This window comes from Electrophorus electricus, chromosome 11 (assembly GCF_041902795.1).
Source record: "Electrophorus electricus isolate QZ-2024a chromosome 11, ASM4190279v1, whole genome shotgun sequence".
NCBI classification, from domain to species: domain Eukaryota; kingdom Metazoa; phylum Chordata; class Actinopteri; order Gymnotiformes; family Gymnotidae; genus Electrophorus; species Electrophorus electricus.
In genome coordinates, this window is record NC_137507.1 from 13,123,474 (window position 1) to 13,194,741 (window position 71,268).

General features: G+C 42.8%; 3 protein-coding genes and 1 long non-coding RNA gene across 9 annotated transcripts; 3 read left to right on the top strand and 1 right to left on the bottom strand.

Moving 5' to 3' along the window:
* The first annotated feature begins 8,151 nt into the window (after positions 1-8,151).
* cand1 (cullin-associated and neddylation-dissociated 1) lies at positions 8,152-21,577 on the top strand. 2 transcript variants are annotated; one of them, XM_035528340.2, is made up of 15 exons: positions 8,152-8,470; positions 10,742-10,885; positions 11,823-11,977; positions 12,170-12,293; positions 12,943-13,199; positions 14,196-14,301; positions 14,985-15,130; positions 16,488-16,780; positions 16,985-17,126; positions 17,485-18,978; positions 19,275-19,370; positions 19,488-19,657; positions 19,748-19,912; positions 20,098-20,205; positions 20,292-21,577. In XM_035528340.2, exons 1-15 carry the CDS (start codon positions 8,403-8,405, stop codon positions 20,514-20,516), a joined length of 3,693 nt encoding a protein of 1,230 aa, XP_035384233.1. In that variant the 5' UTR covers positions 8,152-8,402; the 3' UTR covers positions 20,517-21,577. The 2 variants fall into 2 exon arrangements, with proteins under 2 accessions (XP_035384233.1, XP_081579310.1); XM_081723184.1 differs by lacking the exons at positions 8,152-8,470; positions 11,823-11,977 and having other exon boundaries at positions 10,749-10,885.
* Positions 21,578-21,710: 133 nt separating this feature from the next.
* si:dkey-39a18.1 (uncharacterized) lies at positions 21,711-27,302 on the top strand. 2 transcript variants are annotated; one of them, XM_081723185.1, is made up of 6 exons: positions 21,711-23,402; positions 23,836-23,896; positions 24,051-24,171; positions 24,423-24,613; positions 24,765-24,869; positions 25,854-27,302. In XM_081723185.1, the coding sequence occupies exons 2-6, from the start codon at positions 23,850-23,852 to the stop codon at positions 26,491-26,493; spliced, it is 1,104 nt and encodes a 367-aa protein (XP_081579311.1). In that variant the 5' UTR covers positions 21,711-23,402; positions 23,836-23,849; the 3' UTR covers positions 26,494-27,302. The 2 variants fall into 2 exon arrangements, with proteins under 2 accessions (XP_081579311.1, XP_026858040.3); XM_027002239.3 differs by having other exon boundaries at positions 21,711-23,315.
* Positions 27,303-36,060: 8,758 nt separating this feature from the next.
* dyrk2 (dual-specificity tyrosine-(Y)-phosphorylation regulated kinase 2) lies at positions 36,061-53,604 on the top strand. Of its 3 annotated transcripts, XM_027002208.3 has the most exons (3): positions 44,085-44,458; positions 45,148-45,278; positions 48,938-53,604. In XM_027002208.3, exons 1-3 carry the CDS (start codon positions 44,419-44,421, stop codon positions 50,528-50,530), a joined length of 1,764 nt encoding a protein of 587 aa, XP_026858009.1. In that variant the 5' UTR covers positions 44,085-44,418; the 3' UTR covers positions 50,531-53,604. The 3 variants fall into 3 exon arrangements, with proteins under 3 accessions (XP_026858010.1, XP_026858009.1, XP_081579610.1); XM_027002209.3 differs by lacking the exons at positions 44,085-44,458; positions 45,148-45,278 and adding an exon at positions 36,061-36,379; XM_081723484.1 differs by lacking the exon at positions 45,148-45,278.
* Positions 53,605-53,614: 10 nt separating this feature from the next.
* On the bottom strand, positions 53,615-57,189 carry LOC113572545 (uncharacterized). Of its 2 annotated transcripts, none has more exons than XR_003410122.3 (4): positions 56,711-57,189; positions 56,023-56,142; positions 55,579-55,673; positions 53,615-54,665 (listed from the first exon to the last, which is right to left on the bottom strand). It is a non-coding gene; the product is annotated as an uncharacterized LOC113572545 (long non-coding RNA). The 2 variants fall into 2 exon arrangements; XR_014126086.1 differs by having other exon boundaries at positions 53,617-54,665; positions 56,023-56,154; positions 56,711-57,114.
* Positions 57,190-71,268: the final 14,079 nt, after the last annotated feature.

The following is a 71,268-nucleotide window of genomic DNA, read 5'->3' on the forward strand; positions in this document are numbered from 1 at the left end:
TAGCATCTTATTAGCAGAATCAAATGAGTTCTGGAAATTGGCTCAATTTATAATCCACCTTGAAAGAACAGTCTTAAAGTCTTAATAACCCTTTCTTAAATAATTGCTATTGCAGAAAGCTCATATCCTAAAGTTCCAATAAATTACTTCTCAGTTTTTCATCATATGGTCGATATCGTCACAGTCCTATATTTTTTTCTGAAGGTAAGCATTTACCTTTCAGATAATTGAACATGTCATCTACCTTGTGCACAAAGCACTCTCACTGGACCTTTATAGGCAGATAGAGAGTCAATTATTCTTACTCTTTGATTGATATTAATACAGACTTGTTGTTTCCTGGAGATTTTTGTGCAATAAATCATTAGGGTCACATTCTGCTGTTACTGTCACAGCTATGAATATGAAGTGTGGAAAAAGCAGGTATGATGACAAAGGTGGCTCTGAAAATTTCTCTGGTTATTAATTGTACCACTTTCTAAAGAACTAGCACTCTGCACTCTGCTGGTGAGAAACAGGCTTGACCACAGGTGGTCTGCCAGGAATGAAGCAGGGAGAAGTATGGAACTACAGTTGCAACTTGTAACCACTAAATGTGGTAAAAAGACAGATGAAATAAAATATAAACGGGCCTGTCTAGAGTGGGTGAACAGGTCTGTCTGTTCAAAAATTTACTGCTTATAGAAAAATAATTAGTAGCCATTTATATTGGTGGCTTGTTTCAGCAATATCTTTTTGTCATGACACCGCAGTAACCTGCGTTGCATAGATGCAGGTGACAAGGATGATGGCATTTTTGCTCTCAGCTGTCAATGCTAATAGCAGTCTCGCAGCCAAGTCTGATTCACGATTCTGACCTTTAAAAAAGAGGAGCACTGGCTAAGCAGCCAGGATACTGCACATAGGCCACAACGCCACAATCCCCTGTGCTGTCTCTGCCTAACACCCGAGCAAATGCAGGTGCAGTACGGTATGTTTAACCCCTTTTAGAAGTTGGAGCAGCAGGGCTTTTAAAAAAAAGGGAGGCACACGTAGACAAGTGAGAGAGAGAGGAAGAAACATAAATACATAGAAAGAAAGAAAGAAAGAAAGAAAGAAAGAAAGAAAGAAAGAAAGAAAGAAAGAAAAAGAAAGAAAGAAAGAAAATGCTGTCTCAGATTTTGGCAAGAGATCACATCATGCTTTAATCCCAAGCATATAGTGCTTAGAGCAGGGCCCAAGCCAACTGCTGAGGACCTGCCCTGCTCTACCATGCCTGTCTGCCTGCCTGACACAGAGTGATTCATGGGGTAGTGCTAGCGCTTAGAGTCTCTCAGGGCAATCAAATGCAATGTGATTTCTGCTTCAATCACAGTGCTTTAGTGGCCATTACTTCACTTGTTTGTGTGGCAGAATAAAATACCAGTGTCAGTTGGCATGACCCTGTGCAGGCAGCATTGTGCTCCGAGGGACCGATATTAAAATTCGGAGGAAGAGGCCGGGGCCAACACGAGCATCGGCAGGCACGGGAGGGGAACCAAAAAAGCTCATGTAGCCATGCGATCCCTCTGAGAGAGAGAATGGTTGACAAAAGGATGCGTATGAGCGCGCACGGTGTTCCCTCGCCTACCCAAACAGCACTCTTTTTGCTCTTCCCACCCTTGGAGATGCTCGCCTGCCCAGTCTGCCCTTGGTGGCCAGGTACACATGCCCTTCCATCAGTACATCAGATTCAGGTACCTCAGTGCTCTGGTGCTTATCGTCAAGGTCGTGACAGATTTCAGTTTTTTCTTTTGTCATGTTTTCCTGTATTGGGCCATTATATGTTTTCACTTACTACCCCATCGCTTTAGACATATATAGGGCATATATAGTAGGATAGAATGAAAACAGTAGCACTAAAATCAATTAAAATTTATTATAAGTGTAAGCATAACCCATGGATTCAAATGATAATTCCTACATTTAAGTGTTCCTGTGACATCATCTTTAGCAATCCATCATCTTCAGGCTCAGCATGACCTGCTCTAAATGCTCGCATATTCTCCGGTGAATCAGAAACGGTCAGCTGTATAAGGCCCGTCAAATATCCTGATGTTCCATGGATCAAAATGACGTTTGACGGCAGCCGTGAGATCTGGAGGTATGACAGGTGTTTGTGTTGTGCTTGCCTGTCAGGCTGCAGGCTGTGTGTCGTGCAGACGCAGCTTCAAACCAGAGCCCCTCCTCACACGCAGGGCTCATGCCAGCTCACGTCATACAGCCGAGCACTTCTAGACCTTCTCATCCAACGGCATTTGATTTGCTTTATGTCCGATGATGCTATCTCAGAGCAATCATTCTCCAGACTTGTGAACATATTATGAACCTTCCGTCTTCAGATCCTGTTTGCATCAGCTGCTTAAAGTTTTGTTTCCCTTGCCACATCTCGAAACACAGATGTGAAAGTGTTTCCATTTCTGTGTTGAAGTGGCAAATACATTCTCATGTAATAGTCCTTTGGTGTGCATGCCCATAGAGCAAAAGCCCAGACTCCACGAGTAGTCAGGCAGTGAGTAACAACGAGCGGGAAGCAGGGTCAGACAGAATTTGGGTTCCGTTTGTCTTCGGCCCAAGCCATCAAGGTCCCTGTGTGATATGACCTTGAAAACCTTTATTGTTCTGTGTTTTGGAAAATCAACTTTCATATGCTAATGTATTTTATATAACGTATTAATTATTCGACTTGAAGCGATGTAGACAACAGGGTGTTGAAAACAGAACAAACTGCAGGCACACTCTTGCATACAAAAATGCATGTGTAGGATGTGATGTATATGTTTTCTTATTGGTTTATGTACTTATCTGTCTATAAAACTCAACCAGATTATGGATTAAATAATGGAAATAAAACTATGCCAGAACAGAGTACAGATGCACACTAAGCGTTAGTAGGGTACTGTTGAATTTGTATAGCTTCAATTTGTCTTCTGTGGTTCCCAGCCCATACCACAGGAAGCAAAAGCCTGGACTGTGAGGTCCTGGCACCAGAACCATAATCTAAACTGTCTAATAAATTGAGTCATGTATTCTATGTGATTGAATGGATGTTGATATGAACAATGCCTGTGGCATCTGCTGAGACACGAATCAGTAGGCCTCAAAAGTGTTGCCAATCAACCCCTCGATAAAAGATGGCTGTAATATGAAAACAATGTAATTTAGACTAAAAATACACTGCATTCAGGAAGCAAGATTTCTGGTGCACTTTCAAAGCTCCAATTCCACTGATAACCTGAGAAATAAAACTTAGCTTTCTGATTTGACATTATAACTACAAAACTGAAATACTCTAAGAAAAAATGCCATAAAGTGCAAATATATATAATTTATTTGTGAGTCAATGTTATAACCTATTTGTTTTATGTCTACGTTTTTGTGTAGACCTAATTAGTAATGCTTAAAGAGTTGGTGGCTGGGAGAGAAATGTCAGGAGCAGAGGAGAAAATAATTACAACCTTATCATCTTTAGTACACCTCCAGTTCTCTTTGATGACTTAGAACAAATAAAATCAATAATTCAATACATGTCCAAACATATCATCTGGAGAACAAGAAAATTCAGTTTAGAGTTGCAGAAAGATGTATTTTATTGCTTTCATGAAATCACTAATGCTATTGAAATTTTCTTTCTCACTAATGTGTCTGGTATGCATTCATCGCACAGAACAACCATTTGTGATCCCCTGAGATTAAGATGGTCTATTAGAGCCATTACAGATGTCAAGGACACATAGTTGTGGTGGATCAGTCATTTGTCCTATTAACTAAAGGAGGTGAAAAGACTTCCTTTTGCAGCATCTTGGCTAGTCACAGGCAGTATCTGCAGATCAGACCATGAACTTCTGTAAACTTGGATCTCTGGTTAAATAGCAGGAAAGAGCTGCATCTTTGTGAAATACCATATGCAAAACATGTGAGACATGTATTAATGTCAGCAATAAAAACCGCAGCTAGAACTACTCTGGAGTACTTCCAACTGTCCGTGTATGTCAACCTGTTTATTGTGTCAGGAAAAAAAAAAACCCTTTCAGAAGTTCCATAAAGAACCAGTAGAGAAAGATTGTTAAACTTAGGGACATGCCTTATCCAATGACAGTGCAGATATAAATCTTGCAGTTCAATGACCTGTTGTCTTATTCCTTTTGTGTTGTGTAAACAGGATTGGACCATATGACCATATATTTCTGAAAGTGAGAAATAGACCACTGCCACAGCTCACATTATGTCCTTGTTATAATAGTTATATTGATATAGAATTTCACAACTCTATCAAGACCGATTTAAGAAGCCTTTCTAAGAATATATACATGAATGCCCAAGACACAAAGCCAGGTTTAAATGAATAGGATACAGTGCTGCTAACAACAACAGCAAGGACAAAAGGCAGAATTCTGTTTTGCATTAAAAACAAACCTTTTACAGCCTCATTTAAAACATCAGAACTGGTGAAATGGCATGTGGTCTTACTGTGAATATAAAGCTTTTGTTCATCTAATGTGAATTAGTTTCTTAATTAGGAAAATGTGCTGCAAACAGGACAGGGTTGGCCAAGAGTAAGCTTAATTAGACAATAGCTGAATCTCCTGAAAGGCATGTATGTAATGATGGCAGGTAAAGGAAAATAGAGGGCAGAGAATAAATTAATTTCACTATCATCTCTATTACCTGAGTTATGAAGGGATGCAAATGGATTTTCTTTTTTGGAAGACTGTAACCATTGCTATACTGTTGTGCATTAAAATGCAGCACAGCACAGTACAGTAAGGGAGGCTCTTTGAAGCAGGTGTAAAATATTCTATGGAGATATCACATCATAACAGGTGTTTCTCCCAACAAACCTGACTGCCAATGTTTACCAATACCAGGTTCATTTTTGAATATAGTTTGGAAATAATTGCATTTGAACATTCGATTTTGCACTGGATTCTATCACATAAAAGCTTTAATGTTGCTTATCATATTTAATGGGTGAAGGCATCTGAACAGGTCGTTGTCAACTACTATGGACTAATCTTACTCTGATTAGGTTGATGGTTGTGAAGGGAGGCTAAATAGCACACTGGGAACTCATGAGCAGTCAGCTAACAGTCAGCAGGCGAGCAGAGCTGCTGAGCAGTAGGTGTAGCCATGAAGATGTCCTGATAGGAGCGCGCTGAATCCATAGGGGATGTCGGAGAGGTACAGGTTCCACTGTGCACTGTGTTTAGAGCATCCATTATTCAAGGAGAACATCTGCAGCAAGCCATCCTTCTAACACACACACACACGCGCGCACGCACACACACAAGCTGACAGATATACATGCACACAGACTCCTCACCAGTCAGAAACTCCCCCAGAGAGCTGTGTTCTCTTTCTTATTGTAAACCAAGTGTCAGGAGAGGAGGAGAGAGGGGTGAGAGGGGATTGAACTGAAGAGTGTCAGACTGATTCAATCCTGCAATAATGTTAACCACAACAGTGGTGCTTATTAAGATGTGATCATAAAAACCATTTGCAGACAATACGGTCAGCCACATTAAAAAGTACCAGGCATATGGTTGACCTACTGTATGTGATGGCTACGCAAACGGCAGGTGTGATTTTCCTTTTTGCCTTCCTTGCCAAAGGGATACAGCCAGCATCACATTCTCTCGTAACGTCAGCCTTGACAAACTGTTCGTTAAGATGAGAAGAGGGGGTAATGAAATGAGCCCAGCTCCTCCTCCATATGATTCAGCAGGCTGGTTGGAGAAAGTGAAGATGAATGTGGCATTAAAATGCTTGCATGCATATGAATTTGCATTAATGCACGGTGCTCACTAGGAACCGTGCCTTAAGGCTCCAAGCTTTCGGTAAATAATGTAATCACAATGTCTGCCATAAATATATTTTAAGGCCTTTTCATGCTAATGACTTCACTCCATCTATAATAATTAATGTTAGCCGGTGGGACAGGTCATTTGTTAAACATTAACTGCTATGAGAAGCAGCTCATTGATGGACATGAATACAATGACTTAAGTGCAAGAAATGATTTGTAGGCTAAGGGTTGTGCGTAAAGGGAAGCAGAACATGGAGATTATTGGTATTTCCAAAATTCAGTGAAAGAAAGAAGTAGAAGAAGAAGAAAAAGAAGAGAGATAGTGTGACATTATTAGAGAATGGGCCTATTACTATGTGATAATTGATTAGGGCCTTTAGGGTCTATAGTAAACAGAAATTGCATCATTAAACCCCATTTATACCAATTCATTCTCATTGTCATGCAGCTCCATGGAGTCACACTCTCTGTCTGTGTAATTAAGAGATCTTTTAGACCCAAACTGAAATTAACCATCATAGAATTATAGGGGTAAATTTTACCTAACCAGCAGAATAAACACTATTACTAAATTTCTCATTTGCAATGCCAATAAGAGTGCTTCAGCAAATTGTTTGCCTAGATAAATGATAATAGGTAAATTTCTGTGCACCTTAGCGGAAATGAGGTCAGGTCTGTCGGCTCCTCTCCTTGTCCTGGTTTGCTCGAAGCATCTGCGCACTAATGCCTACAGAAGGAAACATGCCATTATGTGAACACTGCAGGCAAGCTTTACACTCCCCAACACACATCACTGCTTCTGCCAGCCAGCCGAATTGGGACATTAAGCGCAAGATTGCCTGAAAAAGGCTTAGATAATCCAAGGCAAAGCATTTTTGCACAGATACAGATATACATGTTTGTGTATACTGCAACAACAGGGATTCTTGCTCCTTCAGTCAGACACACATGCACACACACACACACACACACACACACACACACACGCTACTATGTATGCATCAGCAAGGCACACATTCACATATACAATGAATACTGTCCACACACTCTCCTGACACCAGCTTAAGGGTCCCACCTTTTTTGGGACCATGTAAATCGCAAAAAACAGCATGCTACTCCAGACCAAGGTTTTGCATGATTCATGTCATTCATGTCATTTATCAGTCATATGATGACCCTAATTTGTTAGGAAATATTTTTCATAAAGCTTGAAAACTCAGTTGCATCTGTGATGTGTATGATCTTTAAAATAAAAATATTTTCTGTCACTGTTTAAAAAAAAAACCTTTTTAACATCTTGTGTTGAATTGCCATGCTTTCATATTTATGCTTTTGTTGTGTATAAGGATGATTTTTTTGGATATGTAAGGGCTATTTTCTTGTCTAAGACCCATGACAAATTGGTTTCTTGTTGCAGTGAAAATAAAATACCATCAGACTGATGAGTAATCAAGTGTAATCAAAGGCTATTTTTAGAAACCTGGTTGCTATTTCTTCAAATGACCAAAAAGCCCAATGAATGCTCTTATTTAATTGAATTTTAGTGACGTTATTGACTTATAAAAATATCATCTGCATAATTTGATATAGTCTTAGCTACTTGTCTTTGTATATTCAGTACTATATATCTCAGAACATTCTAGTTACAGGGCAGCCATGTATTCTGTGACTGTGTGTGCCATGTATTCTGTGACTGTGTACATTTGAAAGCACAAGGGTAGACACTCTTACTGCATGGGTCTATTATACATTAATGACAGAGTTTTCATTGTAATTTTAATTATCTTTGACCTCCTGTTTACCATGAATCATCAAGCAGAGCATGGTGAAGCAAACCTTACCATATTTGATTTCAGAGATGTTGTTATCATCAAAAAAAAGAGACCATAGAAAGTACAAACACTATAAAAATGACTGTCATTACGAACCCAGTTGGCATATGTTCACAAGGGATATTATGATAGGAAAATTATGCTCCAGGCCTATAATATTTGTCTGTTCAAGCTTTGTTAAATGTAACAAAGAACTACTTAAAATAGCCCATTTAATATAGCCTATGGATATGGTTTAAAATAGCCATTTATGTTTGCATACATTTATGCATGTTATATAACATCTAATTTAACAAACCCAAATGTTACAATTGACCCCCTATAAAATCTAGGTAAGAATACATAAGCTTGCCCTCAATTGACAAATGAACCCTGTAAGGGTAGTCCACCGTGCAGTGTGTGCTGGGACAAGCCATGCGTCCATGCGTCCATGCGTCCATCACCGCCAAGGACCGCCTGGACAAATGGCTCTCACCTTTGACCTGCTGCACGACAGCGTCTGGACGCGCAGCTCCTCCCTCTTGCAGAACGAAGTGGGATCTCCATTCAAACATCCAAACTCAAAGGCATGAAAGTCTACTTCATACTCCGCAGCTGCTGATCACCGCCCGGCCGTAGACAAAGCTCAGTAGTTGTAGAGAATCGGCGTTATTTCGCAGCCAAAATACGCGAGGAAACGGGAGAAGTCATTCTGGCCGAGATACTTACAAGTGGTCGCTAGCAAGCTCTTCTAACAGACTGCAAACATGGCGAGTGCCTCATACCATATCTCCAATCTCTTGGAAAAAATGACTTCAAGCGACAAGGATTTCAGGTATGTTAGTTTCCCAAAACAAGACAACGTACTCATATTTGCACTAAAATGTCACTTTAATAAGAAATGATGTTGCGATCGCGCACTGAGTAGTTAGCCAAGCCAGCTAGCTCCCGCTAGGCCGCGGATCATTGGGTGTTTTGTTTAGCTAGTTAGCCTAGTGGGTACATGCACATAAAGCTATTGCCAAAAACCCATACATGGATCATTTTGGCTTCTTTAACTGTGTACAGTTTTGTGTAGTTTAACTGTGTACTTTAACTGTGTTGTGTGACGAAAGTTCTCATCACCCTGCAACCTATCGGAGCCTAAACATGTCCCTGTTTGTCCTCGTTTAGCTGTCTAGCTAACGGTAACTGAGCCGCGCGCGTTCACGGTTAGCCGGCGCTAGCTAACCGCGCGCGCTAGCTAAGCGCATATTAGTGTTCGCGAACTAGCAACGTTGATGGCTAGCTAGCTGCTTTTAGCTACGAACGCTTAAACCCAGCACGACTAGTTGCCCGGTGTTACACAGCACCGTAATGCAGTGCGTTTTGATTCGTCCTTTTATTTAACTATTCTGTCGGTCGAGAGTGTTGACAATCGGATGTCTTGGCTACTTTTCTTGTCATTAAATTGTTAGCAAAGCTCGCTAGCTAAGTGACTTAACCTGGCTAGCTAGGACAGCTAGCCTAGCGTAGCTCTAGTTCTGCATCACCAAGCGGGCCGTTGGACTAACCAGGTCTAAAGTGTTAAACAGCAGTAGTGTTGGTAGAGGAAAATAAGAGTAGCACTTGATCGTACGGTTACACTTTATAGAGCGTTAACCTAAATAGCTAGATAAATAAGAAGACACCTTCAGCTATATCGCGATACATGTTTTCGTTTCTAGTCACTATTAGTGAGCCAGATTAAATATGTTCCCTCGTACTGTACAAGTACAATAGTCAGCTCAGATGTGTATCTTATCATTTTCCGTTCTGACATGCATAATTTGGCATTTTGCACACGTGTATACAGCAGAAATCAGCTTCCATGAGTTATGTATATGTTACAGAGTCACCTGTAACGTGTCAGAAATGGTAAAGTTCAAGGCAGTGCATGTAATGCATTGACATCAAACCACTGTAGAACCTCGCTGAGGATATTTGAGCTGTGGAGACCCGTCACAGCAGGTTCCTCCACACTCATTAGGTCTTTCCGCTGAACTGGAGCTTCCTGTCACGTGCCATTTTGACTGAAGCTGACCTTGTTTCTGCCCCATCTAGCACCACTTAGCATTTTAATTGGACTTTAGTTTTCTGGATGGTCACTTAAAGTGTGTAACAAAATCTGCACATATTTAACCTTTTCAGCATTTGGAAGACAATCTTATCCACAGTCATTTAGTTATTTATGACAATATTCCCTTGGTGTTGCTAGCAGCTTGCTCTACATTCTCTACTAGGTGAGATACAGGAGGATATATACTATAACAAAATGCTCTATTGAGTATGTTTACAGTGGATGTTTACAGCTTTGGAATGGTTGCATGTTTGCAATCTTGAAACTAGATTTAGGATGGTAGTAATATCAAATTTCTAGATGTTTCTTGCTGTCTTAAATCTGTACCAAATGTCTGGTTTCGTAGGTCTTATATTACTATTACTTCCTTGGGATATTGTGGCTGCTCAAGGAGTTTGTTTGCTCTGCAGCTATTCTTTTATACGACGTTCGATTGAGCTGACAATGCCGTACTTGGCCTGTACTGAGATTCTTTGGCATCAGACTTATGCCTGTGCAGCTGCTTCTGTTTGATGGAGGTGTGTGTCGCAGTTTGGATGCCACCCCCCTTCCCACAGAACTCGCATGCTGATGTTCATATGGAGAGGCAAGGTGGGTGTTGGAAAGATAATCCACTCCAGTTTCATTCCAAACAGGATTATGATGAGTCAACCAAGCCGTGACATGCAAAATGTGCAGCAAGCGAATTTCAGTCGTGTCACTTCACAAATGCTATATGTCTGCACTATATTCTGTCTAGTTTAATATGCTGGTACTACTCATATTCAGATTTAGGGAACAGTATCTTGGTTAGTCCTCAGCCAAACATGAACATAGAGTTTTATCTTTGTGCTAATGAATCAGAATTTAGCTTTGCTCCATCCTGTCCCATCCTGTGCACTGAGCACAGATATCAAGAATTTCAGGGTGCTACCCAGACAAGATTCTGCCCCATGCTTTGGGAAAGGGGTTTGAACAGATGCATGTTCTTTTTATCCTGCTTAGCTGGGCTGTTCTCTGTTCCTGCAGATTCATGGCCACGAATGACTTGATGTCAGAGCTGCAGAAAGACTCCATCAAGTTGGATGATGACAGTGAGCGGAAAGTGGTGAAGATGATCCTCAAACTTCTGGAGGATAAAAACGGGGAGGTTCAGAACCTGGCTGTTAAATGGTATGATTATATGGCTGAATTATACTGGGAGAACATTTGAGACCTAAGAAATATTGAAATGCGTGGCTTTCATAGGGTCTAATATTCAAATAAACATAGATGCTAGTTGTTTCATTAAGTGCCCAAAACTCTGAGTTCCTAGTAGTCAACGCATTTAATGTAGGGGACAGTTGTGTAAATGTTTTTATGATTAAAAAATATGAACATTCAAACAAGAAAATAATTCTGTAATATAATTGATCAGAAACAGAGAACCCCCTGCATATCCTAATGTGAGTTGAAACTCTTGTGGAAGCACTTTATATTGCTTTATTCTTAGTGGCATGATGCTGCAGCTCCCTGTGCACATTGGAAGAAGAAATGTCAGCGCACTGTAAACTGGTGCATTTTTTACTGATGCATTTTGTAAAACATGTAACCCAGCTCACCTTGGATATTGGGACATGTATGTGAATACCTACGGCCATCCCTAATTAACATGAAATGTGAAATGAGCATGGCAAATCTGGAGCTGTGAGTTTTGGATAGTACTGAAGGCTTATCGCCTAGAGAAAAGACCTCACACCCCTCAAATGTTTTGCTCTGGCTAATCCCTATTCTTCAGCTGTTCCTGTTTTTTCCTAATAGGTTATTGCATAATATTGGATGGTTGAGAACTGAATTGATTTCCTTTTAATGGTTCAGGGACATATTATACTACATATTTCTCTGAAAATAACTACTGAGACATTTTGAATCCCTTTTAAATGAATCGATCTGTTTTTCATCAGAGAGATGCAGTTCATCCTCTTTTCTGCAAGCTGTATTATGCTGTTATTTTATCTAGGGCCTTGGGGATGAATTGGCGACAGGGCCATAGACATCGGTAAATAAAAAGTCAATAGATACAAATAGTTATGAAAATGCTGCTATTACACTGTGGTGGTTTGCATTGCAGTTTGGGACCTCTTGTTAGCAAAGTGAAGGAGTATCAGGTGGAGACCATCGTCGACACGTTGTGCACGAACATGTTGTCTGATAAAGAGCAGCTTCGAGACATTTCCAGCATCGGGCTGAAGACAGTCATCGGGGAGCTTCCGCCAGCGTCCAGCGGTAAAGTCCCACATCCCTGATTTCAAGCACTCCACCTGCACCCCTGTATGTTGGTACAGCTGTGGAGCGTGCCCAGAGACCTCCCTCTCATTCGCCTTCTCTCAGCGTGGTTATGAGGACAGAGTGGACACGATTTCCGTTTACCAGCCAGGAGGCCGAAATGATTGTGTGTGTGTGTCTCTCTTTCTGCAGGCTCTGCCCTTGCTTCCAGCGTGTGCAAAAAGATCACAGGCCGCCTGACGAGCGCCATCGCCAAGCAGGAGGATGTGTCCGTGCAGCTGGAGGCTCTAGACATCATGGCTGACATGCTGTGCAGGTGCGCTCTGACCAAAACTCTCAGATCTTAGGTTCACTGGATTGGCTGTTGGCTCTCAACCTTGAGCTCAAGTACAGTAGAGAGTTGTGTCCTTTACATTCCGAACGTCTATAACCTGCAGTACATTGCAAACACAAGCCATAGTGCTGCACTTTTTATTAAAAGGTTGTTTAAAAAAAATTCACAATACTGACTGTCAGTATTGACAACCATTTCAATAAATGCTAGCATAAAATATATAAACAACTTCTGTTCCCCCCCCCCCCCCCCCCAAGACGTGATAAAAATATCAATCTCTTCATATCTGCTTCGGTTGTTTTTTGGAGAAACTGACCACAAGAAAACATTAAAGTGAAAAACTGTTCAGTAATAATGGTTTGTAAGGCTTAGAGAAGCGAAACCTTTTTGTGTCAGCAGTCTTTAGAAATACTTCCAAGAACATTCTCCTCCCTAGGCTGTTAAAGTAGTGTGCATGTCCAGACACAACCATTCAAACCTTCCTGGTGAATTATAGCAACTCTCCCCTCAGCCATATGCCTGTTGGAGTGACGGAGCTGTTTCTCAGAGGCCACCTGGGAAGTTACATCGTCACGGTTTTCTCAGCTGTCGGAGCTCCACTCCAGCTCTCTGCTGCTTTCCTCTTCTCCAGGCAAGGAGGCCTGCTGGTGAACTTCCACCCCTCCATCCTGAGCTGCCTGCTGCCCCAGCTGACCAGTGCTCGGCTGGCTGTGCGCAAGAGGACCATCATTGCCCTGGGCCACCTGGTCATGAGCTGCGGCAACCTCGTCTTCGTGGACCTCATCGAGCACTTGCTGGCCGAGCTCTCGCGCAACGACTCCATGTCCACCACGCGCACCTACATCCAGTGCATCGCTGCCATCAGCCGACAGGCCGGCCACAGAATCGGTGAGAATCAGGCGGACTCGTGTGATGGCACTCCAGTCACCTGAGCATCTTCGTTTGTAAGCCCCATAGTGGTGAGGCAGGCGTGCGCGGCCCTTTCGTGAAACGTGCCGCACTGTCCATTTGATTGTGTTCGGTAGAATTATCCAAAGCCCAGGCAGAATGGTTGAACCTCTTCAGATTTCTTTTTATTTTTTGCTTGTAACATCACACTCAAGGTCTGAAGCTCTGTGAACACAGACTCACACATTTTCCTTTTTGCTTGCCCTGTATAATGAACAGTTTATTCTGTTTCAGGCGCATGCTTTTCTGCTGTCGCTGTTGCCCTGACAGCTGGGTTTGTTTTTGTTTTTTATTCTGGAAGCATCTGTTTTTTTTTTCCCTTTCTCTCCCTCCTTTTCCACAATTCATTGCACAATTGTAGAGTAGCAGAATTAGCTTCCATAGACTTGATTTAGCTTGCATAGGTAGTGCCCGAGTCGACTAGCCTTGGAGTTTGACAGTGAAAATCACCCATGTGTGTGCCAGGCGGAGACTTTGCGCAGCCGGTACCCAAAACCAGGACCCGAGTGAAATGAAGTGAAAAGCTGTTTAGGTTACGGAGCTTGTATGCCTCTTCACCCATCAAACAATTACCGCCTCCGCTTCACGAGAGAAACGGCAGTGTTTTAGATGTGCAAGATTACCCCAGAGAAGTGCCCTCAAAGCTGTTTTGGTGTTATCTCTCTCTACTGGCTTTAATTATGTCCCCTCCCCACCCCTTTTTTCTTCAACGTGCCATCTTTTTAAAAATCGTTTATTCAGCTGAGTTGGAACAAGAAGCCTTTGTCAGGCCACTTTTCTAAAGTGCGCAAATTCCCGCCGCTTTTTGATGTGAAGTTCTGTCTGCGTGTTGCTGAATAGATTAGGCATCACTCAACTCTGCCGGCTGAAGCGTGCTGAGGCTTTGAATGAGCACTAACCGCCTTGTTCCTGCACATTCCCCCCCCCCCCCCCCAGGCGAGTACTTGGAGAAGATCATTCCCCTGGTGGTGAAATTCTGCAACATCGATGATGACGAACTGCGGGAGTACTGCATACAAGCCTTCGAGTCCTTCGTCAGGAGGTTGGTATAAGGGAAGGGCATGCAGTTATGGCATGGTCGTATCAGTCAGGACCAGGGTCTCACGTCCCCCGCGGCTCAGGGAAACCTTTCACGTTCATAGAGTGAGAGTGGGCATATACTCTCCCCAGCAAGTTCATTCATGCTGCGTGAATTGCGATGGAAGGTCTGCCCTCCACTCTCCACAGCAGAACTGGAGGCTGCGACGCTGAGTGATGCATGTTTCATTACAGCTAACTTCAGGACCGCCTTCGCATCCTCCGCTTCACCGGGAGAACCCCTGCTTAGGAATGCCTCGGGCTTATCGGCACTCTCCTCCGCGTCTCTGCCGGCTTCCCGACGCCCAAGTCTGTCTCCACCGCCTGCTCCTTTGCTCTTTTACAGTGCTTTGTTTTCGTTTTCTTAAGTTCTTTTGTAATAAGGGTTTTCTGTGAGCTGTGGACTTCTGTTTAATCTCGCTGGGTGTTGGCACTGCTGCAGTGGCACAGCAGGATGGAGACGCAACGCGGGCAGACGTCTGAGCATATTATCAACTCCTGTTTGTCTCAGATAAGATGACTGGGAAGCAAAATGAGCAGGCACATGGGGGAAGGGGGCCACGGGCCTTAGCCACGCCCCACTGCACACAGGCCCAGAACGCCGGCGGTCTCCATTCTAAAGCGCTGGCCTCTCCCTGTCCCTCCCAGGTGTCCAAAAGAGGTCTATCCCCACGTGCCCACAGTCATCAACATCTGCCTGAAGTACTTGACCTATGACCCCAACTACAACTACGATGACGAGGACGAAGACGAGAACGCCATGGATGCAGACGGTGTGGACGAGGACTACCAAGGTGAGGGGGGATCCTAGTCTTCGACGCACACTCCATCTCCTCTGCATGGGGGAGGCGCTGTTCGCTGTCATCACTGGTATGGGAGGAGCCGTTTAGCTGGGTGTGGCTGGACTTAACCCCAGTGCGCCCAGCTGCACCCCACAGCCTTTTCCTCTCACAGCTCCTCCGACCTGAGCAATACCTCCTGGAGGTAGTGGCTGGACAATGGCTGAAATTGCAGCAGTCCGTGCCCTGCCCATTCACAAGGAACAGGAGGGGACATTGGGTAATTGCCCACACCCCGTGTCACTATGCCTGGAGCTCCTCTTAAGTGAATGAGGGAGCCCTGTTTGGCCTGTGTGGCCACCTCTGTAATAAGCTTTCAGGCCAGGCGTGTTACACTCGGCGCGATCTCTCCTTCGCAGACTCGTATCTCCGTGTAGAGCCGTGTGCAGTGATGGCTGACCGCGGTTATCGAAAGTCGAGTGGGCTTGGAGAGGCAGTGATTTCTCCCGCATCTGAAGTGCACACGATGCGCATGTCTGCCCTTCAGCACGCGTGTTCTCTGTGAGCGCCACTGACGCTTATAAATGACAGGCTCTTAAAGAGTGGCTGCTTTGCATGTTGAAAGTATGTCCTTGAGAGGTCCAGCACAGAGGCTCCTGACCTACCCTCCTATAGCAGTGCATATACTGGCATCCACCGAGGCATTAAAAACCTACTGTGTACAGCTGTTACTATTCCAGGTAAATTTATAGTGACCAGAGCAAAAACATACCAAAAATGAGTGTCACCCCTTGTCAGTTATTACATCCTAAGAACTACGTTTAACTGCTAGCTTGTATGCTACCGTTTGAGTAGTAAGCCAGACAGAAACGTGTGCAGGAAAAGAAAATCAAAGTATCTTCTGTGGTTTTGTTCAAGTGGAGCATTCATGCTTCCTTAATGACTGGCTCTGACTCCATTTGATCTTTTTAGCTGTAAGCGCTCTGTGTGCCAGCCTGTATCATTCTCCGTAACTCCTGTTCGTTCGGGGCCGCTGCTGTCCCTCAGTGATTCGACATGCTGGATCCTCGCTAGCTTGCAGCACCTCCGGCTGGTTTTAATATGGCCACAGTGAGGCGTCTGTCTGTCTGCTACTCGAATCCTCATCCATGTCTTCACAGGACTTCTCCTTTCTATTTCCACCAGTCAGTTGCTTCTGAAACGTCCTAGCTGATGCCAGAAGTCGTACACGAGCGCTTCCATACACGCCTCTTGCTATAGTTCTGCTAAACTGATCTCATTAGCTTGCTGTTTGTAAAGTGCGTCATGTACAGAGTACACAGACCAGGCTGTGCTTTTGTAACCCGCCTCCGTCCCACGGCAATCCGTGCAGGAAGTGACGATGAGTACAGCGACGACGATGACATGAGCTGGAAGGTGCGGCGGGCGGCGGCCAAGTGTCTAGACGCCGTGGTGAGCACGCGGCACGAGATGCTGCCAGAGTTCTACCGCACGGTGTCGCCGGCGCTAACGGCGCGCTTCAAGGAGCGCGAGGAGAATGTGAAGGCCGATGTTTTCCATGCCTATCTATCCCTGCTGAAGCAGACGCGCCCCGCCCAGAGCTGGCTGTGTGATCCCGACGCAATGGAGCAGGGCGAGACCCCCCTCACTATGCTGCAGAGCCAGGTTAGGGCGTGCAACACACACACACACACACACACACAGCTGTGTTCCCGAATTCACACGTGCACCTAAGCCTGATACCATGTGTTTTTTTTTTTTTTTTTTTAAATCCAGTTTGTGCTGATTGAGGCACTCTCATCTTTCTGTTGTTCATGCTCACGTATTCGCAGCCTTATTCACACAACCTTTGCTGGCGCGTGCGCACAGGTGCCCATGATCGTGAAAGCTCTGCATAAACAGATGAAGGAGAAGAGTGTGAAGACCAGGCAGTGCTGCTTCAACATGCTGACCGAGCTGGTGAACGTGCTGCCAGGGGCCCTGACTCAGCACATCCCAGTGCTCATCCCAGGTACGTGGCCCTGCCCCTCCCCGCCCAAAACGCTGGCCCTGACGTCTCCCTGCCCCCTTGTCCCCTTACACTGGCCAGGAGAACCTTGCTCTGTTGCATCAGCAGCATTTAGACTTTTGCCAAAGGGGTGGAAAATGAAAAACATGTCCGTCTGAAAAATGTAAATGTGAAGCCCTCTGAGGCCTCTGCCTGCTTTTGCTGCTTTCAGTCTTTTTTTTTTTTCTTTTTCTTTTTTAAGTTTCTTATTGTGCGGCATGACATCTCACTTCACACTCTTTTTTTTTTTCTTTTTCTTTTTTAAGTTTCTTATTGTGCGGCATGACATCTCACTTCACACTGTCTTTATTTTTTTATCCAGGAATCATATTCTCTCTGAACGATAAATCAAGTTCCTCTAATCTGAAGATCGACGCACTGTCCTGTTTATACGTGATCCTGTGTAACCATCAGCCCCAAGTCTTCCACCCCCACGTCCAGGCCCTGGTGCCCCCTGTGGTGGCCTGCGTGGGAGACCCTTTCTACAAGATCACATCTGAGGCCCTGCTGGTCACTCAGCAGCTGGTGCGCGTGATCCGACCGCTGGACCAGACAGACGCCTTTGACGCCTCTCCCTACATCAGCGACCTGTTCGCCTGCACCATCAAGCGGCTGAAGGCGGCCGACATCGACCAGGAAGTGAAGGAGCGCGCCATCTCCTGCATGGGCCAGATCATCTGCAACCTGGGCGACCGGCTGGGCGCCGACCTGCCCGGCACGCTGCACATCTTCCTGGAGCGCCTGAAGAACGAGATCACGCGGCTGACCACGGTGAAGGCGCTGACGCTGATTGCTGGCTCGCCGCTCAAGATTGACCTGCGGCCCGTGCTGGGCGAGGCCGTGCCCATCTTGGCCTCATTCCTGCGCAAGAACCAGCGGGCACTGAAGCTGAGCACGCTGGCAGCCCTGGACATCCTGGTGAAGAACTACAGCGACAGCGTGACGCCGGCCATGATCGACGCCGTGCTGGCCGAGCTGCCGCCGCTGATCAGTGAGACCGACATGCATGTGTCGCAGATGGCCATCAGCTTCCTCACCACGCTGGCGCGCGTGCACCCAGACTCGCTGGCCAAGATTGGCGGCTCCATCCTGGGTGAGCTGATCGCGCTGGTGCGCTCGCCGCTCCTGCAGGGTGGCGCCCTCAGCGCCATGCTGGAGTTCTTCCAGGCCCTGGTGGCCACCGGCACGGCCAGCCTGGGCTACATGGACCTGCTGCGCATGCTGACGGGCCCCGTGTATGCACAGAGCGCCGCCCTCACGCACAAGCAGTCCTACTACTCCATCGCCAAGTGCGTGGCTGCCCTGACACGCGCCTGCCCCAAAGAGGGCCCCGCCGTGGTGGGCCAGTTCATCCAGGACGTGAAGAACTCGCGCTCCACTGACTCCATCCGCCTGCTGGCGCTTCTCTCGCTCGGCGAGGTGGGCCACCACGTGGACCTCAGCAGCCAGCCCGAGCTCAAGACCGTCATCCTGGACGCCTTCTCATCGGCCAGCGAGGAGGTGAAGTCAGCTGCCTCGTACGCGCTGGGCAGCATCAGCGTGGGGAACCTGCCAGAGTACCTGCCCTTCGTGCTACAGGAGATCTCTGGCCAGCCCAAGCGCCAGTACCTCCTGCTGCACTCGCTCAAGGAGATCATCAGCTCTGCGTCGGTGGCTGGCCTCAAGCCCTACGTGGAGAACGTGTGGACGCTACTGCTCAAGCACTGCGAGTGCACAGAGGAAGGCACAAGGAATGTCGTGGCCGAGTGCCTGGGCAAGCTCACCCTCATAGACCCGGAGACGCTACTGCCTAGACTGAAAGGCTACCTGCTATCAGGTGAGTGTTGGTCTCGGGCCAGTGGTGCAGATGCTGTCATCCTGGGCTTCCCACTTTTGTCCTGTTCCGTCTCTGAACCCTGGGGGCTGTGAGGGATTCCTGTCAGGAACTATAACACAAAAATAGAAGCTCCACTGTACAAATGTAAACCATTGTTTCAGTAAGTACTAGGTTACTGCAGCACTCCTCGGCAGTAGTACAATGATGGTGGGTAGTGGTATAAAGAAAATCTCAGCTTCAGTGTGGGTCGGGCTGATTTCATTTCGTTCCTGTATTAACGGTCTTTTCCCTTCCAGGTTCTTCTTATGCCAGAAGCTCAGTAGTCACCGCTGTAAAGTTCACAATTTCAGACCACCCACAGACAATTGATCCCCTCCTGAAAAACTGCATAGGTAAGGGATTTCCCGCCAGGAGAGGGTTTTTCCTTTCCCTTCCGACTTTCCACTCATGCACAGTTTGACGTTTTCCACACTGCATGGCATCATTTCTTTTCTTTTTGAACCTTTCAGGTGATTTCTTGAAAACATTGGAAGACCCAGACCTCAACGTGCGAAGGGTGGCCCTTGTGACGTTCAACTCTGCAGCCCATAACAAGCCATCGCTGATCCGAGACCTCCTGGACACCGTTCTCCCTCACTTGTACAATGAGACCAAAGTGCGCAAAGAGCTGATTAGAGAGGTACATGCTCCTGCTGCGTGCTGCCCCGCCCACGCACTGACCCCCGCTGCTCTTTCAAAGCTCGCTGAGTTCCTGTCTGCTCCGTATTAGGTGGAGATGGGCCCATTCAAACACACGGTGGACGATGGCCTGGACATCCGAAAGGCCGCGTTCGAGTGCATGTACACGCTTCTAGACAGCTGCCTCGACAGACTCGACATCTTCGAGTTTCTTAATCACGTGGAAGACGGACTCAAAGACCACTACGATATCAAGGTGAGCGATCATTTCCCCCCGGGTCTAAATCCCTTCCAGATGAGAGTGGCTAGACTGGAAACGGAAAACCAGGTGGTTGGATCAAAGCAGCCGCAGTGTACAGCGTCACGGCCCGCTGAGCTGTGTGCAGACCATGCCAGTAACCGTGCCGCTGACTTCCTTTGACGACCCCCCGCCTTTTGTAGATGCTGACGTTCCTCATGCTGGCCAGATTGTCCACTCTGTGCCCCAGTGCTGTACTGCAGAGGCTTGACAGGCTGGTGGAGCCCCTCCGGGCCACATGCACAACAAAGGTGAGCGAGCCCCCCTTCTCCACCCATAGCCCACGGCTCAAGGTGCGGCGCAGGCCCGTCCTAACCCTGCTCGTGTTTCCTCGCAGGTGAAGGCCAACTCGGTGAAGCAGGAATTCGAGAAGCAGGACGAGCTGAAGAGGTCAGCCATGCGCGCCGTGGCTGCGTTGCTCACCATCCCTGAGGCGGAGAAGAGCCCGCTGATGAGCGAGTTCCAGTCGCAGATCAGCTCCAACCCCGAGCTGGCCGCCATCTTTGACAGCATCCAGAGGGACTCCTCCTCAGCCAACATGGAGTCCATGGACACCAGTTAAAGCGAGTCGGCCACGCCCGACCCCATCGATCACAGAGAAACGCTGCAAGAAAACCAAGGGGGAACCCTTTACCGTTCCATGCATTGCACTGAATCAACACTTATAGGAGGGGAAAAAAGAAAAGCTAAAAAAAACCAAGAAAAAAGGTTTTAAAAAAAAAAAAAAGCGAGAAAAAAAATCTTTAAAAAGGATGCATTCTCTTAAGCTTCAGAGCTTATCACCACGTTCCTTGTTTTTTCAATAGGGAAGAAATTGCTTTGGTTGTGCATCATTCCTTGCTCCCTCCCTCCCCCTCCCCCTCCCCCACACACACCAGGTTTTTTTTTTTTTTTTTTTCCCCTTTTGCCTTTATTTAGTTACAGTGTGATATATTTCTGGAGGTGGCCCAGGTACCTCCTTGCACAGACCTTTTGAGCATTGCTGCGTTGAGGGACTTGAACGGCTGGCACAGAAAGAAACCGAGGAAGCTTTTTGGTGTTACTGGTGAGGAGAGACGCTCATTTCCTTCTGGACTGGACTCTGTGTGGGATCGATGGGTGTGAAGTCTAGCATAGTCAGTTAAGCTGACCTACATGCCATCTTTTGTTTTCTATGTTACCATTTTTTCTTACCAGACCAGATTTAATGGGCGTTTTTGTACAATTTCGAATTTCAAGTCTCGTCTCTCATCGCGTTGTCTTGATCATTAGGCAAGTTTGTGGGCTCCGAGAGATATGAACCTGTTTAAAAATATTCTATTAAAGAAGTGTACTGTGGCTAGAGGATGCTACTGGATGAGTGAATACTGGTTTGTTTACCCCTTTCATGACCTATAATGACCACATTCCCACCCTCTGCAGATTTACATGGTGTAAAAAGCATGTATTAGAGATCCAGTGACTTAAATACACTCGGTGTGTGTGTGTAAGATTTTCTTTTTCTACCTGATAGTTATGTTTGGCTCAAGCATACAGATGCAACATCTGAATTCAGTCTTGTTATGAGAAATAACTGCTCTGTATGGACCTGATTTCCTCACGTATGTGAAATAAAGTGAGTGGAGAACTCTCTGATCACATGCAGGGTTGTGTTACAGTATTCCCTTACTGCACCCATAGGACTAAAACCTCTTGTTAGGGTTTGTTTTGTGTGTTCTGCAGTGTTTGAGTGATAGAGCTGCCAACTTGGTTTGATGATTGATTGATTTTTATTTTTTTTTCCCATGCAGCCGTAATTTCCACATTCCTTAATTTCTTCATTGGGGGAGGTTGCCGTTAATCTTCAAACAGACTTTTTTTTTTTTTTTTTTTTTTTGTCTACAACCCAGACTAGTTTTTCAGGTAGTATAGCTGAAATTGGTGCCCGAACTACAACAGGCATGGATAAAGCTCCATAGATCTAGATGCGAGATTGTATGTTGTGTGTGATGGTAAGATACATTCTAAGGTATGAACAGCCCATTAAAAAGGTCACTTTCTGCTTTCATTCAGAATCAAATGTCTATTCTAGCAGACTCATCTGTCTTGGTGAAATCTTAGGATTATTTTTGTACGATATTTTGAGCGAGCCTTCAGATATGCTACTGCTGTCAAGGTCCAGTCAGCCTTTGTGTCCTGCCAGTGGGCAGAGGCTTGAGGTTAAGAGGGCCATTGTTAATTTGATTGGATGGAGCCTGATTCATGTTTTTTAAGGCACTGAAGTCCAGATGCTTTTTTTTGTCTTCCTAAGTGTGAGCTCCACTAGGCCACGCCCCCTCCGTTGCAACTTGTCCAACCCATTATTACAATTTCTTTTAGACTTATTAGTTTCTTTTACACAATTACAGAAGACCATGAGGTAAATTATGAATAATGGTGGTGAAATAGTGATAGAATTTACATAAGTTCTGGTAATGTAATGTGCAGCCTACTGGATTAGAGAGATTTGTCAGCCATATGAATATTTTTTTCTTCCCCCTTCCCTTCTCCATAACCCAGAAATTGCTTTTGGTCCTGTGCAAAAAGTGAAACATCCTACTACCTTCATCTTGGAACAGGGAAAGGAATTACTTACAATCAATAATGCATTTAAAACACTCACTTTAGTTCTATGTTTAACTCCTGTGGTGGCTTTGTTTCTGAAGACCCATGCATGCTGATTGCCTAACAGGAAGCTAACTGAACTGTGTACACCCTGTTCTGTCTGTCTGTGTGCACGAGGGAGAGGCTAAGGTAATGATTGCTGTGGGTGGAATTTGTGATGGTAGCAGTGTATTACTCTGCTCTGTGGGAGACTGCAGCAATGGAGCTCACTCTACAGAGGGAGGCGTGGCCCCGTTGATAGCTCACCCAGCCAGCTATGCAGAGGGAGGCGTGGCCCCGTTGATAGCCCAACCAGCATTCCCTCCCAGCCGGCTCTGCAGCAACATGCCTAATGTTTCACCTCCAAACAGTGTTTCGGCAGCACATAATCCAGTCAGCTAAGCCCTCGCACAACTCCTAAGATTTCACGTGCATCTCATGATCTGTATCTGGAATTTCTGAGCTTTTAAAATGACAATTGGGCAAATACCCCATTAAACAAAAATGAAAACTTTTATGGCCATTCCAGTTATGTGGCTACATAGTATATTACTTAAATTACTTGCTTAAAAAAGGAGCAAATCATGGAGCAAGTGGGAGTTTCTCAATAGCTCTGTGTGGGGTCTTACATGAGATTTTCCAACCAATCAGGATCCAGAAGGTCTGTTGGTTCAAACTGGTCATGTAGGGAGGTCAGAGTAATGTCCACGCTTCACCACAAAAGACTGTCTGGCAAAGGGGAAAGCAGCGCAGGGACCAGGTATGTTTTGCAGGACTGTCCTGTTAGTTCTGCTGTGAGTTTTATTAAGCAGTCAGGCCACTACTTTCTGTGAGACTCGGAAAAGGAGTAAGTAAGAAAAATGGCATCATAACTAACATTTTGTGCCTTTTGATTTTGTTTGGCTCTGAATTTGTTTGGCTCCTTTCTCTCCGTGTACAGTAAGATTTGAAAGGAAAAGAGTTCATGGCGTGATCAAGAGCAGGCATACGGTGTCTTATTTCATGGTGGATTGTACGTTGGATTAATTTCTGTTTGACCATGGGATTTGGTAAAAAAAAAAAGTTCTGGATATGTAATGGACAAATTATCAGCACAGCAGCTTATTTTTTGCTCAGCGCAGCTTTGAATCAATGCAACAATTACCCATCTATATGCTAATACATTCCCATACAAATTGAATACTAGAAGTCATGCTGGTTATTGTAATCGAGAAATTATTGCTCAAGAAAACTAACTATATAAATATGGGTTTCTAAGATGATGCTTTCCTTCATGTAAGGTGAGAGGAGGAGAATGGGCACCACAGATAAACACACTGTCATGGATGAGTCTGGGGACTGGTAAGAGTCATAAGCTTCACTTACTATCCATTATCTGTAAAAAGATAAGGAAATCAGTAGTGCTTCTAAATAGCAAAAATATCTGACTGCTTTAAGTGATTAGCGTTCAAAATGTAGTAGTAAATTACTACAGCCTGTTTGCCTTGTGAACTAGGCCTGCTGAGCTACACTTCCATAAAATACGCCATGGAAGGGTGAGAAAAAGTTGGCAGTCTGGTGAGGTTTCTCCAGTACCGTCCTTCTACTCCGAGCCTGCTTCAGTCTGGAAGCGCAGGGTAACTCCAGAGAGGATGCAGTGACTCAGGTCTACAGCATTATTAAATAGGTGCCTGTAAATGTGTAGTTCTACATGGCATCAACTATTACTGATACTTATGCCTAGCCATGACATGAAACACAGTGTAATTACAATGGAAGTGAATTAATAATATATCCTGGCTGTGTAGAATATTCACTTTATAAGAAGGATGTGAGGAATATATTCTCTGTTGGGTTGGTTTATTTAACCGTGTCATGTGATCTGGAGGATGTGACTGGCAGGCCACGCCCTCTTGTTAGAGGGCCTCATGAGGAGGATGAGGAGGACACTCAAAGTTTGAAGAGCCTGCCAACTGTGATGAACACATTAGCCTTTGACCCTAAGGTCAAAAAGTCACATAGACTGTCCAGGGGACAAGTCATCACTGAACTCAGCCTTCCACCACTTGTCACTTCAAGGTAATGAGTCAATTCAGCACAATACATCATGTCTCAGCATAACTTCAACCGAAAATGACTTTTCAGATTATTTTTGACAATGTTGATAAAGAAAGAACATGGGAAGTATATGGCTACTGTTTAAAAGCCACGTGATGCAATGCTTCCACAGATGTACTCTGGCTGTAAAAGGTTCTGCATATACTAGAGTTAGGGACTTCCTCCCTGCCGTCAAATCGAAGAGTGTGGAGAGGCCGCCATGCCGAGCTTGGCACAGGTATGCCAGCGTTTACAGACCTGAAGATGATCCATGAAAGTGGTACCACACAAGCTGAACACCTCTATCCCTCCCGTTGATCAAATATGGCCCCACTTTATTACAAACAGTTACATACACCAGCGCTTTTCTATTGTTCAGTAACTTCCTCGTTTGCCCAGAAGGGAGAAAATTCCTCCTCTCTTTTCAGCTGGAAACACCCCCTGCTGTCACACCCTGAGTGCCCCTCCCCCCAGGCTGAACTTCACTTTGTGTTTAAGAACCTTCTTTCATTAAATTTCTCAAGTGCAAGCGAGAAAAAGCTCGGCTGATATCTCACCCGGCAGACACACGCGAGTCATTTTCGGCTCGCTGATGATTCAAAGCCCGGTTAGTCTCGCCACAGCGTGTGAGTGCGAGCTCACTGGAGGAGTGGCAGAGATGGAGGAGCGCGGGTGGAGTGCTCGGGAAAATGGCTGAGAGAGAGAAGCTGCAGCGTGGAGAGGACGGAACAGGGAAGGCGAGCGAGGCTCGTGGATTTCCATAGCTATCAGCTCCCACAGCCGCACTAATAAGACGGAATTAAAGTGGCTCGGTAAAATGAAATGAAACACAGCAACGCAAACACTGAGAGGCCGAGTTAGTAAAGTGTGAGATGAGGGTGGGACCTGCAAAGCCTTTGAAATGGCTTCTGTTTGCCTGAAAGGCAAAAGACCAGTCACCAGTAGTAACAGACTACTTAGAGTTGCTTAAAAAGTGCATTCCAAGTCAAGCTCTGACAGTGTAACTGGGATTGCTAAAATTAACACTCAACATACTTTACTTCTTTATTGCAAACAAAAAAAAAAATCACCTAAAAATGGCAATCGGCACAACATTCTAGTGTGAAGTGTTTCATATATTCCAAAGACAATCTGTTGTAGTATGGAAATTCCTATTTTATGTGCATCGGTCTTTTCTTGCTTTTCTTAATTCTTTCTTGTTTTTTGCATGTTGTCTTTAAAGGCCAGATAATCCCTATACTGGTCTCAGTCAACACCCTCACACAGTGGGTCATCCCTCGAATGCCCCTGCCTGGGAGAATGACCATTCAGGAAAGATGGCAGTTACCGGAGGAAGCTGCCCGTATCAGCCTTTAGCCCTGCGACCCCGCATGTCCCTGGCGCCCCGCATCACCCCTCAGAGAGTAGTGGTACAGACCATCCACCCTATTACTCCCAGCACTATGGAAGAGACCAAGAAGACTGGGGGAGCCCACCAACCCTTGAGGCCTGTGCTGACCACCTCCCAGGAGCCAAAGCACGGAGCTCTGCAGCGTCTGCTGGACGAGGGCTATCTACCCCGGGTGGGGGACCCTCACCTGCTGGAACCATTCTCCGGCTTCCAGGAGCACCTGTGCCGCCAACTCCTGAACTCGCCGCTGCCATGCGGCGCAGCTCTGTCGAGGAGCCGTCCTCCTTTTCTCCTGTGGCCCGCTGGCCACCTTCACGCGGGGGCGGCTCTGCCTGAGCCCCAGGCTCGGGGCACTTCGCGAACCGTGGAGCTTTGCAATTCCCGGGGGAGGCGGCTTCCAAGGATCACCATGACCTGTCCCACACCTTCACCCAAACACCTGCACCACTCAGGCAGGAGGCACATGGCATGAGTAGAGGCAGGTCACTGGTAGATAATTACACCTTCCTTTGTGTAGTGACCTAGATATGTTAATCAAGTTACCCCTGAGATTAAAGCATCTTAAATTTTCTCTCCCCTGCACCAGTTATGTGGGGAAAGCAAAGCAATGAATAATCATGCAACTCCACACACAGAAGCATTAAAACTGTGTGTCCGAGTTCCACCCACTTGTTTGGGGAATTTGTGATCGAAGTAACAAAGAGCGGCAAGTGAGTGCTCCACTGAGAGGGCCCGGGGTGGCCTCGCGCCTCCAAGCCTCTCCTAGGTAGCACGCTCCTGCAGCCCCGGCTGGTCCCTCAACTGTGTCGCTACAGGAGCCTTCAAGGCTGCAGTGTGTTGCAGTCAATACCAAACACGACTGTAGTTGTTTTTCTCTCTTCTCCCAGCACTGTCGATACTGCCTGTTGAGTCAGGTCCAACATACCGACCCACCCAGGGGCTGATGATATAACCAGTGTGTACAGTGGACGGCCTGTTCATGACACCAGTGCACTGGAGATTTTATTTCTGACCAAGGCTTTCTAATGAGCCTGGAACATACTTTCAATTGTCATGTTGAGAAAATTATCAAAATTATATAAATTGTCATGCTGGTGATTACTAGTTGCAAATACACTATTCATAAATATGCTGAGCTCTGTAGTAAGTCATTGTCTAATTGTGTGTTATTTACACTGATAAAATTGGAGATTATGGGGTTTGTTTATTTTGTGGTGTTGTTTTTTTTGTTTAGATTTTGACGTTTTGCTCTGTGAGTAAATAAAAGTGCAGTCTAATGGCTTCATTCTTCTGATGCTGACAAAATTGTCTCTTTTGGCTGTGACATTGACACTATCAGATTTATCTGTAGTCAGTGGCTAAACTGAGTTTTTAATAACTGGACAATGGCACAGGTGCTGGTTTGGCTCTGCACAAGTCCAGCTTATTAGACTTGAAAAGCTACATTTCAGTGTTCAGACACTCAAAATGGCTCTGAAGATGTTTTGCATTGTTGCAAGTCTCACGAAGTCTGCATGTTTTGTAAAACTCAACCACTGGCTGCACAGTGTAGCTCTCTGTAGAGGCCTGACGAATTGCAAGATTCGCTGCCTGACATGGTGCTGACGTGCAGACTCCCTGTGGTGCAGGATGCTAGTTAAAGTCTTACCTCTTAACTTTGTTTCAGGTCAGAGGCAGGCATGCCTGCTAAGACAAGGCATCCATCACACTGCAGCCCTGACTGCTGATATGTATCCTTGCACAACAAGGTAAACTTGTCTCAACTGGGAAACATAAAAGCAGCGCGCCAGGCTGAGCAGAGTGAATGAGGAAGCACGACACGGCCCAGCAGAGGGCAGAAACCGCGCCCTCCTCGGGGGCCACTCATTGCTGCTTCTCATTAAGGCCCATTGTCTGCGATTCTCAGTGTTACATATGGTCCTCTGCCACAACCTCCAGGCACAAGCAGACAAACACACCACAGTGAGAGGCCTCCGTAGCGCAGGCCTGACCCAGGGGCCTCTGACTCAGAATGTGTGCCTTTTCCCCCTCCCTGCTGTGATCCTGTGGACTGTGTGTGTGTGACCCCTGGTTTCACGCTCTGGTTATCTGGTGAGGCATTACCTAGTGCAGCTCTGGCCACTGGGCTCTGTGCTGCCTGCCTCCTGCCCAAGCAAGACATCACCCTCACTCCTGCAGAGAGCTGACACTGCATACACTGCAAGCAAGACATCACCCTCACCGCTGCAGAGAGCTGACACTGCATACACTGCAAGCAAGACATCACCCTCACCGCTGCAGAGAGCTGACACTGCATACACTGCAAGCAAGACATCACCCTCACCGCTGCAGAGAGCTGACACTGCATACACTGCAAGCAAGACATCACCCTCACCGCTGCAGAGAGCTGACACTGCATACACTGCAAGCAAGACATCACCCTCACCGCTGCAGAGAGCTGACACTGCATACACTGCAGACAAGACATCACCCTCACTCCTGCAGAGAGCTGACACTGCATACACTGCAAGCACTGCATAACAACTCCCAAAATAACTGGCGAGGAGATATAAAAATGTGCAGACTATTGACAGATTATAATATGAATTTCAATAGAGATTTATCATCATAACACTGGTCATAATCCAGAAGCAGACTCAGTTATTGATTCTCAACACATTAATATGGCAAACACCACTGTGCTCTGCACATGCCTGTATGAATGGAAATCTGCAACAAGTTGGACTACGTATTATGTCTGCAGATAAGAATTTTAGGCCAGTATTTCCATTGGTTGAAATGATTCCTAGTACCTCTACCACTACGGATATTCCTGTAGAGAATTCCTATAAATAAGGCTTAAATATGTATGTTTTTAAAAGGTTGATAAGTGCTGTTCTTGTATATTGCAGTAGTGAAGATGCAGCTGAACTAGTTCACCACTAGGAGTCGCCATCTAACCTGCTGGCCTCTCTTTGGCTCTTTGCAGATTTAAACTGTGTAACGTCAGCACCACAAGGTGGCAGCATAACCAAGTCACGACGTCTGTATATTTCGTTCATAGTTTTGGATAAATGTTAATAAAGCACATTACTGAATACCAGATTTAAATGCCTTAGTGTCCCCAGTGTCCCTACTAAGCCAAGTGTGTTGTAAGCTACAAACTGTGCTTGCTTCATGGAAAAGGGCTAACTGTGGTGTCTGAGACAAATCACTGCCTGACAGTTTCAGATTTCAGAGGCCACTGCCAACAGAAATGCCATCTCAGCATAGAGCACATGTTGGATAGAGGCCCTTATCTGCTCCGACAGTTAGTGAAGGATCACTTACAATTGTAGAAATACGTGATCTCTGTGCTTTTAATCTGCATCATGACATCCTGGAAGAAATGTGTAATACCAAGGAACAAATGCTTACTTATAGTTCAAGTGGTTGAGAAGCTCAGTGAAACACCTGCAATCAGGATGTAGCAAAAAAAGACTTTTTAAGTAGTAATTTTCACAACATTTACAGTATGCTAATTACTATATATCAGTATATATATATATATATATATATATATATATATATATATATATATATATATATATATATATATATAAGAGGTGGGGCATCAGAAAGGTCACTGTGTCTAAACCGATTCTGAGATGTGCAGAATCTCTTGAATCAGGCACATCTTGTGCTAAGAGAAGTTTTTCTGCTGAATAAATTCAGATGGATTTCCTTAATGACTCCCCTTAAATAAATCAGTAAATAATATTTCTCAGATATTCTCAATTAATATTACATTATCTCAGCATTGCACAGCCTTGGACCAAGTCAACTAAATTAATAATTTTAATGGATTAATGTGGAGGTCGTGTGTTAATTCACTAAACTCAATGCTAAATGCAAAAGCTCCATTCTGTGTGTGTCTTAGACTTGGCCATCAGTGTTGGCCATAATGTAAAAGTAGCTCAAAGAGCTTATATAAGATGAAAATATAAGAACAAATAACTTTTAATAGGACATAAGGATGAAAGGAATCTCTGTGCACACAGACCAAAACAGATCTCTCACATATTCCCCTTCACGGGAGTTTGAGTATGTTTATAGGTTGTTTGAGAGGCTATTAGTGTGTGACACACCACCACTACACATGATAATGTGTTGATCCCATGCGTGTGTGTGTGTGTGTGTGTGTGTGTGTGAGAGTGTATATGAAACTTTTCATCAAGGCTTTCAACATTAGTCTATTCTGCTGTGTGTTTAATGATAACACCTTCTCTGTTTTCGAAGACACACACACACACACACACACACACACACACACACACACACACACACACACACACACACACACACACACACACACACACAGAGAACACCTGTTCAGAGGATGCGACATCATACGGACACGAATCTCTCTGAGGGAGTAGCAGTTTCTAATTTGCACATGCTAAGATCTTCCAACATGTCAATACGACAGTGGAATTCTCTATATATAACTGCAAGCGCAGCAACACCACTAATGACTCCCTCAGTTCTCAGTAAGAGTCTAGTTTTTGAGGATAACGTCATTGTTATTTCTATTACTAGAAGTGCAGGACATATTTAAAAATGCCAAAGGAACTCTGGCTCTTTCCAGTGGCTCCTTCTTCTTCTGCTCTTTTTTGCTTCATCTTCTCCTAAAGCATTGCTATAGAGATCTGTGCAACCACTCTGCGGGACTGTAGTCACTGTAATTTGGCAGAGTGTTTCTCACCTCAGGTGCACAGTAAGCAACAACCACCACCGTGAGGGATGAGATTCAACTACTACTCATTTCCTGAATGGCATCAGGAGCCCAGCATTAGGTGGTAGGTCTTATAGTTAAGATGGAATACTATATCCTGCTAAAGCCACTGATGTCCCAGTGTGCATCTCCCTGTCTCTGCTGGGACCATGGCAGAATCCAGCTCTCTTGATCCCAGGCTTTGTTTTCCATATTAGGCATTTGATCTGCACCAAACTGCAGCCATGGGATAAAGCCGTTCACATTTGAACCATTCTTGGGCAGGGCATGCTGCAAGCAGATATATACAGTATGTCTCAGTTTGCATGCCTGACTGAAATCACACTGATGACATGCAAACTTTAATCCTTGGCCCTAATAAGGTTGTGGCCTCCTTTGCTAATGCCTCACCATAAAATAGGATGAAGAGTAGATGGCCAAGGCCAGCCAGCCCTCACCCTGTGAATCAGCCATATAATAAGTGCTGCACAGACTGTCTGACCTGTCTGTCCTTTGGAGAATGCAGACAAAGTGCACAAACAGCTGCTGGTGTTGTCACACACAAATGCTCCTGCAGGGAGACGCACAGGTAGAGGGGTTAGAGGAAGCACGGTGAGCCCAGCAGCGCAGCCTCGTGGACCGCAAACAGGAAGCTTGGGTTGACCGGACGTCTGGGTCTCAAGAAGAACCACAAGCGTTCACGCCACAAAAATACAGCCGTTTCCCAGTATGCCACCCACTGCTTGTGGATTATGTAATCTCAGACATAAAAAAAAAAGGCCTTTCAAAAATGCACGTTTGAGTCCCCTCTGTTGGGGTGAAACCCAAGCTCTTGTGAGGGGTGAGGGGGTTCGTTTGGCTTTGGTTCTCCGGGGGTCCATATTTGGAGCCCGTGTCATGCAGTTCGTTTCATGGTAGCCTTTGCCAAGACAGCGAGGGACCCAGTAGCCCTGCCCATGTCAGCAGATGGCAGGAGCTTGTCTTAAAACGGCTGAACCCTCTGCCACTTCTGCACCAACACGGTGCTCCTGAGGCTACTGCGAGCCGCCAGAGCCGTTTATTTCAGGCCCCCAATTTAAATGCAGGCTAGCTGATTTCCACTCTGTGAATTTGACTTAGCACCAGCCCAAAATACCCATCCTAAATAGCAGTATGTTACAGGCCGGCTGAGGTGTCCTGGCTTAATTAGCATCAGCATGAGAGGTGGGATCACATGTGCCTGGCAAAGCAGACACTCCTCATGACCTTTCATGACCTCTCATAAACAAATCATTTGAACTATTTACGCGACTGAGTGTATAGGAAAAAACAGGCTACCTCTAAGGGTCAACAAAGACATCCTTATCTAAAGATAATGTTGAGTTTCCTTGTCAGCTGGAAGGTTTTACAGTGTTATGACTGTCACTACAGCACACACAACCTCTGCTAACTTTTGTTACAGCTGCCTGGTTGGCCTTTGTGTCTCTGGGCCTGTTATCTAAGTCTGTTCATTTGTGGGGCCTGCTCTGGTAGCCTTCTAGAGCTGCATAACTAACTCATATTAATTGGTTGCACTGTCAGACTGTTTCCATCACCATAAACAGTCTGCCCACAGCTTCTTACGTTCATGTACTCTGTCCAAATATTTCAGCAGTGGGAAGGAGAGCATTTCAGGTACGTTTCACCTGGCCTCATTTTAGGAGTGTTTCTCGCTGAGGACACATGAAGCATAAAATGAAAACAATCAGGTCTGAGAGACAAAAACAACTAAACATGTTGCCATGATGTTGCAAATATCTCATATACATTTCACCAGTTTTTTTTATGTGTCTCTAATACTGAAATCCCTCAATTCCAGCAGCAGAAATGCTAATGGGATCATTTCTCATGCCTCCAGATAAATGGACATTAAGGAGGGGGTGCCTAGAAACCCAGAGAGCCAGGATGTAAGAGCGCAGAACACAGATTGCTTTTTTTTTTGTCTTTGGCTTTTTCTGATCCCATATTTGGTAGGATCTATCAGATATCACATACAAGACAACAAGGACTCATAAATATTTAATGTAAAGAACAAATGGGTCATTTTAGTGACGAAAAACCTCCCTACACTCCCAGAGGAAAATAGAAGAGCCTCAGAAGCTAACTGAGTAACATGGGGAAAATCTCCAAGATGAGCGCAGGCCTAGTTATTTCTCTCTGCACTGCATGAACTGGGAACAAAACCTTCACCTTCTCTTGTGACTTTCAAACATGGAGATGCCAATCTGTCCTTATAGCACAACAAGACTTTGAACTGTTGAATCAACAGCAAAAGGTTCTAGGTGCAGTATACTATGCTCGGCCCTGATCAGTGTCTAGACAAAGGCTGTGCTGCTGGTCTCCTGTGCAACCTCTTTGCCATAATCAGTAAGTGGATACATGCAGGGAATTACTCTTGTGTGTGTGTCTGCGTGTGTGTGTGTGTGTGTGTGTGTGTGTGTGTATGTGAGAGACGGGGGGGGGGTTGCTAGTAGGAGGCAGCTTGCCTGTGCAGAGGTAAGCTAATCTAGCCCTAGCCCTAAAGACAGCCCCTGCACCCAGAATAAAAGACCTGGTGTGTCCGCGGGGAGGTCAGGGGACAGCTGGGCGGCTTTAGCACGCTGTCTCGCCATGCTGTGCAATGGCTGCCAAAAATAAAGTGATTTGTTTCTGGAGGTTAAGTTGGCCCTCTGTTAATACATGTGCAGGGGGCAGGAGGAGGGTCCACTAGCTAAAACAGCAGGTGAAAACGGTCTTCTTTTTTAAAACTGGATCACCTGTGCCCCTGCACCCTCTCCAAAAGACATCTATTGGCGATGGGGGGAATTGGTTTCTGGGAACTGCGCAGTATTCGTGGAGTGAGACGGGAAGGCACATGGGAATGGAACTCAGAATGCAGTTCAGTGCAATGGAGACAATTTCCCAGCTGATCTCTACAGTCTGGAAAAGAAGTCAATGGAGTGACATAGTTATTGACCTTCAGGGGCTGACAAGCCAATCTATCATGAACTCCAGCCAAACTTCCATATAATAATAATACTTTCAAAACCTTTACCAGTCACTACAGTGTGACTAACACACTTTATTAATGAAAGAAAGAAGGCGTGCTACACAGAGGAGGGAGCATATGTGCGACAGTGTGGTCTCAATAAGCAAGCAGTTCGAAAGTGTGTGATCATAAGAAATATTGTCTGACTAACTGGTATCAACTGAAGGGTTCTGTACTATAATTACAAATGGAAATCCACTCCATATATCACTTCTAGTTTATAAGTGAAGAAATGCTTGTGTTTTGTGACTTTTAATGAGTGGATTATTTTGAGTCTTCACCTGGAGTACCAAGTGTAAACTGGTGATGTCGGAGAAGTAGCATGTATGGGACAAGGCCTGGTCCTGTTTGAGAGAAAACTCAGGACATGATGTTCAGGGATCCATCTGTGCCATGAGAATGATACATTCTTATCCAAACACACACACACACGCACACACTCACACATATGCGCACACACACACACACACACACACACACACACACACACACACACACACACACACACACACACACACACACACACACATGCATCGTTATCTAACCCAAGACCCCAAGTATTAATATTTTCACTGCTTTAGCAGCACAGATGGACCCAGATAGCATGGTGTTGGAGTAAGATACAGACCATACCAACTTGTGGGCTATTTTTGTACATGATAACTGAAAGAAATAAAGGCATTTACTGATGACAACAGATGCAGGTAACTTACTCCAGGCTTTGAATTATGCAGCTATAAATAACTCTATCAGAACCCAGATTCCTTAGTAGTAAGAACTGCAGGCTTTAGCTATTTTTCTGAGCATTTCAAAGCAAGAATCCTAATTACTCAGAGGGAGAGCAGCTAGTTATCATTTAATGAGGTAAGTTAAGTAGCAGAGAGAGAAAAGAAGTGGGTTTGTGAATGAATAAGAGGTGAAGAGCATGTCTTTGGCTCCAGTGAGGTAGGAGTAAACCTTCCAGTCTTCTTTCACAATATCTTACATTTGCTTTGGCTAAAAAGGGTCTAGCGTAGAGGAACAATTATCACTCTGCCTCAAAATGACTGTCATGACCCCTACTGCCTCTCGTGGACATCATAGAAACATCCAAAGGGGTTGCCAGTAACCTTTGCCTGGGCCTTTTGTATTTGTCTTGCACTGCAGGTTATACAAGGTGTCGCACAAACTACTGCTGGTTATCATGCACCCTCACTGCTGTTTCTGGATCAGCCATTGAATGACCAGATGTCCTGCTAAACACAGGCTTCTACCAGGCTTTATTTGTTTAAGGTCTACAGTTAAAAAAGAATAATGCAGTGCTTTGAATGGGGAGCTTCTAATGACATGAAGACTTTTTTTTTTTGTTATGGTTAGTTAAATGTTCTTGAACATAAGTCTCATGTGGAATCATAGGTTAATTCAGGAACATTTAACTAACAACAACAAAAAAAAAAACAAACAAACAAAAAAACCCACAACCCTAAACTGAAATAAATCACACAAACAATTTTTATATAAAGGTTTTCATCCACTCAGTAATCAGGGTCCATTGTCCAAAGGCTAGCCACCAAACCATATCACAGGTCTTCCTGACAGTGAAAGTGATGAAGTGGCCGATAACAGCCAAAGGAAAACAGAAAGGCATTATGGGATGTCTATATTGACTGTTGCTCATTCAAGGATTCTGTGATAAGTAGCAGCTACCAGTGGTTGTCAATGGTAACACTATCCGTAGTTGCCATGATCATAAAAAGTATGGTTACTACAATAGAGTTAAATTTAGGGCTTGAAAGGTAAATCTAAAAGAATTCATCTATTTATATACAGCCTATGCTGGCAGGAGCTTGCTTTAATATGCTGCACCTGTTTTTTTGCTCAGTTCAAAACTTCTATTCATTTTGTTAAGAGATTATCAAAATCTTACACTTGCTACTATTTATATGTAAGGATTTTGTGCCTGAAACCATGAATCAATTTAATCAAGCTGAGCCACATTTTCTATATCTTAGCATAAGAGTAAAATGAAAATACAACACTACAATTTAACAGTAAAAGATGGACTTCTGAAATGGATAATAAGCAAAGCAGACTACAGAGTTAGAGAGTTAAAGTTGTTCTTCAAAAGTCTTACCATGACTAACACCCCCCTCGCCCCCTCCACACACACACTGCACACATTCTTTCAACTCCATTAATTATTAAACGGTGCAATATTACATGTTGCTTGGTCACACATTTACTCTGTATTCATGCCTTAGGCAATCTCCTATGCACTTAGCTAGCACTGAGCTTACTTGGCTTCTGCGCTACAGAAGGCTACGGATTACGGTCTCTTTGTAATTTTAGCCACTGAGAAAGACGTGTGTGGATGTTGGCTTACATACTGGAAACTCTGGATGTGTGGATCTTTTGGCTGTCTGTTTTTAATATATATATTTATCATGACTGGAAATTGATGGTTGCAAAAACAGAATCAACAAACCAAGTGGATTGTTACCCTGCTTTGAAATCGGATATTAATGCATAACATGATTAACTATCTTGATATCTTTCGATATCTGTAAAAGAGAGCATCAAGACTCTCAGATTTCCTCTAAGGTAAGATATAACTTCTGACATTAGAATGGAAGACTAGAATGGTGTTTACATATGTTATTTGATTTTACATTTACGCTACCTGCTGTCCCAGCTGAGATACAGCAACATTTTAAAGCCATGGTGTGTGTCAGCTACAATTCAATACATTTCTCCTGAGAAAGGAAAGAACTGTAGGAGAATGAGAAAATGTTCTGCTAATGTTTTATTCTTGTTTGTAATCACAACTAAGTGATGTCCATGCAAATAAGAGATCTTAAAATCATGGTTGGCAGCAGAATATTATTGCCATACATGTTATTTTTATTAGGAAGTGCAGAGCAAGGCAAAGGTAACGTAAAGACACCCTCCTAGTGTAAATGGCCATTTGGTACAGGCCCCACCCTTTGAGCAAACAAACAGGCCCACCACACCCATCTTTTCCCCAGCCAGTTACATGATGGTAATAATTTTTCAGCTGCGACCAAAAATATACCCTGTGATCACAATCTAGCAGGCCTTTCTGGTAGAGAGAAGAAAGTGTAGAGGAAGTGAAATTTATTTTTCACCCATAGAAGATTTGTTGCGACACGTCATAATCGACTGTGCGGATGCACTCGGTTCGGTGAGCCTCATGACGCAGCAGAGTGTTCCGCTGCTGTTCATGTCAGCTGCTTAGCTGGATGTCATCTCTCATTTGCCTGTGAGTCGGAGGAATGGGCAGTGTTTTAATGCACGGATCCTCTCTGTGCTGCACACGCAGCTCTCTGTGGCTCATAAGACTTCCTCTTACCAGGGTGCGTGCTTCCGATCATAAACTTTGGTGCTTCTGCCATTTGGATTCATTAGGCATGAAAGAGTAAAGGGCGTCCTGACACTAACAAAGCAATACATGAGGTTAAAAGAAACACCTGTGATTTCACTTCTATGGTTTAACAAATTCAGGTATAACCATTCATACATCATTCAAATAATTATCACTAACAATATCTGACATATTTAACCGCAACCCAAACCTGCTAAAGTAAATTATTAATGTTGGCTGTGGTTAAAGCCTGGTAACACCCTATCAAATTTTAACAAATTTCAAAATTCCCAAAAGACGTATGCTCAAAGACATTAAACATCAAACAACAGCATCATTAAATTTTTTAACAAAATTTAAAATATCTCTAAATGCATTATCTTTAAACAGTGTCTAACACTGCAATAGTTCACAAGAATGGTAGGGAGGCAATGATCATAGAATTATGTTAGGGATAATAACTATATTATTGGTTATGATAGCCAGGTTTGTGACTCACAGTTTACTATGCATATAGTAATAAAGTCTACTGTGTTTGACAATCTAATTTGGAATCCACTGTTGGCTGGAGAATAGCAGTGACTTTGGGTGAGGCTTTCCTAAGATCACTGAAGCACATGAGCCCAGGTTACTGGAGAGCGAATAGTGTTCTCAGTGAATTCTTTCATCTCTGCTTCATGAAAAGAATACCAGCACGGTGTCCGGTGTTTGTAACTCAAGAGTGACAGGTGGCCAGTACTTGGGGAGTGTTCAAAGGAGATGCTGTATCCATCACTGGGGGTTCAGCATCTTTCTCATGTCTGCACCGGACGCTTCCCTGCTGTCATGGCCATCTCCCGCAGAGTGCCAGTGCCTGATTGGATGACGCATTTCTATTATGCTACAATAAGATAATTGGTTCATGGCTCTGTAATTAAACTTACTTAAAGCAGACCTTTTTGGCTAATTGAGCCCTGAGTCCTAAAGTACAACAACAATTTTGTTATTGTACATGTTGTGCTTGTTCCTAATATGGCAGCAATATAACTACGCTTAAATTCAGCTCCTTTTTACTCTGTAAACCTTCACAGGTGCTGGATACGAACCATTGCTCAGCTACTCACCAGCTCTAGCCATCTCACCCTATAAAGGAGATTATTTGTGCAACACAGTCTTGGGTTGGTCTCAGTCTCAGCCACTCCTCACTTCTTTGGAAATATATAGCCTACACCTGACCAGAACAGAATGGTAGCAGTCAATTCTGCTTATTGCTTTGATTCTTATCGGATCAAAATCCAAATGGTGGCAAAAATCCCAAGGCACCAATATAAACTGTGCTTTCTCGGAAAGCATTTTCCATCAGTTTATTTAGACCATGTGTGCAAGCCGAAGGTAAACTATTCCAAAACTACTTTACAGCATCTAAGGCACGAATGGGTGTTGTCTCAGAAACTGAGGGAGAGAGAGCAGGGAACTTTTGGCACGGATTGCCTGTGTAGAAGCAGACATGTCCATACGTGTCTTTTTGCTTTTAGCCATGATCCACTGTGCCCCCTGTTATTACGCTGCTGTGTTTGCATGCTGCTTCATGCCTGTGGGCTCAAGGGTTTTCCTGCATGGAATGTTGCCAGGCCAGGCTTCGGGTCACCGGACTAGTGATGTGAATGGTCAAGGATTTTGGTGTATGAGAAGGGAGAAAGAGAGAGAGAGAGAGAGAGAGAGAGAGAGAGAGAGGGTGGGAGGGAGGCAGGGAGAGAGTAAGAGAATCCATTTTCCCTCCACTTCTAGCCTCAGGCTCTGAGTCACTCGAATACTGCTATCCATGAGCTCTGCATGCACTTAAATGAAGACACATGAACCCCCACCAGCCAGTGACATCCCACTACGATCCGCCCTCTCTATGCAAAATCCAATAAAGTTCCCATGAGCTTCTGAGTTACCTATTAGTTGAAGATAATGACGTCTCATAAAGATGGGAAGTTACAGCAGGTGTATGTATACCATAAACATGTATGTATCCAACAAACGTGTTAAAGGATGTAGATCCTAGCAGTTCTAAGCATGGCTACTACTTCAGTGGTGTAGGTGATTTTGCTCTTAGAGTCACTACACCCCCATGCCTCACACACACCACGTGCCTGAATCACCCTCACCATCACCCTAAATAGTCCACGACACTGATTCAAGTGGAGTTTCTCAGTGCTTCCACCAGCTCCCACCACAAACATATACAAAAATAAACCCTGCTAAATATGTCGAGTGTGGGTGATCGAATGCCAGTGGAGATGACATAAATATGCTTGCCAGCCACAGGCGATGTGATGCAGGAGAAAGGGGTCTGTGTTGAGCATTGTGGAGAGAAGCCATTCCATTGTCCACAGCCCCTTCAAGACCTTCCCATATTAGTGTAGACAAAATGTTCCTTTAGGGCTCACAGTGTAATTTAAATCTCATTCATCCAAACATTGAATGGATATGAAAATGTTTAATGGTAATATTTTAAATAATCACTTTTCAACTTAATAAATAAGCATTTTGTCTTAAATCACATTTAGTATTTCTCAGTTTTATAGTGTAGTATTTGTTTTTTTTCTTCAATGAAATAGGTGTTGAATTTCTGAATGAAAGTCAAACATGTCTACAAGCAGACATCTTCTGCTGAAGTTTACTGATTGTTACTGAAGTAACATAACTAGCTGACAGTAGGTTTATGTTTGACAAACAGAAGCTCCACAGACTGATGATGGTAAGATACTCAGCTCAGTGATATAAGCAGGGTATATAATCACCACTTTGTACACTTCCACACGGCTTCTCACAGCAGCATGGCCAGGCTCGGTTTTGGCTAATTTGGTGTAAGAACACATGAATGTTACTCAGAACCTCCCACTTCCTACTGTCTCTCAGACACATAGCTTTCCTCTTTTTCTGTGTGCGCGTGTGTGTGTGAGCAAGTACATGTGAATGTTTATGTTTTCTCAGCCTGGTTGTGTGGGCAGTGTGTGTGCATGCAAATATAGTCCAACAAATGAAAATGAATCAGTTCTTATGTAACCTTCCACCATTTTAATTTGCTCATCAGACATTCCTACGTATTAGTCGTGTTGATTTATAAGATGGTTCTCCAGATGGACATCTATTGATTTTTTCCCTATTGATCGGATAAGGATGACACTAGATCAAATGATTAAGCAGCACAAAGCCACTTCTAAACCGTCATGCCATTATGCAGCCAATGGAAGCAGTACTTCACACAGTTACCCTTTTGTTCCTGTAAGTCTCACTGTACAGAAGGAGCAAATGTATTTGGACAGACAACTACTACCTTTTCAGCTTTACATAATTCAGATGAAAACATTATTTATTAACCTTGCTGGTCCCTGACTCAGGCAGATTTTCTTTTGTCTTTTTTATGTCAGATTCCTTTTTTGGAGTTTTAAATTCATAAATGACTATTATGTAATATGGCAGAGAAAGGATGGTAGTATTTGTGCACTGAATGTACAGAGGTGTGGAATGGAAGAGTTGCCGGAGTATGATGGCTACTTCAGAAGTGTGTGTGGGTGTGTGTAGTAAACGTTCTCAGGTGTAGCCTCTCTCTCCTTGTCTCTGGGGCTCTGGATCATCGGGAGGTGATTTGTCACTTGGCTTCATTATTGTTGCAGCAGAACAGGTAAAGTTACACACAGTCTAATTAATCATCGGGGGTTATGGCTAGAGAACATGCCACAGAGATCATTAGAGTTCACTCAAGCTTTTAGACTGCAGTGTCTGCCTTCCTTTGTGTCAGCAAGAGGACAATTAGCTGGAGGGTGCAGTAGTTGGGGAAGTGTGATATACATCTGTAAGCCCCTAGGTGCTGGCTGTTCATGTTGTTCAGATCATTTTGAATAGATGCAGCGGTGATTAATTATATGACACAATTCCCTATGTTGCCTGCTTAGGAAAACTGGCTCAGCTCATTCTAAATTCTGATAATCTTGCATTATAAATTTGGAGAATAACCAAAATGTATCACTGCCCCATTCTAAAGAGTTCTGGGATTTCTCATGCTGTTCCTGTAGAGAATGCTTTTGGGGTGGAGGCCAACTGTGCATTATGTACAGACCAGAACTATTCTGAATCTGTGTGGTAACATTCCATAGGGAAGGAAAGGCATGGAGGAAGGGATGGCCATAAAGCTCCCATGTTTGCTGCACATTTCCCTGACAAGCACATTTGCCTGCCTCGCCGAGCGTGTGCTAAGCATGGAGTGATTCAGCTCAGGCTGGAACCTCTGTGTTCTCACTTCCATTCTGATGTCTGAAAGTGCCAGCATCTCGGAAAACACTGCAACTAAATATAGATCAATGCCTGAGTCCTCCTCTACGCTTATGGCTTTGTTACAGGAAGACTTTGTGGGCCCCTGTGCAGCACTGTATCATTTTCATGTATTTGGAATAAAACTCCATAAAAAGAACTGTCTGCTTTTGTCACGAACACCGTCAGCAGACGCTGAATGGGGCTGGTAAGGACGGAGCCCAAACAGCCATATGTTGGGAGGGAGGGCGTGTGATTTGATTAGCCCTTCACAGAATGATGCTGAAAGGAAGTGTCAGCAGAAGGCACATGAAAAACAACAAAAGCTCTGATTGGAGCTTCTCAGACAGCACCCCTGACTCACCCCTTGAAGATCAACGGCTCTGATTGGAGCTTCTCAGACAGCACCCCTGCCTCACCCCTTGAAGATCAACGGCTCTGATTGGAGCTTCTCAGACAGCACCCCTGCCTCACCCCTTGAAGATCAACGGCTCTGATTGGAGCTTCTCAGACAGCACCCCTGCCTCACCCCTTGAAGATCAACGGCTCTGATTGGAGCTTCTCAGACAGCACCCCTGCCTCACCCCTTGAAGATCAACGGCTCTGATTGGAGCTTCTCAGACAGCACCCCTGCCTCACCCCTTGAAGATCAACGGCTCTGATTGGAGCTTCTCAGACAGCACCCCTGCCTCACCCCTTGAAGATCAACGGCTCTGATTGGAGCTTCTCAGACAGCACCCCTGACTCACCCCCTAAAGATCAGCCACTCCCTCAGAGAGGTGAGGCGGAGGGAACAAATAACTCAATGGAAGTTTCTTTGAAATGCTTTGAGAGCGAGGCACAGAGCCGTCAATTACCCATGAAGCCTACCGAGAACACAGAAAACTATAAAACTATGATAGTCTAGTAGTGTACTAAGCCACTGTGTGATTGGAATGCCCAAGCTGCGTACCATCTGAGCCTAAGCTGGTTGCTCATTTCATGATCATAAATCTATCACAAGCCTGCAGCTCCAATCACAGCCTTGACCTGGGGGAGCCGTTTCATACTGCTGTGTCTCTGTGCACAGAATTCTGTCAGCCCTTGCTGATAGCTCACCACCACAAGCTCCCATGCAATGAGGTGAGACAGACATGAGCTCTTGATCGGCCCTGTTTATTTGCCCTGGTGCAAACATCCCAATGCCGCTATCAGTGGCACAATTCTTCACATAGTGCTTGCTGAAGCTTTCCAGTAACCGCAGTGACAAATGCCACGACAACCATCCCTGCACGCTCCGCTCCCTGCTGACTGCAGCCTAACACGTGGCACTACGTATGGCTGCTTCTCTGAATAGGGAGTAGATGTACATGACAGTCATGTTTCCATATAGACCATAATAGGAATTACAGAGCAGGATAGACATATACTTAGTTGCTTTTGGTACTGAAAGATAATATCTGTGCAGCAGACTTTCTACAGATGTTAGAAAAAAATGATGTCTTATTAAATATTAAGTCATTTTTGTTAAAGTCAGTAATTGGCTAATGTACATAGGCTTACACTTCCAGGCCCATGATTTTAGTTAACTGGAGGCTTGGAGAAACCATTCCCTAACAGACCTTATTATAGACACGTTTAATTTACTTTGGTGCTGTTGGCACATAGTAATTTTGACATGTGTAAGATCTGATAGATTTCCGATTCCCATTGAATTAGATCGATATTGCAAGCAATATCTAATATCTCTGTGGTAAACTTCATTGCAGTACATACATTTACTGTATGTAACTTGGACCTACTATAAAACACAAATAATACAGATTATTGTTCTTACGGTAATAGTACTCTGACAACAAATCAGACATACAAACTTCACCAGGCTATGACAGAACAGCTGCAATCCACTGAAAACCTAAAGTTGGCATTGCATGCGCTGCACTAATGAGGACTTACATGCAGTCATGACATATGAGGACGACAACAGAATTGAGAGGAGAGAGAACTGGACGGTTGTTAACGGGATCATTTGACAAAAAATCGGATTTGCACAATTTGTCCCACATGATCAGCCAAAAGTGGATGTCCGGGGTTTTTTTGTTTTGTTTTGTGCATCTATATTTAGCCTCATTGCAAAATGTGGTCAAGTTACTTTGAGTAAAGGGAGGACTTGTGTCATTTTGTGTTTTTCTTTTTTAATGCCAAACTAAGAGCTACATTGACCGAGAGCATGGCTGCTATTAAACTGAACTTCACCCTCTAGTGGACTATGATTGTTTTTCTTTTCTTTTTTTTCTTTTTTTTTTTACAAGATTGCGCTACACGTTAAACTCTGTGGTGTGCAATAAAGCAGCAAAGCGGAAAGAACGCATAGGAACTCGATGGCTAATGAATATTTTTGCACTTAAATATGGAAACAGGCCTGGGATTGTTCTATGCATGAAATCCAGATAACTGCGCTCATTATCATGGGGTTGTGCATTAGTCATTTGACATATAGCTACACCGTAACATCGCTTGAAAAACCGGCAGGATGAGGCATAGAACAAGTGGGACATCAGCTCCATTCTCGCAGTGGGTTGCCAGTTTACCCGGCGGGGCGGGGGGGGGGGGGGGGGGGGGGGTGGAGGAGGTGGAGGCGAACAGGGATGATAGATAAGCCCGGCAACACCCATACCGCCTTACAGTGCAGTCTCGGAGAGTGTGGGACAATGGGACTGTTACGATCCGAGCACCGCACCTAGGAACTTTGTAGTTTTCTGGGGATAGATGTCTGCTAGGGTGGGTCACGCAGCGCGCTTTTTGGGTTGTTTCAGGCGTATCCAAGCAATGGTAACACAGCTTGGCACTGTGTTTGAGGAAGCAACCCTAGTGTCTGCGGCACACGTCGAGAATGCGAGCCTGGATGTAGCTGATTGGAGTAGCAGAGTTCGCGATTACACGGCGGAGGGGGAGGAGGGGATGTTCTGAAGTGGGCTTTCTGTAGGACTCTCTAGCGGCCATGTTAACCAAGAAACCCTGCGCTGCGGTCTACCCAACTGGTAAGGAAAAGAAAGTCTCATTTCAGTGGGTCAGAAAGCTGGCACAATCCCTTTGTTGCTTGAGTCGCCACGTTTTATGTTGGATTACTTATCTGGATTGAACTGTTTCATCCACAACACACGGATTAATAGCCAGGCGGTTTTACATTTGATTTTTCTCTGTTGGAAACTGCGGTGGGCTGTAGTAGCCTGGCTGTAGCCATGCTCCCGTTTGAGCCCAATATCGCTAATGTTTTTTATGTCTGAGGTCCTCGGATAGCTATTGCATGTCTTATGCAAAAGTAGCGTTTAGACCAAAGAGAATCATTCGCGGATAATGTGGTCTGTTGCATTCATCTTTGTTTCGATTCGATAACGTTAGCTCTTCGTAAACTGCATGCATACGACCCTGTTGTTCACGCTAAATGTTTTTTTTTTTTGTTTTTGCCTCGCTATGCAGAGCTTTTTTGTTTTCAAAACGCTTTAACCCCATTGCCTTCTAAAATGAATGTAGCTGGCCAAGATACCAATAGCCACGGCTACACTGTATCCTGAACCCAAATATGTTGACCTGCTGCTTTATGGTAGCCAGCGCCTCTAAACGATTTCCAGAGGCTTGGGTACATTCTGGGGCTGATTCTTTCCAGTCCTGTGTGTAGCCCCTTCAGGTTCGTGTCCCCGGTATTGGATCCTGTTTTCTTGAACCGTAGGCAAAGGGGGTGACATTTGCCAGCTGCAGTCTTCCCCCGGAATCGGCGTCGGGGGTCTCCGGACTGGAGCAGGGACTGAGCCGTCATCGCCTGTTACATTACCTCCCCTCAGGAACACCACCTCGCTTACGGTAGGGACACGTTGTAGAACATTATGATAGATTAGAGCCACAAACCACCGTTTTCTATTAGGTAGACATACTCATTGTCTAACCGGATTTTAAAACTGGTTAGCCGATCAGGCTATTTTAAGGCTTGTCGTTAAAGGGCCAGTCGCACTGAAAAACGGGATTCTAACTTTGACTGCATTAGAAGATGCTGTATTTTAATACATCGTGTGAACAATGTCTTTCATTAAACTTCTTTCCCCTGGATTGCTGATAGCAAACTTGTTTAAATATTGAACGGAGAACGCAGCTCGGATTGGACACCTGGTGTCACGTGAGGCGAAGGCTCAGATTTTGGAGCGTGCAGAACGATTCGGTCGGCACGCCCGATTGATTGGCGTTTGACAGATCAATAATCAATAATCATCGCCTGAAAATGTTTTAACGTCTTTGGAAATAAGCATCCATCATTCATGAGGCTTAATGGGCTCAGTTTATATATACTGGTTGTTTTAGTATAAACCTAAAATGAGATGGACATGAACCTTTGCTGAGAAGGGTGCCAAGATACATGTGTGAGTTTTGTAGTTATCATACACATGATACATGTGTGAGTTTTGTAGTTATCATACACATAATACAAATGTGAGTTTTGTAGTTATCATACACATGATACACATTTTGTATTTGTAAAATGTCGGCGCTAAATTACCAATCACCTAATCTAATCTGAAAGGAGCTGTGAAGATGATCCTTCCAATGGGGTAGATTTGCGCAAATGTTAAACCATAGGCATGAAACAGTACTTTAGGCTTAATGAAATTAAATGTCTAAGTAGTTATGGATTCCACTTCTACATTAAAATATAATAAAAGTTAGTTTGTTGGTGTTTATGAAAGGAAATTTAAATTCACCAACCCAGCTGTATTTTACACAGCGCTGGGAGAAACAAATCAAATTGCATTTGGATTCATGCCTTTTTAATTCAATATAGAAACAGTCTGGACTTCTTTATTTAGCTGTCATTCAAATTCGAATAATTATAGAAACCCAGAAGCCCCAGTTAACATACATGGCCAAATAACTTAATTAACTTATCTCACTGGTCTGCCAGAAATACTAGAACAAACCTTGCAATCTTGATTATGCTTCTCTGCAAAATCTAATTTCCAACAGTACCTATACTTGTGTATCTTTTTAACTGCTGTCAAAAATCTCAAGAGATTGGCTATGTCCTGGTGCTTGGAAAGAGCGTATTTGGGATAAATCAGTCTTTTCATTTGTTACTTGCTTATGGGGTGCTGTAGTTTACAGTGAGTACAACAGGAATGTGGGTGGAAATGATTTTGCTGTCAAACGATATTCTACAATAAGTGACGGTATATGTCTGTCATTACAGTGTAGTAATAGATAATATAAACCTATTTATTTGATCTTAAGGCCTCTGGCATGTCAATCGTCGAATGTTACTGCTTGTATAGAGTCTAGAAGAACAGTTGATCATTGTCTGTTATGCTACTGTTAGCTTGTTTCATTTGCATGTAAGGGAATGATGGAGTTCTGACTATATTTAAGAACTGTGTGCTAGCGCTGTAAATCACTGTGCTGTATTACATAGACCAAAATGTTAAAAGGTCAGAAATGTTAAAATTCTGTGTTTCTGCATCCAATTCATGTCTATCATGTTATTAGTTTCTACTTTTAGGATTGTCCTAATGCCTGGTGACTTTTGCCCATTTGTTTTTTATTTTTCAATATTTTTTGTCCTTATTTAACCTCCTGTCCTACATCTTTCAGTGGTTAGTTACCAAGTTTCATATTCTGTACTCTACCAGAGAGGACAGAAATAAGGCAGAGCGTTAAAATGATTGCCATAGCTCTTGCACCCCTGAGGCACGTCGTCTCTTTTGTTCAGCTGCAGTTGTGTGTCCTCTGCAGCTGTCAGTACTATGACCCCCCCCCCACATCCCCCCACCCACCTGTTCACGTTTTGAATTAAGTGTAGCGAGGCTGGTCACAAATGGAGAATGACATTCTGTGAGGTTCAATTCAAATTCATAATTAGCTCCAATCCATATTCGTCTGTTTTTGATGCCAGCAGCATGATGGTGTTTTATGATTATATATGTATGTGTCAAAATACATTAGGCCCAAGAGTTCCCTGTGCAGAGCTTTGCATTGCAGGTTGTTCTAATTATCTGTCATCAAATATGGTTCAAAGAAAAGATATCTGGCTTCAGGTTGTGTGTTTTTATTGCTCTTGGATTATAAGTAAAAGCTGAGTTTTACTCCTGATGTTTCATTAGGCATGAGGAAAGACTAGGATTTTCCATATGGGGTTTGGACTGATCAGTAGCACAGAGGAGTCATGTATTTCACACATCCTGCTACACTTTAGGATCAGGTCTTATAAGTGTTTCAAAGCCCGAGTTTAACACTAATGGAGAGTTTATCATCTTAACTGAAGAAACAAATCTAACCTTTTAGATTCAATAAGCTATTGAATATTCATAGGGTGAACTCATTGTTCATTTGCAGGAGACTGGAGAATTTCACTGTCTTTGTGCAGGGTATCCAGGCAGAAGCAACTGACTGCCTCTCCGACTGAGGCAACAGGATATCATAATGAAAACAAGTTACAGAGACAATCACATTATCAAGGAAGTGAGAATCTTTTGGAGAGGGAGTTTCAGGAAGACAGGATGGGCAGGCCTAATGTCTTTGATAAACAGAAGAGCTTCTCAGCTCCAAATCCAAAGTCCACAGTTTACAAAGAAGTTGTGTTGTGTATCATTTTATTATATAAACTCTTCTACTATGGATGTCCAAGTTTACGTGGATCAGACTTCCCTGCATTCTAAAAATATGGACACTAAATCAGTTGAACTAATTATGTAACACTGAAAAATGAAATATATGAATGTGAATTGTGGGTTTTATGGGCTGGGACTATGAAATCATATCATATGAACAGGGCATACCTGGCTAGCAGACTCTGTTTTAAGCTTTAAGCTCATGTGGTAAGCTCTGTGGCCAGGGCAGCGAAGGGCACATCCCAGTAAAACACAACTGGTCTATCAGTATGTAAATCATTATTGTTTTATATATCCATAACATTTGTCTTTAGATTAATGTTTAGCTTTGCCTTCTGTACAAGGACGGCATGCTGATAAACTAAATGTGGATCAAGCACTGCTTTTGGTGCTAAAATAGATGTATTGGTGTATTGGTTGTGTTTTTGTTTTTTTGCACCACACTTGGTGAGTACAAAAATGCTTTATTTAAGAAATAATACAAATTCCTAAGATGCAATAATTAATTAAAAGTGTGCTGAGGAGAATGAAGTCAAAATACAGCAGGTTATTAAAAGGTGCACAGAATGTGGCGGAAAGCGAGCAGCTTAGTCCTGCTCATAATCCTGAGGTGTTGCCCAGGGTGACCTCACATTTCCCTTCTCAGAAAAGTATTATACTTGAGCAGATTATAGGATGTTCATTGTTAATAGCTATTGTGGTAAAGTAAATAGAAAGGATTTATGTAGAAAGTCAACACTTTAGAATGGATGATGTTCATTGATCCTCATATCTGTATTATATGATAGAACCTTATGTCTTTCACTATATGAATTTCTTGTACAGTTCTGTGAATTTTCTAATAACAGTTTTGGGTTGTGCTTTTTCTAGGTTGGAGGCAATAAGCACGCAATGAATGACCATCTGCATGTCGGAAACCACCAGCAGATTCACGTTCAACAGCTGTTTGAGGAAAACAGCAATAAGCGGACAGTGTTGACTACACAGCCGAATGGGTTGACACCAGCTGGCCGAGCAGGCTTGTCCCTGCCAGAGCGGCAACAAGAAAGCAGCCACGGTAGAGAGGGCAGTTCCACCTCCATTAAATCAACCGATAGCAAGCCTAAGCCAGCCCCTTTGACTCCTGAACTGGCCATGAAGCAGTACATGTCCAAGCTGACAACATTTGAGCACCAGGAGATTTTCAATTATCCTGAAATCTACTTTGTAGGCCCGAATGCTAAGAAACGGCCCGGCGTTATCGGGGGCTCCAACAATGGAGGTTATGATGATGATCAGGGATCCTATATCCATGTGCCCCATGACCATATAGCCTACAGGTACGAGGTTCTGAAGGTCATTGGTAAGGGCAGTTTTGGACAAGTGGTGAAGGCATATGACCATAAGTCCCACCAGCACGTGGCCTTGAAAATGGTACGCAATGAGAAGCGGTTCCACCGCCAGGCGGCCGAGGAGATTCGTATCCTTGAGCACTTGCGCAAGCAAGACAAAGACTTCACCATGAATGTCATCCACATGCTGGAGAACTTCACATTCCGCAACCACATTTGCATGACGTTCGAGCTGCTGAGCATGAACCTCTACGAGCTCATCAAGAAAAACAAGTTTCAGGGCTTTAGCTTGCCACTAGTGCGCAAATTCGCGCACTCCATCTTGCAGTGTCTGGACTTCCTGCACAAAAACAGGATCATTCATTGTGACCTGAAACCGGAGAACATCCTGCTGAAACAACAGGGACGCAGTGGGATAAAAGTGATCGACTTTGGCTCCAGCTGCTTCGAGCACCAGCGGGTCTACACTTACATCCAGTCACGGTTCTACAGGGCTCCAGAGGTCATTCTGGGTTCTCGTTATGGGATGCCAATTGATATGTGGAGCCTGGGTTGCATTTTAGCGGAATTACTTACAGGGTACCCTCTCTTGCCTGGGGAAGATGAAGGGGACCAGCTAGCATGTGTCATAGAGTTATTGGGAATGCCCTCCCAGAAACTGTTGGATTCATCTAAGAGAGCCAAAAATTTTGTCAGCTCAAAAGGATACCCTCGTTATTGCACAATTACGACCTTACCAGATGGCACAGTGACGTTAAACGGTGGACGGTCACGCAGGGGAAAGCTTCGGGGTCCACCAGGAAGTAAGGATTGGGTAACAGTGCTTAAAGGCTGCGATGACCCCCTCTTTCTGGACTTCCTCAAGCAGTGCCTGGAATGGGACCCAGCCCTGCGGATGACCCCAAGTCAGGCCCTACGCCACCCATGGCTAAGACGCCGCTTGCCAAAACCTCCCACCGGGGAGAAAACAACCGTAAAGCGGATCACTGAGGGCACAGGTGCTATAACGTCTATCTCCAAATTACCTCCCACCTCAGGCTCAGCCTCAAAGTTAAGGACTAATTTGGCACAAATGACTGATGCCAACGGGAATATACAGCAAAGGACAGTGTTGCCAAAATTAGTCAGTTGAATGCTTTTCTTTTTTTGCGTGTTTCTTTTCTTTAAATATTGTGATATTTAAAATTGTGGATAGCTGAGCATTCACAAGCATGAGAGTTTTTAGGAATACAGAGTCTTTAATGCATATTCACCACTTATTTACAGCTACGTAGCACCTTTTTTGTGTTCAGAACACCTTTTTTTTTTATTTTAATTTTTTAGAAATTCCAAAATGGCCTAAAAAGAGGGAACAATCCTTTTAAGTATTTATATTTATCTCTGGTTCTCTGCTACAGAGAACCTTCATACTAACAGGCCTATTACTAATGAAGTGCTAGTCAGTCTCCTCACAAATATCTTGTAGCACAGAAGGCAAACAGACTTGGAACAATGAAGTTAATTCAGACTTGATATATCTGGCTTTTAGCCCCTCCCTACCTCTATAAACTACCAGATCAATAGTGCATTATTGGAGGGGGATTTTAAATGTTAGTAAAAGCTATGATATCTGCAGCTCTGTAGCATTGCAAGATCTTTTTGCCAGTGAATGGTATTTTGAACAGAAGGGTACAATGAGACATTACTCAAAGTTTATAGTGGAAAGTGAACGTTTTAGACTGTTAGGAGGCAGAAGGAGTGGAAAAAAAACAATGTTTACATGATAGATGACTTGGTATGTGCCTAAAAATCTCTTGACATTCCTTATTAAATTTGAATCGAGGAAAAGAGAGACTTTGCTTTCGAAACAGGCTGATGGCAAGTTAAAAGGGGTATATGCAGTTTGACTGAAGGGACGCTGTTCTCGACAGTGAGTGACAGGCTGGTGTGCATGTAACTAAGCTATTTTTTGGAAGAGGTGTTGTACTTTCTACTGGAAACCCTTGGTGCTTTACCTTTTTTCTTTAAAGGGTATTTTTTACTATTTAAATCTTATGCTCTTGGAACAAAATGATGTCGTGTAACTAATTATATTCAGCGAACTTGAGTTACAGCAATAGGATTGAAGTTCTTCACTAATTCTCCCTTCAAGAGACTAGTATTGTGTTGAGTTAGAAAGGCATGTGCTAATCACCTACTGACAAGACATTATTTACTTGAATCTGAGCCAGTATTAACACTATCATGAAAAGACTATGGCAGAGAAGGGCACTTTTAAACTAGGGCTGAAGTAGTCTCATCCGGTTGTCATCTGTAATCAGAGATCTCCCTCTGCAACTTCAATCACTTTTTCTATATTTAGCTTCCTAGTGTAGACTTGCTAGCATATGGCCAGAGTGTAAATTCTTAAAAGCTTGTTCCCGTCTTTAAATTCAATCAAATTTGTACCCAAATAGAAAAATTGGATCAAAACGGCTTTTTCACAGTAATGGCCATTTTTGTAGCATTTTTGACATAGTATGGTAAACAAAAATGAACTGACAAGGGTCTGAAAGCTTTGTTAAAAGTTTTTATTTATTTATTTCTTTGAATTGTTTCTCAAAGAAGAGCTAATTTAAACAGAAATAGTGGCCTGAAAGGGTGTGGTCGGTCTGATATCAGTGGGGTGACTAATGACGTAATGCACAAGAACTCTGCTACTACTTCAAGACTCTGCTCAAAGAAAAAAGGCAATCGTGCTTGGCCTGCTCTCACCCAGATGTGGATGTTGGGGATGAAGAAAAGAGTCGGACAATGGGCTGCTACGTGGAGAGGCAAATCATGATGCCCCTGCTACTGGTTGGCATGGTACCTTGCCCGCTGCACACTGTCCAGCCCCAGACCCTTATGGACACCCACAGTATATTGGCAAATGCACAGCGACCTGCCGACATCAGTGGGCAGTTCACATTGTACTTTATATGTGTTTGCTGTTTTGTGCATTAACAGTGGTGGGGAATAATTGTGCCCTTAGGTTTAATACAATGTGCCTTTGATTATAAATGCCATTTCTTTTTTGTCCAATAGAGACACCCCCCACCCTAACCATCCTGCTCACTTGCTTTTAGCTATACAGTAAAATAGAGAATAATTAAGATCCTCTTTATAATGGTGATCCTCTTGCACTTGTCTGAGCATTGGCCAAAGATCCTCTCGGAAGCCATGTTCTGGGATCTGAGAGGAGGGTGGCTGCACAAATGTTTTATATGCAGTTAAGACTTGCAAAATTTCTGTCCCATGATTTGAAATAAAAACTCAGAAACCCATTACCAACAGGGATATCTCAGCACATCAAAGCTACACCTATTTCTCTTTAATGGATGAGAAATGGATCTTTTCTACTGCATCCATCTTGTCTTAACATCAAATTCAAGGGGTTACACTTGCTTCATTTTATTACTCTAGAAGTAACTGATTTTACTATTTTACCTCAGACTGTTGTGATATTCTTGTAATGTATTAACCCAGGGCATTTGGTATAAACCAAAGTGCATTCCTTTCTATGTTCGTGGCTAGGAAGGAAAAAAGCCAGTTTCTCCGCTGAGCTGAGGAAGCGGCTCTCCCGACACTTTTGCCACTCAAGGGCCATATATGGGGCATGCGCTTCTTCAGACAGGAAAGGAAGGAAGGTAGGAAAGGATGGTCTGAGATACTCCACCTTAGGAAATGTCTGCACAAAGCAGTGTACCTCCAGAGCGTCTGTCGCTTGACATGGTTGGATGTGCATATCTTCAATGCAGTGAGTACTGCCTCCCCAAAAGAACCCAAGTCAATATTCAGCTTGCGCTCAGTACTCCGATGGTGACGCTGGGGCAGATTGATGCGAATGGCTGAGTGTTACAAGTTGAGAGGATGTACATTTTTTGCTACTTTTTGTCAAAATGTTATCCCAGGATCTTGAATCTAGCTACCCACTGTCAACTTTATTCAGTCCTTTTTTAAACAGAATATCTTTAAACAAGGAACAAAGTTGGCTCATTTATATTCAACCATAGAGGTGTACTGTATATATGTGAAATTTACTAAGAATATCGTGTGGACATGTACATATGTATAATGTTTTCCTTCTTGTGAAATGCTGCTGATAACACTACATCTGTTCTGTAGTGGATTTTAAATTTGGCGGCCAGTTTTATGATACTGTATGTATTGTACAGCTGTTGAAAGTAAACTTTTTTTTTCTAGTGATCATTTGTTAAGTTTTATTGTTGTGGCCGAAAAATATTAATATTAAAAGTTTTAATCTAAATCTTTATAAAGCTATGTTTCCATTGACAATTGCTTCATGGCTTGGTTGACAAGCATGAATCTCAGCAGAGGAGTGTGCTTGTGTGCTAGCACAGAGATTAGGGAAGGTACCTTGGATCTAAGTAAGTAGCCTGAAAGGTTAAAAGGTTCTCGAATGTAGTTAACATTCATGGCAGGAAACTTTAAACCTCAGGGAGCCTGTAAAACATGTATTGCTATTATGTCTTCTTTCAACATATCAAACCTCCAAACTGCTTTGCAGGACTGAAGGCACTCATTGTTGGGGGAAAGATTTAAATCTGGCATTAAATGTACGCCACTCAACCTCGATTTTATTGACAGTAACAGGCGAGATAAAGCACATTTAAAATGTGCCAGTCTTGTAAACAGGGAGGAAATGTTTGCACATTGTATATGCTTATGCAGGATATTTGTATTAGATAAATGTGAGATGCTGTTTAAGATGAATGTTAAGGAACTTCAACAAATTCAGTGACCAATACAAGCACCAATAAACTGTAGGTGTCAACTATTGCTGTGTCATATCCTAGGGCAAAACAGCAAATGGGGTGACCTCATAACCTGTATAACTGCAACAGAAACTTCCAAACAACTTAGTCATATTCTGTGAAGGTAGAGGGGAAAAAGCTTCTGTTCCATCATCACATTTCCATATGAAGTATATTATGAGGTCTAGTTTTGTATGCAAGCAATAGATCCGCTACTATCAACAGGAGAGCAATTTTAATTCTAATGTATCGAATTGATTCATATTTCTATTTTATTACACTTGTATATTGACAGTGGATTAGTCATTAATTGATTAGCTTTATAGGTAAAGAATTATTCCACTGATTTGTGGAATCAAAATACTTCTCTACTACATTCAGCACACTGTTACATGTATGGCTTTATGGTTTTCATTATGCTTCATTGTGGCTCTTTGTATTCCTGTTCTGAGCACAGGGTTGGACAGTCATGTAAGAGACCTTAAATACCTGCTGAGACACAAAATGCAGAAAAAACACTATTTCACCCAGACAGTCCAGTGTAGAGCCTGGAGTAAAATTATAACAGATTTTCCTAGTCGGGCTAACTGCAACACTTGTTTTTAAATATTCTGAATCATGAATTCATCTGCAAAGGTAGGACAATATCCACATATTTAATGTTTAATCCAGTTAGGTGGCTCTTAGCTATACAGCCTCTCCTTACCTTTAGCATGGAATGGTACCTATGGGAGGTTCCGTGTTTAACTAACAGTTTCCCAAGCTGGCTAAGTAGGTGCTGTAGTAGAAACTCAACAGGCTCAACAGGATGGAGTAGGTTGATTCACTTGTTCAACAGATCAGAAGCTGAATAAAAGACCTCAGCTACAGCAGTAGTTCTAGAATCAGGAAACTTATGAGGATTTGTAATAAATAGTAGGTAGTGTCTGCCAACACCACCATTCCCTGTAGCCTATGAAAAAGATTCTTCATCTGTCTGAGAAATGTTCGCGGTAAAAACGACTAGAAATCTGAAGATGTTATTGCTAAGGTAAAAAAAAAAAGCACAGCAAGGCAAAATTGTTCACCCGTGGCCTATGTAAATCCAGAATCGGCTAATGTTTTTCATTCTCAGCATCCATACTTGAAATGAATTGCCACTATACTGAAAACGGTGTCACAAGACGGCTTAAATGGAAAAGCACATATATAAATCTAAAATTTACATAATTACTATCCTAGAGGATGAAGTTTGTGCAAACTTCATTCAAACACATTCAGATGTTTTTCTGGCATGCTTGATATAATCTGATCAATCAGAGGGTGGAAAGTCGCATGACTCAGGCAACACATTGAACTTGGTATTTTAGTTTGGCAGCTAAAGAGCCACCTATTTTTTCATGTCACTATAAAAATGTTTACTCACCCATTTTACATCCAAATGCCAGTCATTTCTCCAAATAATGGCCTTTTGGAAGTCAGTTCTTGCTTACACCGTTCTTGACACATACCTCTTTCACCCTTTTCCACAGTCAAAAGAAAGACATAACTTACTACTGCTATTTATTTATTTTTAATTAAACTGAATAAAAACAGTGGGATAGTTCAGTCAGTTCACACTAAAATTCTTGAGAAACCTCATATTCCACAAGTGTATGAAAGTGAAAATGACAATATAATAGGTGCAGAAAGTAAGGGCACTCTTAGTCTATTATTAGCAACTTAATTGAATTAGAAATTGGAATCTAAAATTTAGCAGTAATTTTTCATGGCCAGGAACACACAGATCTAGGTGTACAATAAGCCAAGGCAAGAATTTCTGGTTGTCATTTGCATAACATTGTCATCAAGTTGTACAGAAAGGGCATACCAAACCCAGCAACATTACAGCAGCAGAAGAGCTTCCTCTCCCAGTCCAGTGTTCTTAAGAATGCCCATGTGACAGGTCTCCGTAAACAAACAGCGCTGATGATGTCATTGTGCTGTAATGCTGAGGAAGGCACTTTACAGTGAAAGAACGCCATAGAAACGGAAAAGAGGTGTTCCACAGAGCAAAAAGAGTTGATCATTTTAGCTAAACTTCTGATACTAAATAATTCTCAAAATTATTACAATTTTGTCTGTCATCCAAGGCTGAATGATGTGAACAAAAATACATATATGAAATATTATATTGATTGCTGTATGATGTGAATACAGTGATGCCTTCTAACAGTCATTGAATGCCAGTGCTTGTAGTTATTTGATAAAGTGGATAAGAAAGACTGGTGTTTGACCCTTCCGTACGAGCATTTAGCAGTGCAGTGAGAGTGACTACAGTTTGGAAATCCAAGCACAACACTAGAAGGAAAACTAGATGGTTCTAAATGTGTCATAGCAAAGTCAAATGAAAGACAATGGAACAAACAATAATACATAGTCAGCACCTCCTCTAAAGGAGGGATTCTTTTAAATTTCATGACAGAATTTCACAAGCTATGCATTCAGTATTGCACATATTTGTTTGAAGGTAGTAATTCATTTTGGCAACACAACTGTAAGCTCCTCATGCTACTCACAGAGTTTCGTAGTGGAGAGCGCTGACTCCCCAGTGCAAGCGAGCTGGCAAATGGCCGGGATTGGCCAGTGCTGCTATAGATCAACTGGAGAACAAGGCTTTCCGACCTCTTCAGGGACCGGAGCCAATTGTATTCCCTTGGACTCCCGGCTATGTATGGCATCGACAGGATTAAAACTTGAGTCCCGGCGATAAAATATAACCCTCTTAGCCAGCTGTACTGTTCAGGAACCACTTAGCCTTCTTCTAAACACACTGATTCAGATAATGACTTGAAGCAAAACAGTAAGAGAAGCTACTGGAAGGTTAAAAGCTTTATCTATCAGAAACGCTGGCACTAACTCATTAGATGCAGGAGCAGGATACTGCTTACCAGCAGGAAACTGGCCAGGATGCCAGATACTTTTATAATCAGTCAGCTTTGCATTTGTTCTCTGGATGTGGGACAAATTTCATCAAATGTTTTCTTCAAAAATACATGTGATAAAATAGAATTTGTTGCTATTTTTTGTCCAAAACCTTTTCAACATTTTGCAGAAAATTCAGCTGCCAGACATCCCCTTTTAAAGAACCTACGTTTTTATTAAGGTAAGGAAATACATGTTCTGGTTGTTTAATCTAGGAATGTTAGTAGCATATAAACATTACAATGTATAAGTTACACATATTATGTTCCAGCTTTATGAACAATGAACACAGATGTATCACTTTTCACTTGCCTTGACAATCATCCTAAAAGAAGGCAGCTATGTGACATAATCTAACACTCAGCTGTCTCTTGCAAGTCGTTAGATACATAGAGAAAACAAATTTGTCAAACAATATGCTTGACCTTTCACTTACATGGATCTACATCTCCTATTTGCTAGCTCTCACCCCCAGAAGCATTTGTTGCAGGTCACACTGAAATTTCCGTCCACTATTTCTGACTTTTGTGCCTCTGTTTTCCTGCCTTTGTCTGGGACTGTGGACCTCGCTGTCAGTTTCATATGCACGATACATTTACAGGGTACATTTTGAGCCCTACTCTCTGTTAAACATATGGCATGCTAGCCCTTAGCTATGCAAAGCAAAGGCTTTCTAAGAAGTTAGTTGATTCTGAGAGTACCGGACTAATGGATATTCTCTGTCCTTTAATGCTGGTCTATCCCTGCTAAATCACTTACCCTGCCAAGGGAATTCTAGTGGTCTGACACCACCTGATACTATCCTGAGATTCCCATCTAGCCAGGCTGATATGGCAGTGAGCAGTGTCTGCAAGCCAACCCATGCTGGAAGGGCACAGATTGATGTCTTTACACTTTACATCTGTTTTGGAAATTGCCACCTCCTGTAGCCACATGCCTGACATGTCCCCATGCATAAAGTGTGACTGTAAGTACTGGGTAGAACAAAGTTTTTCTTCCAGTCTTACAAAGCTATGAGGCCAAAAAAATCTCATATTAATATCATTTTATTTTTCTCCAGCTTTCTTCCCACTGTTGTAGCCAGCTATCATTCCTGACAATCTCCTCATACAGCCTATAGTAACTTGAGAAGCTTCTTTTCCCACTCTACTCTTACAGTGGCAGTTACCTCTGCGGCAGCTGCTCAATTCAGTCTTCTTGACCTAGCAGTTACTATCGCCTGATTTTTAATACAATTATAATACCGGAGTCATAGCTATCTTTGCTACTTGGGGACAAACATTCTCCCTATTTTACAAGGCACAGACTTTCTGAACATTCATCTGTATAATGATTCTGAGGGTGGATGCCACAAGGAACAGCATTGGAATCACTGCTGCCTAAGCTTTTGTAGCTGTAGATATCTGCATGTGGACAGTGAGTTCGACTGCAGTGAGCTCCAAAGCCATGTTGAAAGAGAAGACATTCATGAGCCATTTTGAAATGAGGCTTTTACACTGGGGTTGCCAGATTCACCACGGCTTTTGGCACAGGCTTGGCTGCAGCAGGTGATCTTCCATAACGTGTGCAATCGTCAGAAATGGGGCCAGCTGTTCCTCCATCCACATGGGCCCATATTGCTCTGTCCTTATCCTGTTAGAACAGAACCTTGTGAAGCAAGCTGACATTCCTTGACCATTCATATGCTGCAGAAATATAATTTTTACAGGAAAATATTAGTATTTTATATCCATGCAAACAATGAGATTTATGGTTTTTAAGGTTTATGAGGGGAAACTAGGTATATTTTTTAAATAAAACTTGATGAATTTTTTTTTTTCATTATTTATATCAATAAAGCATCAGATTTGTTTTTCTAATGCCTTGGACAAAGGCATATATGATGCATTATATGTGTTTTTACAGATCCGATGAATGTCATTGATCCAAATCATTAGTGGTGAGTGCTGACATGCTAATTAACTCCCCAAAGAAATCGAGAAGGTGGTGGCCCAGGCCAGGCTGCTCACCATATTAGGAATATGTTAGGCCGAGATCAGGGGGCTGCTGCGATTCACAGGCACTGCTATGTCAGTTGAGTTGAACGGAGGCTTTTTTTAGCATGCCTGCACCCAGGAGAATGGCAACTTGGAATCATGGCCAGGGGAACAGAGGGCCAGCTAGTAACATTTCCTTTAACTAGTGTCACCGTTGGCAGTGGCACTGGAATATTTGTGATTGGTGAGTATGCTTACAACATGCAAAAGCACACACACACACACACACACACACACACACACACACACACACACACACACACACACACACACACACACACACACACACAAGGACTACAATTTTTTCTTCTTTTTTTAAATAATATTGCCTTCTATGATATCAATATGCAAAGGCCAATTACTCTTAACACCTTGTGCAGTCTTGCTTCTCTCTCATCTATTCTCTGCACTAGCAGTGAGGGTAGGACATGGGTAATTGGGTAGAATTCTCATGTAAATGTATCAAATCCTCTTCAGGTTCTCGTTATTATTAGAAAAATGTCTCCATAATCTATACTATAAGCTTCATAATGGCCCCGTGGACCAAACGAATTGTAGGGTTTAAGGAGACTGGTCTTTTCTTTTTTGTGATTGGTGATTGCAGCTGAGCTAACTGGCTCTATAACACATGTATGAGCACCTGGCAGTGTGGCTATTATAGAGACCTTTATTAGAACACTGTTATTATCTGTTATTGTCTGGGCCAACAATGTTGAAAACAATTGGAATGGATGAAAGGAATTCTTCGAAGCATTTATATGGAAATGAATCATAGCATCCAGATGTCTCTTCACAAGCGTCACTGCTGTTCATGTTTAGTGTTTCATTACAAACAAGCAACCTGTTGTTTTTTTTTATTTCTATGCCAATTTATGTATCACAAAGTAAAGACAAAAACCATCATGTGTCCTTATGTGCTTCAGCTGCTGGTCGTTAAAAACTTCACCTCACATTATTCCAGAGGTGTGGGATCCTGATATTATGTTCTTCTCTATTCCCAGCATGGCAGCCCTCCTCAGATGAAAACATATGGGTGAAAATAAAAGAAAAATCACTTGATAGGTACACCCAAATTGCCTTGAAGGGCCTGACAGTCAGTCAGTGCAACGTGTTATTACTTTAGTGCTTCTGCTCCTCGTAAATATTTTGTGTCATCAGATGTCATTTATTTTGCTCACACAGTTAAAACTTCTGTGTCACAGGACATGTCTAGTGCAGCTGAAGGAATATAGACTACATAACAGAGCATCCCTGGCTGTGCGCTGGTATGCTTTTCCAGGGACAGATTAAGCCATTTTGTGGCCATAGTCTATTAAAAAAAAAAAAAAAAAAAAAAAAAAGGCCTTAAAATGAGAGTTTTATATACATAATATAAAATCAGTGACAGCATAATGAATAGGTCAGTATGAAGCAATAAAATAGTAAACTTACACTAATTCTAAGGCAAGGGGAAAACAAATAAACAAATGAAAAGCGTGGGAGTAAACAGGACTATAGCCTAGCCTTCTCTGTGTTGTGTTGCACCATGGTCCTGGAGGAACATTGTTTCATTTTGCTGTGCACTTGTATATAGCTGAAATGACAATAAAGCCTTTGAACCTTGAGCATAGGATCGCTAACAATGACAACTGCCTAGCCACTTCTGAAATACATGGTTAATTTAGACGTTTTATATAAAATCTCATTAGTTGCTTGTTTAATTTGCTTTCTTTTATGGCCCCAATCTCGTATTTCTATCAGAAATTTTAAATAAAAGGTTGAAATCCTACATGAAAAATAGAACCTAATAGTAAACAAACTCTCTCTGTCTCATGAGATGTGTAGAATAAAGGGGAAGTAAATGCCAGAAAAGCAAACCTGTTTGTTTTATGTAGCATGTGGATGTGGGGCCCAGTGTGCTTATGAGGCCCTAGGTTACAGCTGGTAGCCTACACTTTTAATCCCGCCATGTGTTTATTAAGGACCTCTATGTGGCCGGGATAGTCATAAGGTATTCTGAGGTGTTTTGTTCATTGTTTGTGTGTGTTATTGTTATTGTTGAAGGCACACATCAATTAGCCAGTTCAGTGCAAATGTGTAAATTATTGACCAGGACAGATTTACAGATTCTCACAGATTCTTCAGGATATATTTACAGATGCTCACGGATTCTTCAGGATATAATTTCTCTCAGTGTTTTGGGACACTGGCAGTTCATCAGTTTTCAGTTGCCTTGGTGATTGTATTTTGAAATCAAATTAGTGTTTACCTGTCCCTGCAGAACAAACCGTGTGCAGCTGTCTCTGTACAAAGGCCTGCACTGAATGACGCTTCTATTTTTAGCCTGGGTCTCACTCACTGGTCAATGTTTCATTGCAGTACATCTGGTTCACTTCAAGGTTAGATAATCGGCATTACATACAATGGAAGATCAAGTTACAAATCAGGTAAAGAAAGCTAAAGGTCAGTGTTTTATGCTGTCATACGTTGATATCAAAAGCAGATTCTAGCTATTGCAAAGCAACCTTTTTTTCTGACAGAACAGACACATATCCCCTTAGGAGACTGTATCATGCATTTTATTGCTTTGTTGTGCTTATTTTATTTTCTTTCCATTGACTTGCATCCTTGTCAACTTGATAATTCAAGAAGCATTCTGCTCTTTAAAACATTGTAATATATGATAGTTTTTATTTTATTATTTTGTGCCATAGTGCTTATTAACATTTACGGTTGTATGGTTTAGCATCTAGCATATTATAATTAGAAATTTGTTTATATATTAAGTACCTCAAATGATGTACAAATAGAGAATAATAAGCATGATTTCTCTCATTAGCAAAAATCAGTTTCCCTCACTCATTCTTAAGGAGTCTTGGATAGATATTGATGGCTTAATGGAGAGAATGCCCAGTCATTTACTGCATTATTGTAATGCACATTTGATCGAGAGAGAGAGAGAGAGAGAGAGTGTGTTCTTAGGAAGGCTTTATTGGATTCTAAACCCAGAGACAGCTCATGAATCACTGTAGTCAGTCCAAATGCTTGGATGTTACTGTGGCATCATGCCAATGTTTTACTGGGAGCTTTCATAGACACATTAGTGGCCATGAGTGCTACCTGTAACACCTGTGACTCCTCCCCCACCTCTACCCAACCACACACACACACACACACACACAGACACACAAAGTTAACCCTATACACTCAGTTTATCCAAAGGCATGTTGTCTGGGCTAATAAATAGATGAACTTTGACTTTAGGGCAAAAATGCTCATCAATGTCTTTACTAGAAACTCAGGGAAGAAGGCAGTGCCGGAAAGAAGGCAGTATCCACATGTTTACAAGTGCTAGGTTTATAAGGAGACAAAGTCTTTTCTAAGCATACCACTCTCGGGGAACAAAATGACAAATTCTTGAAGGATCTCTTTTGGTTAGTGTTTTAGGCAAGATGTGTGCACTGACAAGTCCCCCAACATTTAAGGCATCCACCATGTACTGTTGTTAAATCAGTGCCTGCAACATGTGAAGAGCCCCTCTGCTTTCAGTGCGAGTCTTTCATTCATCCACTGTGATCCTGAGGTCACACACGGGCACTCCTTTCTGTTCATGCAGCTGAGCATATGGAGCCGCTTCATTTCCTTATTCTGCCAACACTAACAATGCTGACAGGGCAAATATTATGTGTGTGTATTTGCGTTCATGCATGTATATGGGTGTCATTTATTTGTGTGTTTTTCTGACATATGAGCTTGGGGTCAGGAGAAACAGGGAGCCTCGAGGAGTGGTCACTAGCACCGGGTCAGCTGTGCTGTGCCTCTGTCACCTACTGTTTGTGTATTCTCACCCCATGCTTTTTTCTGCTGCCCAGTCCCATCTGTCTCTCTCTCAATGCCATTATCTGTCTGTTATGCCATCTGTTTATTTCTTTCTGTAGCTCACTGTTGTATTTGTTCCTCCAATTTTCTCACTGTGCCTACGAGTGTCTGTCGGATTTAGTTTGAATGTACCACATCAGCAAGTAGGAGTTGTCTTCACTTGCTCCTTAAGATACATATAGCTCCTGTGCTTAGTGACAGGTACTATCCCCAGCAGGGATACCAGGGCCACCATGTCTTCAGTTACTCAACAAAACCCTAAATGACACCTCTTCATTTCTCTAAATAGGTCTGAATCTGTTTAGAGGTTGAGCTCGTTAGAGAAAAATCTAATGATTATGTTATCTAAGTTTGGCTGACCCCCATACCAAGTTTACCAAGTTACCCCCATACCAAGTTTCTCAACTCAAAATCCGACGGACCATAACACTTCAGTTTTGCCTTGCCTGGTTCAATTTGTTAATTAACCGATGAGCTGAGCCAGAGAAAACCCACCCTATGCAGCGCTTTGACCCTCCAGGACTGGAGGTTTGAGGACCCTTTGATAGGCACTGTGAGCGAAGACTCTCTATGTTCACTCTTATTTAGTTATGCTTCAAGCTGGGCTTTGTGGAGTTTTTGTTTACACATAGCATGTGCTCACATGTCACTCCTATCACTGTGAACCCTCCCATTCTGCCCCATGTGTATCTCCTCCCAGGTTACCATATTCACCATTATTGGCTCCGCCCCCACTACTTGTCTCTCAGCTGGTCCTTTTCCTTGTGCTTTTAAACCGCTGTGCTCCCCAGTGTCGTAGCTTCGTGGATATGTATGTTGCTGTGGTAAGATGTCCTTGCGGAGCTCCCTTCAGCTGCTTTACCATCTGGTCATTCTTGTCTGTTCAATTCACGTTGGTTTCTGTCATGGCGGGCATCAAACTAGATGGCTTCTTGTCTGAGTTGGACTCTGAGGCCATGTACCAGCTGTGCCAGATGTGTGATCAATAAAGCCCATTCATTATAAAACAGCTGATGCTGTCTCTCATGTCTCATTCTACATTATTTCTACATCTCTGTCTCCAGTTCGTGGAACTGGAAATGATATTTACAAATGAACCCTTTAAACAAGGGTTTAAATATTCTGGGCAGTGAAGTGTTCCTGAATGGTATACAAATTTCTTTGTATACAATTTTTCATGACATATCTCCACATTAAAGTAAGCTAATTGGGGTTATATCATACATTTCAGAAATGCAATAAAATTAAAGAAAATCTAAATAACAATCATTAGAATAACTAAACTGAGAAATGTACAGTAATTTTTTCATTTGTTTATTTTTAAATCATTGGACTTTTTCATTAGGTTTACAAGACTTGAATGCTAACTAGTTAAGGGACTGTGGTATGATGTGTGATACAAATTCACAATAATTCATAGCTTACAGATATATAACATCAAATTTCAAAGAATAATAATTAAATTCATGACTAATCTATTGTTTATTAAATAATATCACCATATTGATGTGAAATGATCAAATGCTAAGAGATCCTACTTGTTGATCCTTTGGGATCAAGATACAACTGTTTTCTTATAGTCTGTCAGAGATTCACTATGAAATGGTGTTATGTTACCCCCACAGGCTTCTCTCCAAAATTGTTCTAGATGGATCTATTACTTTGGAGTTTGAGGTACTGAAAGTGATGTCAATAGTGGCTGGGTTTGGATAAAGTGTGCATGGATCATATGTCTGGGTTTTAAAACAGGGAAAAGTTCAAAGAGTGATGACGTGTCTTGATGAGCTCACCTTGAGTTAGGGGCAGATATTTGATCAGCATGGGGGTCTTTATAAGCCACTGCTGACATAGAGAGAGAAATGTACATCAGTGCATGTGGCAAGACTGCATTGCTCTTAATTCTTTTTGTCTCTTCTAAACCATCAGGAGCCATTTCTATTTACACTTTTGTTCATACTGAAAGGCTAAAACCAGTGCATTCATTTCATGGTGTGTGTTAAATTTAGCTCCTTTTGGGAGATTTTGAATAATTTTAAAGGGTCTGTCAGTTGTATCTTCCATTTTTAGTGGTGATCAAAAAAAAAAAAAAAAAAAAAAAAAACTTACCTCAGGGAAAACCTTTCTATGGTGCTTCAGCAAAAAAAAAAAACCACATTAAAAATTCACTTATTGAGTAAGTAACTGAAGTAAGTGTTACTGGCTTTCATTACTGCGTTTAGTTTCACCCTGATTGTTATCTGATTGTTATAACAGAAAATCTTCAAACTACTGTAGCAATGCTGTTGTCTTTAAAAAAAAAATCCTTACAAGATATTATTCCTCAATGACATGTTATCATAGTGTTGTATATAGTACTTATCATGGTTGTTTACAGTTAGATCATAGAATGTCATAAATGTCATTCCTTCTCTTATTTTTAATCATGCACTGCATCTTCTCACTTTTTTGTCCTTTGCCATTGTAGTGGGGACGAACAACCTTTTGTTGGTGGGCACTTGCTAGGTGTCTGTGACAGTCTTGAAAACATGACGGCCTCTCTCTCCATGTGGATGGTCATGGAGAGACGGGCCGAAGGCCCGGGTGTCAGCATTAATTAACAGCTTTTGAAATAGCTTCTCATCCCTGGGCTTGGCTAGTGCTGTCTATATAGGGGAGTGAACTTGATTTGTGCATGGCATGCACCATGAGGCCCAGGCTTCAGGTTGCCATCGCCCACAGCCCAGAGGCCCTATTTAGGCTGTTGGCAGTATGTGAAATTTTGAATTTCATGCGTATAGAAATCTTCGCCCTGGAGAGAGCAGGGGCAGATTCGTGGTGCAGCTGGTACCATTACCTCCATTGTTTTGGCCCTGGTCCCTCAGGGCACATCGAGAGGCAGCTCAGGCCTCATAACGGGCAGCTGTCAAATGGAGATGAAAGCCTTTCCTCTAGAAGCCTAGAGTTGCCAAGAAACAGTCCTCCCCTGTGAACAACACTGACAAATACACAGGACCTGAGCCATCTCAGACCTGCCACTTCCTGAGACCTACATCATACTCACACCGAGAAGAGCCACCACTGTGCTCTGCAGCTGCTGCTGCTGCTGCTAATAATCTGCTTCTTCTGCAGCCTTTGGTTTCACCTCATTTTTAGCTGAAGTGCATTTGCACAATTTCAGCTCTTTATACTGCAGCCTTTTTTTCTGTGGGCTGTGTTTCTCTGTACAAGCTGTACTCGCAGATTTCGCCACCCTCGTTGTCTGTCGCTTTGGTGTCTTCCAGAGCTAATTTTATTATGGGCAAAGATGTTTTTGTCAATTGCTGTGCTTCGTTCTTCATACTTCACACAAATGCCTGGATTTTGACCTTTAAGATGCATTAGTATAAAATTACAAATACAGTAACTTAACATGAGTTCTCATCAGGTAACTTTTGATCAACTGCAGATATAAAATTTGCCTGTTCCTTGTAATAGATGTGCACTCTTATGTGCCCCAAGCAGGAATTCTATATGTCAAGTATACCCAGAGTGGCACACATACTCTTCAGTCACACAGTAAATGTATGTCACTCAGTGGTGCCTGTCTTTCATCGAGTATAGATATTAATGGTAGGATTTACTAGCCCCTGTGTTCACTAGAGAAATGTGACTCTGCTACACGAATAGACCTAAAGCAGCAAACTGTATGACTAACCCAATCAGATAAAGTGACAGTATCAAGATGATTACATCATTAAATAAAGGTCACAGAGACTGGTGATGTTAGTCTAGAAAGGTTACAGCATAAATGAGCTTTTAGAGTAAAAAAAGGTGGCACCCTGTAATATGTACTCAGCCTTGACAGAGTTTAGACTTGCAGACATACTGACAGTAAGAGGAGACTTCCTTGTCTTGTCTTCAAAATGTAAAATTAGCACCAGTATAACTTATTCCACCTTAGATTAATTTAATTTAAAAATCTTGCTGTTTTGTCAGTCATCATGCAATAACCAAAAGGTGTGTTTGATTTGACTTAATTATACCACTTCTCTTAATCACATTATTCTCACCAAAGTAAGGCACAAATTGAGCACTCATTTGTTTGCTGAGGAGTCCTTACAACCAGGCCATATATAATAGAACAATCTAAATGATCTTGTTACCTTTCCTTGTGCACACCTATCCTGTTCCGTGAACCTTAAGTAATGGCTGAATTGGGAATCACAGCTTTCCCAGGGTGGCCTGTATTTATTCAATAGCTGTTTACCTCACTAATCTAATCACAAATAACAAAGACATCGGTGACCCAGTGGCCTATCACAAAATGGTTTCTTTGTCTGCTTGGAGAGCAGATTTTCTGGGTCTCCCTCTCAGGGATACTTTTTAGCTGTGTCATTACAGTAGGACAGCAATACAAAACAGAGCTAATCTCATTAGCTATCTTCTAATCTGGATCAGAACGGCAGATTTCATGCAGTCGCAAGCCCCAAGGCTCTGGGAAGAGAGGAGGAATTATGCATCTATGTCTTCTTGAATACACATTTTGCTGGACTTCAGAGCTGTTTTGACAATCTCTCACTTGCTCTTGGTACACAGACTTGACAAAGTCAACACTTTTACCAAAACAAGTTTTCTGTCAATAACAACGTCATGGATTCAAGTGCATGGTAAATCTATTCAGAGCCAAGTTCAATTTGCTACACATCAATGTAGTCTTCTTTCTGCTTCAGAGAGTATAGTTCTCATGGAACGCTCGCCTCCAGCGAGTCATGTGGTTTGGCCCACCACGTGCAGTGGGAGGGTCATGTTCGGTGCCACACCTGCACACACCTGTATTGTGTTAGGCTTTTGTGTATTTAAACTCTTGCTGTGTGCAGTGTTGTCGGTTATTGTTGGCATAATGTGTTAATGTAAGATGTATTCTTGTTTATCCTGTCTGTGTAACGTTAACTGTTTCATGTTCCTTGTTTGTAACACGTGAGTGCTGTTGTGTTTATTTGTTAATAAATATTTGTCCACGTCACTGGAGCCTGTGAGTCCTGCTCCGCGCCCTGCGGCACTCGGGCCACCACGCGTTACAATAGTAATATTCTATTAAATGATAGTTTGAGTAGAGTCGGAGGTATTAATTGCAAAACCTTTTTCCATCATTCTCTACACTCTAGCTTCCCAGCCCCACCTATGGTTGTGTCTACATATAGCCACCTCTCTCAGTCTTTGAACTGTATTGTTAATAGACATTGACACATTTTGAGTAGTAATCCATGGATAGGTTGTGTTTTTCAAGATCCCCTTGTTTTTGTTATAAAAGAGCATCCAGTTCTTTGCCTGTGTGTTCCCCAGGAGCTATGTCTTCCTAGCTTCCCGTTGGAGGCCATCACTGCACCCTGCTCTCTGGAGGGACCTGGCAGACATGCCCAGCAGCAGTCCTGTGGCTTCCCTGTCCACCTTCAGACCTGTGGCTGCTTCGTCGGCCTCTTCATCTGCCTCTCTGGTTTTCCTGTCTCCCATTCCTGGTTCCGTAATGATCCAATAGTGTAGTCAAGCTATTGCATTTAAAAAAAAAAAACTAAGTGTACAAGATGTCATTCCATCATGACACCTCACCTCAATGCTTATGTAACATCTCATTTTAGAAGGGAAAAATGGGATAGTGAAAAAGGAGAATTCAGAAACTGAGAAAATTGATTATCTTCCCCTGGAGAGTGAAATATGCTAGTTGATGACACATGAAGTACTAAATGAAAGATTTTATTTACCACAACTATGCGTCATTGACTTCCAAGATGCATAGTTATTACCTATTATTTCCAAATGACCTCTTGCTGAGTGACTTGACACTTGGTAAGAGAGCCAAGGAATGTTTTTGCATGTCAGAATGGTAAAGCAATCCCTCTTCATCCCATATATCACCTGCCTAGGCTGGACACATGAGGTGATTTTGAACAGATGCTACAGGAATCATGGCCAAAACGTAGAGCCAACCTGAAGAGTTTGAGATTAGTCAGAGCAAACATAAAATATTTTTTTTAATCTCCATACTTACTGTTGTCCTTTGTTACTTGTTAAAGCTAGAATGATAAAAACGACTGGCTACAAGAGACGCTGCAGCCATAGCAGTACCGTGCCAAAGTCATGCTTGTCTCTGTCATTGTTTCAATAACTGACAAAAAGTACAAACAACAGCACTTTTTCAGATTTCAGAAAGTAAACAACACAGTGTAACCCCTGTATCAGACATACACTTGGTCTTTTTGAGGTAATTTTCTACCAAGTGATACTTTTTACATTTACCTGACCTTTTTATCCTAATCAATTTACAATTACAACTGAGTACAACTTGTGGGTTAAGGGCCTTACTCAGGGGCCCAATAGGGGTAATTTGGGCAGTGGTCGGGCTTGAACCAGCAATCTTCCAATTACACGTCAAGTACTACCACTAAACATTTAGTTCCACTGAAAATCACAGCAGTTGACGTGATGAAAGCATATGTGCATGGGAGCCTTGTCACTTTGTGGTGTCAGAGGGAAAATCACGATAAAAGTGCTGAGTGCTGAATAAAGTCTGTGAGGCTGTCCAAAAAAAACGTAGTCTTCGGGAAAGACTGCTGTGGCTTTAATTAAGTGTCTATTGAACTGAAAAATTTTAAACTGAGAAAGCACTTCTATTTCTCACCAGCATGTATATTTTTCTTTATTAGGTAGCCTTCTGTACAAAATGGGGTTATAAAATATTCCACATAATGTTTATTTCAGCTCAGTGTAGTGATTTGATTCAAGCAGGATAATCTAATGCATCAGTCGGCCCACTTAATTGCAACTCACTCTGCCATTTCTATATGTCTATATCTATATATGTCTGTTATATTTGCAAATTCTGTGTACCAAAGATGTTCTTTCAAGAGGCTTAGTTTCTACAGTTTGGGGGTTATTGGGATCAGGAAGCAAAGGCACCATTTTTTCTGACCTCTAAATGTTAGCAGTGAGACTACTCATGATGAATCACACTCTGGTGTACACTGCGCAAGCACTGGAGGTGAATGTATATCTTTTAAGTTGACCAGCCCTTTGGAGAGATTTTTTGGAGATTTCCGTGCCTCTAAGTCAGGTCTGTTAGTTCATCTGCTTCTTTATAAAATATGGTGTATTCAAACATCTCCCGGTCTCAGTCTTGCAAAATAAATATTACATAAGTAAGGTTTATTTATACAGAACATTTAACATTTAACACTTAAAAAGTGCTGAACATAGTTTAGAATAGAAGGAAACAATTAACATCAGGAAAAACACAAGACATAAAAACACATTTTGCCTGTAACACTAAAATACTTCTTAGATTTGCTTTATCTTGATGACACTGTCAGTTTGTGAGGCATAAAAGGTGCAAAGTGCATGCATCAAGAGATACGTGTCATGGAGAAGCAAGCATTAGCTCCACGTACGATCGCCGAGAGCTTCTCTCTGTCTCGGTCTCCCACTGTTCTGACATGCATGAACAAACAGGGCATTTAGAACTGTGTCTCTTTGCAAAAATTACACGGATGATTATGTAATGTCTTTGGGGTAATACAAGCAAATAGGCACCTTCACTTAGCATGCTATTTTCTCTTCTTGGTCACTCAAGTTTCACTTCTTAGAAGGTAAATGGTCCTTTCCAGTGAATTTAGAATAGTCATTGATAGCAGTCTGTAGAATGACCTCGTCCCACATTGGGCCTGTCTTACACGCTAAGACCTTTACAGTGAATCCTTAACATGGCATCGGGTGACAACACAGGGATTACTCCACAAAGATCTTTCCTCCCAGGATAGTCCAGCAAGAATATATTTAGCCCAACTTGATGCATAGCCAGAATAATGAGGGGTCTGCCAGCTATTTCCCACCCCTTGCCCCTATGATGCTCCCAGTGAGAGGCTCAAACTTACCCCAAGCCAAGGAAAGACTAGAAAGACCTTAAGAGGTGAAAGGTACATTTCAATTCTTTTTATTTTTTCCTTTTTCAGCCCTATAACATGTAGATATAGTTACTGTACTAACTATATTAGGTGTTAACTTTAAGGGGTGTTAGGGATATCTTGAGTTTCCATAAGATGGTCTGATTCTATCTGGCACAGCAAATGACTCATAACCTCAACATATGCCAGTTCGATACCCATGCTTTACAAATGCAGTATAACTAAATGTATATTTGGGCATGTTATGCAATGACAAACAGAGCAACATTGAAAAATAAAATTGTTCTAACCCTACTATACTTTCATGTGCAAGACTCGGTTGTGGCTTGAGACGTTTCCTGCACA

Coding starts and splice junctions, on each gene's coding strand:
- cand1 (XM_035528340.2), top strand. CDS start 8,403: ATGGCGAGTGCCTCATACCATATCTCCAATCTCTTGGAAAAAATGACT. Junction 12,294..12,942: donor ATGGCTGACATGCTGTGCAG/GTGCGCTCTGAC, acceptor CCTCTTCTCCAG/GCAAGGAGGCCTGCTGGTGA. Junction 19,371..19,487: donor CCTCCTGAAAAACTGCATAG/GTAAGGGATTTC, acceptor TGAACCTTTCAG/GTGATTTCTTGAAAACATTG.
- si:dkey-39a18.1 (XM_081723185.1), top strand. CDS start 23,850: ATGGGCACCACAGATAAACACACTGTCATGGATGAGTCTGGGGACTG. Junction 24,614..24,764: donor CCACCACTTGTCACTTCAAG/GTAATGAGTCAA, acceptor ATGCTTCCACAG/ATGTACTCTGGCTGTAAAAG. Junction 24,870..25,853: donor CCATGCCGAGCTTGGCACAG/GTATGCCAGCGT, acceptor TTGTCTTTAAAG/GCCAGATAATCCCTATACTG.
- dyrk2 (XM_027002208.3), top strand. CDS start 44,419: ATGTTAACCAAGAAACCCTGCGCTGCGGTCTACCCAACTG. Junction 44,459..45,147: donor CGCTGCGGTCTACCCAACTG/GTAAGGAAAAGA, acceptor CTTGAACCGTAG/GCAAAGGGGGTGACATTTGC. Junction 45,279..48,937: donor GGAACACCACCTCGCTTACG/GTAGGGACACGT, acceptor TGCTTTTTCTAG/GTTGGAGGCAATAAGCACGC.